Here is a 66,595-nt window from a genome sequence, read left to right on the forward strand (position 1 = left end):
TCCGTTTTAAAAATCAAATGAAACAATACGATGTACTTTGCAACGATAATCGTTCATTGTTGCAAAGTACACACTAATGCCACATCGGGCCGAACGGTCGTTTATCCTTTGATTGCTCCGATAATTGTCTGAAAAAGCTGTAGTGTGTACCCAGCTTTATGTGTGGCCCAACTTATTTTATTATTGAGCTCACATAATCTGGGCCACATTGATGTGAAACAGTATATTGAGTTGCTACACAATTCCAATATACGAACAGCAGGTATGATTTTACACATAAAAAATGTAGCTTATTACAAATGAAATTAAGCCATAAAATGAATTTTCAAAGCATTCTCTCTATCACATGGACATTTACTTTACACCTGTGAGATTTCGTGATACATTAATACCTATAAAAAGTTGTACATTGATTAATTAATTGAAATGTAAGTCTTGAAGTTCCCATTAGTGTATAGACAGAAAAAGATAAAGTGCATACAAACAAGATGGGTCAGAGATGAGGCGTAACCAATGAGAGATCAGTGATCACTTAGAGCTCTGGTGTTACCAAGGAGTTATCAAAGACAGCTTAGCTGTCAGGTAATAGGGGCCGATTGTCAGAGAGCCTTAGCAACTAATGAGTAATCAAGAAAAACTTGCTGGAGAGAAGTAGCAAGCAGTGAGATATCATGTACAGAATTTGTCGGAGAGCAGGAAGAACCTATGAGATCTGAGAGAAAACTTTCTGTACATGAGCAATTCATTTGCATATTATGATTTATTAGTCATCTAGATGAATAATGATCAAAAAGTGACTACATCATGGATCACACTGGATTATTTATGTTGCTGATATTAGGCACCATACAACAAAATTTTCTTTTCTAGACATAGAAAGACATTGATTAGTTAAGCAACCACGGAAATGCGGACATCAAACAAATATCCAATTCCAACATACGCCTCATAGTGGAGCCTTCACAACCATCTTCAAAATGTTCCGTAAATGAACACAATCTGAAAACATTTCTGTATAAATTTGGCAATATTAAAATCTATCGCCATTTTTGATGTTCCCTCTGCACAAGGAGGAAAATAGCACAGGTGTCTGAGTTTGTATAAAAATGTAAAAAGAAAAAAAAGTTAAAACTATACGGTCTTAACAAATGACCTATCTCAATCCATCTAAAATTTTGAATTCTCTTCAAAAAATTTAAGTTGTCGAACTTTCAGGTTGTAGCTGTTGTACTTCTCTCCTAGAAGTTTCTGTAACTGCAACTTGAAGAAAAGACAAAGAAGGGTATATAATTAAATGGTCAAATATAATTGTGCAGAAATGTCTGCTTAAAAACAGCCAGAACGCTAACTAATGTTCTCTTATCTTTAAGTGGCACATCCATAAGAAAGTGATTTTCATAAACCTTTGCATTGCCATTTTATATACACTAGAAAACTATTACAAAGACGAGAACCATTGTACATCACAGCTTTCTAAAGCAATCTTTGTGCTCTCTACTAGACAGCTTCGATGTCACAATGACTCTGCTCACTGATCAAAAGCTGTGCTGTCACAATAACTTATGATCTCCATTAGAAAGCTATAATGTCACAAGATCTGTGCTCTTTATTAGAAAACTGTGATGTCACAATGCATGTGCTCTCCATTATAAAGCTGCGAAGGCACAATAACTATACTCTCCATTAGAAAGTCATGATGTCACAATAACCATACTCATGCATTTCGAATGCAGAGCACTCGTGGCATCAGCGCTTTCTTTCAAAGAGGAATAAAGGGGTTCACTAACTATAATTGGGACAGTGGGATGAATGAATATACAGATTATAGAATTTCACCTACTTGTATTCATACACAATAATTTGTGAGTACTGGGTTATAAATTCACTTACTTCTCTCTGCCGGTCATCGCCCTCATTCATGACATCATACACTTGCTCCAGGACCTTAACTCCCAGCCCGTGCACAACATCAGCCCTCAGAGCTTCAATCATTCTGCGGAATTTCTCTGGAACGGTTACATTCTCTGAACAAACGAACATGTGACAGTGTTTTTATTTCAGGGTACTCTGATATAAATTCATGCCACATTGTCATAGTCTATTTACACATATGAAGAATCCACATTAGAATAAAGTATGGTAATTTACTTTTATTGAAATATTACTGGGCATGAACAGAGGTTTATTTTTGTCATTAATATGTATATGGGAGCTCTTGATGCAAATGCAGGAGTTGAAATCAAACCAGCTGTGGCAATGGTGCAGCCCACTTTGGGGAAAAACCTTGAGGTGGATCAATGAAGCATAAATGTATGAGATTATTCCATGTCAGCAATGTCAATAAATGATGATACAAATCTGAGATTAAGAAGTTAGTTCCTCAATAAGGAGATGTATTGTTTGCAAATCCTGGTGGGAATGCAATTTGAAATTGTGTGATAAAACCTCTGACATTAGACATGTGGATTACGATACAAGGCCCAGAGCTGTAGGAGCCCCAAAGCTGCCCTAAGTTCCAGCCAGAGGCGACATCTGCCAAGGAGACAGCACATTTCATGAAGATGGGATTCTAATTGTGCACTGTGACAATTCTGGAGCACATGTGCAGTACAATACTGCACAGTGTGTGGGTAACTACACTGTCAGGACACAGACTGCTGTTTGGTCGCTGGAGAGTGATGCCATTAGAAGGAGAATCATAGAATTGTTTTATTGTAGACAAATATTGTATTTGTGCTCACCTAGTTACCTTTACTCAGGAATAGAAGTGACAAGTACAGTGATTACGCTACATGCCCACCTGATGGAAAGTCTTGAAAGCCGATATCTTCTTGTTCCTCAGACGCTCTTCCGTGTAACATTAATGTATCTCTGTATCTTCTGTGAAGTCTGAATTCATTACAAGCGGCTGGAGGTATTTGACCTTTGTCCTTTTCCATGTGTAATGTTTGTGTCATTAGACTGACCAGATCATTCATCTCCCCAGAGTCTGAGTATTTCCTGAAAAACATTTTTTATTTCTAGGAGTAAAATAAGATAGAGAGATCATCATCATCATCTATTTATATAGCGCCACTGATTCCGCAGCGCTGTACAGAGAACTCATTCACATCAGCCCCCCCATTAGAGCTTACAGTCTAAATTCCCTAACATACACACAGAGAGAGACTAGGGTCAATTTTGATAGCAGCCAATTAACCTACTAGAATGTTTTTTGGAGTGTGGGAGGAAACCGGAGCACCTGGAGGACACGGGGAGAACATACAAACTCCACACAGATAAGGCCATGGTCAGGAATTGAACTCGTGACCCCAGCGCTGTGAGGCAGAACTGCTAACCACTAGGTCACTGTGTTGCCCCGTTGATGTAATAGTTTGACTATAGTTTTATTAATTACTAATGATAAAACTTAAAAGAGTCATCCATCCAGAGCAAATATGCAATATTAATACCCATACTTCAACTTGCAAAACAGAGATGTTTGGGCCATTGTGAGGACTCCTGCAGTGAGCGATATTAAGCCCTCCTTATCCTCCTCCATAATAAGTATTTCTCCTTATGTTTTCTCTTATAAAAAGCAATAGTTAAAACAGGCAGATGTAAAACAGAACAACAATGGCAATATCAGCCGTAAGAGTAATGCCCATTAATATTACTGCGGACATACTATTGGCTATTACGGTTACTGCCAGATTGCTACCAGGTATTACTACTACTAGCAATGACTTATTATTGGACAGTATTACTGATGGTGAACTATTGCTGGATGTTATTATTATTGCTGATATACACTATATGGACAAAAGTATTTGGTCGCTTGACCATTACACAAACAGGGACTGTAATGACATTGTATTAAAACACATATACTTTAATATGGAGTCGGTCCCCCCTTTGCAGCGACAACAGCTTCCACTCTCCTTGGAAGACTTTCCACAAGATGTGAGAGTGTTTCTGTGGGAATTTGTGCCCATTCATTCTGTAGAGCATTTATGAGGTCAGGCACTGATGTTGGACAAGAAGGCCTGGCTCACAAACTCTGTTCCAGTTCATCGGGGTTGAGGTCAGGGCTCTGTGCGGGCCGGTCAAGTTCTTCCACACCAAACCATGTCTTTGTAGTTCTTGTTCTGTGCACTAGGACACAGTCATGTTAGAACAGAAAAGGGCATTCTCCAAACTGTTGCCACAAAGTTGGAAGCATAACATTGTCCAAAATAACTTGGTAAGCTGAAGCATTAAGATTGCCCTTCACTTGAGATAAGGGGCCTAGCCCAAACCCTGAAAAGCAGCCCTATACCATTATCCCTCCTCCACCAAACTTCACAGTTGGCTTAATCCAATCAGGCAGGTAACGTTCTCCTGGCATCCACCAAACCCAGACTTGCCCACCTGACTGCCAAACAGAGAAGTGCGATTTGTCACCCCACAGAACACTTTTCAACTGCTCCACAGTCCAGTGTTGGTGTGCTTTACACCACTCTTTCCGACACTTGGCATTGGTCTTAGTGATGTGAGGTTTGCATGCAGCTGCTCGGCCATGGAGACCCATTCCATTAAGCTCCCGACGCACAGTTTTTGTGCTTACATTAATTCCAGTGGAAGTTCGGAACTCTTCAACTATGAAATCAGCAGAGTGTTGGCGACTTTTACGCACCATGCGCCTTAGCAGTCGCTGACCCCACTCTGTGATTTTACATGGTCTTCCGTGGCGGAGTTGAAGTTGTTTATAAACGCTTCCACTTTCTAATAATATCACTTACAGTTGACCGTAGACTATCCAGCAGGGATGAAATTTCATGAACCGTCTTATTGCATAGGTGGCATCCTACTACAGTACCACTCTTGAAGTCACTGAGCTCTTCAGAACGATCAATTTTGTATCACAAATGTTAGCAAATGGAGACTGCATAGCTACGTGCTTGATTTTATACACATCTAGCAAAAGGTCGTTTGAAACACCTCAATTCAATAATTAACAGGTGTGGCCAAATACTTTTTTCTATTTTAGTGGATTATTGGGTACACCTGGTGTCTTACAACTGATCACTACTACTACTACTACTACTACTACTACAGGTGGCTTATTACTGGGGATTACTGATTCAGCTGGAATATCACAGTGTGGTACTAGTGCAGGTGGTATATTATTAGAAATGAAGACTATTTTATTTGGCATTTCATATTTACTAAAGTAGATGGCATATTATTTGGAATTACTTTTTCTGCTTATCATGGCATTGTTGCCATATTACTGCTGTACATATTAGTTGGCATTAACTCCATTGACGACTTACTAATGGACATTATACTGTTGGCATATTACTAAGCATTATTGCTACAGCTGTACATATTGCTGGGCGTACTGCTACTGTTGAGATAGTACAGGGAATCACAGCTATTGCTGGCATAATGCTGTCTGGTTGTTCACAAGTGCCATAGTAAAGATTCACATTATCAGCACCTACTGCATCACCATGGAGATCCCCAGTCTGTTTTTAGATGAAATACCAATAAAATAAATTGTTGGTTATATTGATTTTGAAGATTTGTAGGCTGCATATGAGGCCATCAAAATTAAGCAGGTTGCCAACCACTAACCTATAGTAAGTAGATTTATTGTCATACTCTGCAATGAAATCATACTGAAATTTAAATTATTAAATCTGAAAAAAAACTTGTTTTGCAGTTGTCAGATTGAAAACTTAGTTTCAAATGCAGCAAATTTATAGAAGGTAGAGAGATTCTTTTCAGAGCGCCATTTCCTTGTGTAGCTCCTTTTTTGGACGTTTTTCCAGAAATAATATTGTTACTATTCGATGGAGAGGCAACACAGAATTTTGAGTGTTGCATTACTGAAATAAATCACTTACCTTTCCTTACAATCTCCTTCAGACTTATCCGTGGAACTGGTGGAGGAGCTGAGATCATCCTCCGACAACTGAAGTACAGGATTTTGCTTTTTCTGCATTAAGAGAAATACATTTTGGTTATTATACAGAAGAAGTATAGAAGACACAAGGTGACCAAGTTCCTTATAATGTGGCAATTTATATTTACATTTAATGTAAAGTGAAAATGTATACTACATGATTGCAAGATATACATTCCCTGGTCCTTATTGCTAGCTGATGCTTTGATAACAATCTGTGAACTCATGGATGTATCCCCACAGGAACCAACCATCTTTATGTACTTTTCTATGTTCCTCTGTTGAATAAAGTAGAAGGTCTATAGTGCTACAAATCCATCTGGACCTGTACTAATAGCTAAAGGAATTATAACCTTCTATTTTGTATCATCTCTTTAGATAGTCATCCCTTTGCATTTACAGAACATTAAACAAATATAAACATATTCTTGTTATAGAACTAGCCACATTCTAGTTTCTGGGATGGTGCTAGAAAGCCTGCTTGCATAGCTTGCAATTTATGTATATGACCATTGTTTGACTTCTCTTCATCATAATCCTTTTAGCTCCTTCAACTCTCCTGTCAATCTTATTGGATAAATTCAATAAGCTTTGATGTTCCATTGGAACCTGGCATGATGTGTCTCGCTCTACGTGGGATATTTCTGCTAATAATATTTGCTGATTTTTGCCTGCACATCAGAGGATGTTTTCTATACCGTAATACTTGTTTTTTTCCGCAGAAGGCATAGCGCATGGTTCCTATAGGACCTTGAAGCTATTTGAATCTGCCCCGTTGAGTTGTGCTAATCCTCTCACAATACACTCAGGTAATAGAGGAAGCAGGTTGATTTGACAGTGCACTTGAAAGTACTTGGTCTAAGCAGCCAGGTGATACTACTTATGAAGCATATGCAAAACTGAAACATGGGTGGTGTTCCAATGGTTTTTATATGATTTGTTCACATAAGGAACCAGTGGTACTTAGTGACTTCGCAAGATGGTTAACTGGTATGTTTAAAAGTTTGCTTACCTGCTCCCTTTATGTAAGCACCATCCCAAATCTTGTGCCTTAGCCTTTTATTGACAGAGATTTTAATGCCACTGTCCCAGTCACATAATTTATCAGATGAGGATATTCCTTCCCAATTACATAATAATGTTCAGATATGTTCTATGAAAAACTAGAACTCACCCCATATACACTTGGCAATGAATGATTGACAGCATTTATTTCTTGACGTCTGTCAACAACTTCAGCAGAGCCTCTTCTTATAGATGGTTCTTGTGTAAGAAACAAATAAATTATTAGTACGTTTTCATTCTTCTACAAAATATTTATGCTGTCCCAGCTCAACATTAACATATTTTACATGCTTAACCTATATTTGCATCCCCAAAATTATTCTGCATATACTCAGTGCTACAACTCTCAGCTTGTAAGCACTATACAGATTTCTTAGTTCATAACATGGCGTAAGTGAAGCCACATCAAACCCTGTATGGAAAGAAAAAAAAATCAGATCTGAAATAAGTTTCAGTTTTGGGTAGAGTCCCATAAATTATTCTACAATATTAAATACTGCTAATCTGGTGTCCGGCAATACCCAGTTCTGGTGGGTCTCGATGCCGGCCCAGTGTTGCCATGTGTGCATTTCTGAACTGTTACAGCCTTTTGTGGATCCACTGAATTGGGGGAGGATGCCAAACCCAAAGTAGCCATCAGTACTAAAGAACTTTATCTAAAACTGAAAATTCAATTATGGTTGAAATTCTGCTTTAAACACCACAGGCAACTGAATCCCAACAATTCAGGATGGTTTGTTATAAAAAGGGGACTAATGGGGATGGCCTCTAGAATGCTGAATCAATAACAACCTCCCCAAAATTCCACAAGACAGAAACAGAAGAGAGTGGCATCTGGATCTGTTGTGCTTTGGGGCACACACGCTTTGTGGTAAATTGGATAAAGCAAACTAATTGGCTGGCAGAATCTCAGTGCATATGAGCACCAGTAGTAAAGACCACTCATCTACTATCAAGATCAGTGTTGCATACAGGTCAGATTATAGATAGACAAGATAATAACCCCACCAAAATGTAGAAATAATAATTTAATCCACAGTAATACTGAATAAAATGTAATGTAAAATATATCTCACCTGATATTAATATTTCTTCTTGGGATTGTTTTAGTCGCCTTCGCTCTCTTGCTGACAAAGGGCGATAATCCTTTATAGAAGTAAGTACAAACACAAAGTTGACTGCAGTTTACAGGCAGATGTTTTATTGAAGTCAAACAATACTCAGTAGCTGTCAATAAGGATGTACAAATGCCAAAATACACAATCAGAATGAAGGGCCCATCAGAAAGTCTCAAAATTGTATGTTTAGACTAAATCAAAAAGGTTTATTAAAAAGAAAAAAATCCCATAGCCTGGGTGGACCTGGAGACCCACTATGTTGGGGTCCCCTCCATGGCATCACTCTGGGGTTTGGCTAATATAGATAGGCCACCAGCAGCTTCCTCTCTCCAATCTCTTAAATTCTGCTTATCCCTCTGGGACTCATGTCGGGTCAAATATAAATTGTCCTCCCCTATTTCACCTCTGACTCCCCTTTGGGGCAACCCACACTTCCCTCCTGGCAACTCAACCCAACAATTTAAAAACTGGATAAAGGCGGGATTACGGGTGGTCTCGGACTTGGTGGTTAATCAAACTTGGGCTTCTATGTCTGAACTTCATCATAAATTTGAACCGTTATGTCCGCTCTTTTTTGAGTACTTCCAGGTCCGACACTTCGCCATGTCTTTGCCCCCCCAGGAGGCTCTTCGGGCCCCGACCTCCTTCGAGTACATGTGTTTACATTCACCTCTCACTAAGGGGATGATCTCCCAGATCTATAATTGGCTCATAGATTATACCTTCGATACTCCAGGCCGACATGAGCGGGAATGGGAAAATGACTTGGGTCCTCCTCCAGACGACTTATGCTGGGAGGAGGTCAGGGAGGGGATTGCCAAGAGCTCGATCTCTACATTAATTAAGGAAACTGGCTATAAAGTGTACTATAGGTGGTACTATACTCCTGATAAGTTGTCTCGAATGTTTCCTACGGCCACTCCGAGCTGCTGGCGGGAATGTGGCCAGAGAGGTACGATGCTACACATATGGTGGACCTGCCCTCGCATAGTTCCTTTCTGGAACATGGTTCTTACACTCATAAACTCTGTGTCAGAACAACAGATAAGTAGGGATCCCTGGTCATTCCTTCTCTCTCGCCCTATACCTGATGAGAGCGCGCCCTCTAACAAGCTTATCTCTCATTTTCTGGCAGCCGCTAAATCCCTAATAGCAAAGCACTGGAAAGACCCTAGGGCTCCCTCTATGCAGGAGTTACGGTCATACATAGGACATGTCGCAAGCATGGAAAGTATAACGTGCTACCTTCATGATAAATCATATAACTTTGATAAGGTGTGGGCCCCGTGGTACTTTCTAGAAAGCCGTAGCTGCCTTTCCAGTACGGCTCCTCCTCCTGCAGATGGAACATAGCTCTTGGGCCGCCTCTGGACCCCCCAGGCTGGAATTGGTGCGCGGATGGTGAGTAATGTCTGTATGCTACCCCTCTCTCGTGCAGTCATTGTAACTGTGTGCCCTAGCTTTTCCTAGCAATGTTCCAAGTTTGCGTGCCTATTGGTTTATTAGTTATATTGTTGACAATATTTGTGCCTTTCTACCCCCCACCCTCCCTTCCCTTCTCTTTCCCCCACCGATATAAAAGTATAAAACTCAGAGGAAACACTTTGATTATTAATATTTTTCTTGTCCAAAATGTTATCTGTACTGTTCCTGTTGTTTCCTCTACAAATAAAGAGTTTAAAAAAAAAAAAGAAAAAAATCTATATGTGGAATTTTTCTTTAGGTGTTAAATGTGCAAAACAGACAGAAATGGGTCTATTTTGTAAATGTAGCCCATATTCTATGTCTTGCAGCTTCTTCTATCTTCAGTAGGTTGGCCGTACTGAGTCCTCAATCTACAGCCCCCCACCCCCCCAATATGTCACAAACCCAATGTCATCAAGCTTGAGACAATTAGTGGGAATTGCTCTTTGTCACTATTCTGTTCAGACAATGACATCAGGTGAAAAGATGAACCCCATTGCTGCATATGTGGAGTTATCATGTTGGAAGTGAAAGGACACATTCCTGCATAAACTCTTTGTTTGGTGAAGTATAAACAATTGGGTGAGTGCAATTTGGCCACATGTGTCAAACCCATCAGTAATGCAGTTCAGTAAGTGATCCAAAACACAGATCAAAGTGTGTTTTGGCAGCATAAGCGGTATGTCATCACCCTCTCATGTTATAAGTGGAAATATGGTACTGATTCGAAAAAATAAAATACATTATTTTACTGTACACTTACAGAAGAATTAAGTGAAAATTGCTTGTACTTAAAATGCACAGAATTTCGCTCTTTAAACAACATAAAGCCACCTACACGCTATACATTAGTGCACATACACCGATCAGCCACAACATTGAAACCACCTGCCTAATATTGTGTAGGTTCCCCTCGTGCCACCAAAACAGCTCTGACCCATCGAGGCATGGACTCCACAAGACCTCTGAAGGTGTCCTGTGGAATTTGGCACCAAGACGTTAGCAGCAGATCCTTCAAGTTTTGTAAGTTAAGAGGTGGGTCCTTCATGTCTTGGGCTTGTTTTTCCAGCACCTCCCACAGATATTTGATCGGAATGAGATCTGGGGAATTTGGAGCCCAGGTCAACATCTTCAACTCTTTGTCATGTTCCTCAGACCATTCCTGAACAATTTTTGCAGTGTGGCAGGGCACTTTATCTTACTGAAAGAGACCACTGCCATCAGAGAATACCTTTGTCATGAAGGGGTGTATTTGCTCTGCAACAAGGTTTAGGTAGGTGGTACGTATCAAAGAAACATCTACATGAGTGCCAGGACCCAAGGTTTCCCAGAAGAACATTGCCCAGAGCATCACATTTCCTCTTCCCATTGTGCATAGACAGACATGCACCCGGCCATCCACATGATGTAAAAGAAAACGTAATTCATCAAGCCAGGACACCTTCTTCAATTGCTCCATGGTCCAGGTCCAGCACTCACATGCCTATTGTAGACGCTTTTGACAGTGGACAGGGGTCACCATGGGCACTCTGACCAGTCTGTGGCTACATAGACCCATACGCAGCAAGCTGCGGTGCACTGTGTTTTCTGACACCTTTCTATCATTGCCAACATTAACTTTTTCAGCAATCTGTTCTACGCTAGCTCTTTTGTGGGATTGGACCAAGTGGGCTAGCCTTCGTTCCGCATGCGCATCAATGAGCCTTCGGCTCCCATGACCCTGTCGCCGATTCACCGGTTGTCCTTCCTTGAACAACTTTTAATCTGCATACCGGAAACACCTCAAAAGACCTGCTGTTTTGGAGATGCTCTGTCCCAGTCATCTAGCCATCGCAATTTGGCCCTTCTCAAAGTTGCTCAGATCCTTATGCTTGCCCATTTTTCCTGCTTCAAACACATTAACTTCAAGAACTGATTGTTCACTTGCTGCCGAATATATCCTACCCCTTGCCATTGCAAACAGATAATCAATGTTATTCACTTCATTTGTCAGTGGTTTTAATGTTGTGGCTGATATTTGTATATGTCTGCTATTTTCTCTACCCTGGCTTCTCAACATTTATAAAGCACAGTTCTTTAAAAAAATAGCTATATCTCCAAACACAGAAGTCATTACACACCTGTGAGGACACACTGCTATGTTTCGAACAGTCTACTGTTGTAGGACCTTTTCTCTCAGGGCTGCTGAAGGTCTTTCTCACAGTTTGATGACTTATGACAGGAGGAGAAGGCAGAGGTCTCGGACACTAGGAAATCATCAACATTTAGTATACCATTATTAAATATTTGCAAACACTGGCTGTTACTATCAAAAAGCGAGAAGTCAAAAACACCCTTGAATTATGGTATGTGTGCAGATAGCATACAGTATACCGCAAATAGGCTGTACACAGACAAGCAAGAACCTGATCTCACAAATGCTCGTCTGTATGTTCCTGGGATTCTGCACAAATGCCTACATTTTTTTTCTATCTATTCTTTAAATAGAATCTACCATCTTTAGCTTTATTACATTCATGTCATTAGCTATTTTTAGTGACATATTGGTAGCGGTGCTGAAGAACAATATGTGGCTCTTTTAACAAGGGGATTTTTATAATTACGTTCACTTTTTATACTTTGTAGAATTTGACAAAGGTATGCGAGGACAACCAAGTGGCAGCTCTACAAATCTGATCTGCCAATGCCCATGATGTACCTACCAAAAAGGACGGGCCGTCTGAATGTTTGATCAGCTAGGGCGGACCAGTAACCTCACCGCAGATCAGTCCTGCTGGATTGACATTCTAATCCAGCAGGAGACTGATGAAGAGGCACCGCATCCCTTTATATGTCGTGATACAGAACAAAGAGTGTCTGAATCAGGTGAGAAGACTCATGGGAAAGAGCTACCAGCTAAGACTTGCCTAGCTGAAGACTTGCCTAGCTGAAACAATAGCTAGGAGAAAAATGACCTTCCAAGTGAGAAAATCTAAAGAATGAAGGAGGTCTTAAGGAATACCCTTCAAGACCATCAGAACCAAGCTCAGATCCCACGAAGATAATGAAAAACAGATACTTAACATGGCCCGCTTCTTGTAAAGACAGTCTAACAGAATTTGAAGCAAAACAATGACCTACAGAAAACAATCTGCAGTATCTACATTGCCCTTTTTTGCAGGTCAATAAGAGTAATATTAAGAGCTGATGTTATGAGTATATGTACTAACATTTATTGCAGTATTGAATGCTTTGGGGACTTTAGGGAGGCCCCTTCTGTTTAGTTGCAAGGATAGTATATCAGCTATATCTTTAAAATATACAGTGGACACTGTCTTAAGATGGATTGCTCAGTAGTGACTACTTGCCAAATCGAAAGTGAGAAGGATCTCCAAGGAAACTACCCTATGAGGGAGCTGAATGGAACTCTTGAGACGCTCAAAATACCTGTTCCATGAGAAGAGAAGTGCATTTTGAATTGTAGACCTTGATCCTGTGAGTGCTGAATGTTTAGGGCTATCCAAGCACTTAAAAAGTACCACCCACATAAGAATGCCAACCACAGTAGCCTAATTGGCAGGGAGAGATTACACTTGTGCATCAAGAAAGGAGCTGCCTACGTGCATTTAACTTTCCACCAAAAATCCATAATGCACTAAAATAAACCGGTTCTGTGATAGAAATACCCAAGATATTTCAAACATTTCACACCACGATAGGTAGGCAGGAAAGCAGTCCATAGACTACTAGACACCAATCTTATCAGAGGCCTCAAATGACTGAAAATCTTGTAAATGTATGGGGCCACAAACTTGGTAGTTTCGCATGTCTGATTTATGAAATGCCTGGCATTCAAACATAGATACCTCAATAAGGCACTACACAATAATGATTTGTATTTTTTTATGTATTTTCTGAGAGTGTGAGGGGGGGGGGAAGGGTGTGAGACTAGTTCTCCATTAATACCCTTGAGGTATTGTTTAACACACAAATATGTGTCCACAAGCATCACCTGATCAGAATGTGCAGACATGTCCTCTTTGATTTTGTGTCTTCTCAGTCTGGATAAAGATGGCTCAGAAACAGAACTGTGAGGTCGCATTTCAGTTCTTGCCGGTACTCCATCCTGAAGAAAAAACAATGCTTACTATAAATGATGCTACTGGAAGCAGGATACAATCATTTGCATATGTGTATTATAATTTGAATAAAACATCACAAAACATGAGGTCACATGATTATTTTTCCAGCACTGGACACATTTAAACTTCTATGCAAACCTTCAGCTTTTCTGCTAGTCACACTTACAGGTTCTAGAACAGGAACAAAGGGTTCTAAGAGCTTTTCCGTAGAGTCCAAAGCTTCCTACACACAAACAAAAACAAACAACTTTGCATTAGACTCTGGAATTTCTCTAATAAAAATGCATAAATATACTTTTAAGTTGATGGATAGGATCCTTTTTTGTGTTCAGGACAAAAACAGTAAAATTATTTCATTTTTACACATTGCAAAATGTGGTGGTGATTGAGCACTGGTAAATACTTTTAATCACACTTGCCAACCTCCCGGAATGTCTGGGAGTCTCCGGGATTTCAGGGAGTCCTGCCACACTCCCAGAAGAGCAGGCACTCACCTGGATTCCAGGCAGAGGGCACAATTTGCGTAGTTGGACAATACATGCTGTCATGATTATGGCCTAATCAGGATAGTTAGGAAAATAATATATTAACATTTATATAAATATGGTCATAATCAATCCCAAAAAACTTAAGTTACTTGACATAACATGGCTTCCTGTAAATTAATGTGTATAAGCAAACAAGATGTTAATGTACTTTGATATATGATTCTATCACCTGGCTTTACTTGTTTATTCAGAGATGCCTACATTAAAATGCTACATTATGTAGAAAATGGTTTGGTTTACAGTAGTTCTGATTAAATTGGGTTGTGATTCAAGTTTGGGATCAGTAAGGGATTAATTGAAGACTATCTAAGAGGGACAGCACTTGAACTAAACCTTAGTAATAGCAGAGGGACTGTGTAATATACTTTTTTGGAATATTAGTAATTTTTTTGGACAGACCGGAAGGTTTTGTTTAGATTAACCCTTTCATTCCCTCAGGTGGGTCTAGTTGTGACACATGAACTATTATGTAACATGAGAACTTGATTTGGAGGATACTACACAAATACATTATTGGAGGTGTGAAAACCTTAAATGGGAAACAGTGCATTGAGAGATTCTGTATCTGTGGTGCATTTACATCAAGGGTAGTTCGAATATGTTCTGAAGGAACTCCTGCTGGTTAAATTTCACAAAGTAACAAGATCCTGTACTATTAAACACTACAATACAACAACAATTAGTAGCATAATATTAAACATTTACAGACTTTGGAGTAAAGTACACCAATCTTCAACGGTCACCCTTCCCACCAAAACGTCTGTACATAAACAGATGACAGAAGACTGTTGCCCAAAAAAAAGTGAACGCTGCATTATTGTTGATCCATTTGCTAAAACCTATGTAAACATAAATAGGGCTACTAGCTGAATTATAGTATTAGGGGAAAATCACCTAATACTATAAATAGACCTACTGCAATGAACTAAGTTCATTGCGTATCGGAGCTACTACATAGTAGAAGCTGTTTGCGGCGGTCCTGCTTTTTTTTTTCCCCTTCAATCAAGTAAGAATCGTGGATATTACAAATATGGGGCCCTCCTGGCTGAAGCAAAAAATACTTCAATCAACAAGGGGGCCCTCCTGGCTGAAGACTGCAATCAACAAGGGGGGCTTTGTGCCCAAGAAGAACAGAAGACATTACAAGACTTTGGATACAAATATTTTTGGGACATTTCAAGCAGGGACATTGGATCTACAAATAGTTTTTAGACTTTGCAAGCTGGACTTTGGATACAAAATTATTGGGGACTTAGTTGACAGCCATTTGTGGATTAAAAGCTGCTGATGACAGATGAAAACATCTGTGGTAAGTATAGGGTATTTATTATTTTTAATAAAAATATGTGGTATAAATGTGGGTGTTTACTGTCTTTATTGTGTGTTTATTATTTTTATTAAATAGATGTGGTTTTAATGAGGGTGTTGTGGTTTGTAAACATTTTGTTTTGTGGAACTACAGGTCCCAGCCAGCCCTGGGTGTGAGGGCATGTTGGCACTTGTGGTTCACCAAGTGCCAACATGGCCTGGCTGCCATGCGTATGCTGGTGCTTGTAGTTATACAAGTATCAGCATGATCACACTATTTATGGCACTCTGGCTGGCTGGGACTTGTAGTTCCACAAAACAAAATGGCGTCTGTTTATTTTTTCAACTATAATTGCCGTTATTACCCTACACCCACCGTCCAGGGGTGTAGGAAGAGCACTGGGCTGGGTGTCCCTAGAGAGGGGGCCCACTCGTTTTTTTCAGCGGACCCCACTCCCTAGGGAATCCAGCCCAGCGCTGAACAGCCTGGGGTTGGTTTTCATTATGCTAGCAAGCAGCGTGTTGTATCTGGCATGCTTGAAAGCAAACTCTCCTGAGTTTGCTTAATAGCAGCTTCATACATTTGAGACTTGTATAGCTGGAGTGGCAAACAGTTGGGAGTTTGATCTCTATCGATTTTGGAAATAGCGATTTTGACAGAAGCACAACTCTGGCGGTTTTACATGAGATCTCAGCTTCATACATCTGCAAGTTTCAACTCTTCCGAGAAAATCGCTGGATTTGCAAAATCGGACCTTGATACATTTACCCCCAGGTTTCTGACAGTCTATTTGCTGGGGGAAAAGCTCAACGCAAACCAAATGCTGGCGAGATCTCTCTTGATCAAGCGGATATAGATTCTCTAACTTATTGTAATAATATATTTAAATTATTAGCACAGTTTATATCGTTGCAAATGTACTGATTCTTGATACTGTGTATTGGAAATGTACTTATTTTATTATATTGTGTAGAACTTTGTATAGGAAATGCCTTCATTTCTCAGGTATTGATTTATAACTTCTGAGACAAGATGTCATGATTGGATTTGTATAACTTTTTCAAAGAAAGTCTCTCATGTTAATTTGATCTTTGCATATCAGTGGCCAACATGTTTGTTCAGCCTGTATATACAGCAGGGAGAGGCGCTGCCTCTCTGTGTGTGTGTGGCTTGTATCATGAATCGCAGATCCTGTCCGAATAATGCACACAGAAGGTTTTAGGATATCACAGATAAGTGTAAGTTTTGTTAAGTATGAATTGCATTTAAATCCATGTTTTGGAGAAACATATTGCATCTCAATACTAAAAATAACTCAGACTTCTTGGGACCACAAACAGTGCAGGGGGCTGGCTTACCCCTTCTTAGGCTGTGTCCAAAACTATTATTGTTCAATCTGACTTTCTGATCACTGGTACCTTCAACCAATGTGAACTGTCCTTATCAGGACACGAGCTAATAAACATCACTTGCTTCAAGATCCTGCTTTGACAACTTCTTCCCTGCTGTATTTCCTGTGACCTACAGATTAGACCCAAATCTAATCTGTTTTCGGCCGTTCTGAGGTTTGGACCCAGCTTTCTATTACCAACGCTTTGCCACTACCTACAGCTCAGGCCAGTATGATAGGCCAGGGGGGATCCATCCACAGCAACCCTGATCTATAGTAAGGTCAGGGGTACCAGCCCAGGTGCATCAGCAAGGGGGTATACTAGCAGCTACAGTTACCCAGAAGGAACGCGATTCTGGATGCTGTAAGGGGACCAGTGGTGACAGCAGCTTAAGCCCCTCCTACTGCGGTTAGAGGGCGCAATTGGGATAAAGAAAGGGAACAGTGGCAATGTAAGCCCAGCCGGTTCCCAGCAACAACAGACAGGGTGTCATAGGCGATCCATCCTTTTACAGTGTCCATTTTTGAAGCTGTGCAGTTTGCACACTTTCACTCACAGACTTTTCAGAAAAACAATCTATGCAAATAGCCAAGTCCAATCTACGCTTGGCCAATCAATTCATCATGATGTCACCTTAAACACGCCAGTCTCTCTTTTGGTGGCTGAGAGTGGACAAATTCAACAAGGGTTGTTCCTTCCCCATCTGGGACTAGACCATAGTGACTACAAACGCCAGCTTACAGGAATGGGGAGCTGTGACTGTGCAGGGTCTTTTATCCCGCAAGGAGGCAAAGCTTCTCATCAATGTGCTCGAGCTCAGCGTGGTAGCAGAAAATTGGTTCATGAATATCACAGCTCACTCTACAAGATCGGTGAACACTTCATGGGTAGCGTGGCATGGAGCCTCGGCTGAGCGGCCACCAGGTCCTCACTCCTCACCTGCACAAAATGTAACTTTTTCAATATTTTTTGTCTCTAAAAAAACTAGGTTTTGACAAGAGGTTTGCGCACAGCTATGTCTGAGCATACCCTCCACCCTAGGGGCAGATTTGAAATGTCCCATTGTTGCAGTGTCCCTGAAATAGGAAGACAGGGAAAAAAGCATTTTAGTACTTACATTAAATCAATTTCCCGATTCCCTGTTTATCTCTTTTTCCTCTACCGTCTTAAACTTACATCCTTCCAATCTCCTGGCTATTACAGAAACCTCATCTGTCACCGTCTACCCTGCAAATCTACAAATTTGGCCACCACTCTCTACTACAGCACTGTCACCTTTGTCCTAGAGAAGGCATCTTCAGCCACCACATGCCACTTCCGATTTTCCAAACCTCACAACAATCACACCAATCTAACCAGAAACCTGCAAAAGTGCTCCCGAACCGCTGATCATCACTGGAGGTAATCTTGCTAAAATGCCGATTTCCTTCACTATAAATTCATGCTTTCTTCTTATGCCCTTTCCCTAGCCAAACCTACTTCACTTCTTTACTCAATTCTCTAAACCCCAACACATGTCTGGTCACTTTCAACTCACTTCTCCACCCATCTTCACCACTTCCACCTTCCTCCTTTACAACTGATTACTTTGCCACCAATTTCAAATAGAAGAGCGACATAACCAAACATGGTATCTCCTCACATTAGACCCTGCAAACATTGTCTACCCTTTTCTGCACTTCCACACTCAGTTAATTCTCCCCTGCAATTGAGGATGATACACTCTACACTATTTTCATCCTCTTAAACCCACAATCTGCTACCTTGATCCCATCCCTTCTCAGATCCCTTTCCCCAATGTTTCCCTTGCTCTATCTCTTAAACCTCTCTGTTACGAACGCCACATCTACCTCCATATGAAATTCCCCACCATTCTTTATCAGACACTCTTACAAGTTCCAAAGCTTTAATGTTCTCTTAAAACCCACCTATTCTCTGAATTCTACACAACGATCATTTGACTCAGCCCCGACTCCTCTCACCCCTGAGCATGGATACCTTGCTGTCCCAAATTCCAACCTGAGCTCCTCAATTGTACTTTCATGCCCAGTGAATGTAATCTCTCAGGAGCAGGGCCCTCTCCACCCTTATTTCACATCTGCACTGATCTCAGTGTTACCTTGCATGTAACTATTTTTAATGTATGCTATTCCCCTACTGCACATTACTGTGGTGCTTTACAAATAAACAATAGTAATATTATTATTACCGTATTTCCCCATGTATAAGACGCACCTTTTTCCCAAAAATTTTGGGTCTAAAAACTGGGTGCGTCTTACACAGGGGTAGTAGCGCTCACCTTGTCAGATGGTTCCTCTGTCCGGTAAAGTTTTCTTTCTTCTGTCCGTTCTGATCCTGATGCTGGAAAGTCGCTAAAGGTCCTTTTTGCGATGACTGGATGTGGTGCGTGAACCGCAGTTGGAACACACACTTCCGGTTTCTGCATTTGGCGTTTTTCCAATCAGGACCTTGTCAAGGTCCTGATTGGACATCCGGTCATTGCGAAGAGGAAGGTAATTGGTTTTCCAGCATCAGGATCAGAATGGACAGAAGAAAGAAGAATTTACTGGACAGAAGAAGCATCTGACAGGGTAAGGCAGAATAGACAACAGCGTTGTCTCTCCTCTGTATATGCTGCTCAATTACTCTGTGAAAAAATTGAGGATAATGTTTATCCTCAATTTTTTCACATGATTTATATAGGTGCGTCTTATACAGTGGAGTGTCATATACATGGGGAAATACGGTATAATAATTAATAATGGTACAAGATAAAAGATCCGGTGGTAGTCAGCATATCGATGCTGACTACCCCGACAATACTTACCCCGGCGCGGCTAATTCACGACCTGGGTCCAGGACGACTGCTGTGACCGGCGACTGCCAGGGATCACAACCAATGAAGAATCCGGCCACTCTGCATGACGTCACTGCCGACCGCAACGCTCTTCTCCTTGCTGTTAAGGTGGAAATGTAAGTATGCGGCCATAGACAATGTACAACGCATACTTACATTTCCACCTTAACAGCAAGGAGAAGAGCGTTGCGGTCGGCAGTGACGTCATGCAGAGTGGCTGGATTCTTCATTGGTCAGGATCCCTGGCAGTCGCCGGTCACAGCAGTCGTCCTGGAGCCAGGTCGTGAAGTAGCCGTTCGAGGTCGCCGCGTCGGGGGAAAGTATTGTCGGAATAATGGCAGCCATTAGTCCGTACCCCACCCAAAAGATCAAAGATCAGATGAGGTGATTTCAATATTCCTATATTCTACACAGGTGATGTTACAATTAAAAACATGTTTTCTAATACTTGAAATTGAAGAGAAGATCTATCCGCAAATAATGACCTATATATATCACACACATTCAAACATACGGTACGTACATAGAGTATATACAGACACATTTATTTAACCTATTTGATAGAAAATATGAGCTACCTGGTTCATCTTTTCTTCACCTTTAATGACTGGCTGTAAAAGTTTCATGGTGTCCTCTTCATCCTCCATGCTAGCATGAGAAACTGGCTGTGAAATGGTATTTTCTATGTTGGAGATTAATGCTGGCTGAGGCTGTGCTTGTGTGTCCTGCGATTGGGGACCATTCCGTGTCACTTTACACGGAGAGTCCTTTGAGATGCAACTATTCTGAGGCTCAGGTATCAAATGTACATCACATGGCTCTTTTTTGTCATCAGGAAGGATATCGATATCCACCTTGCTGAGTGTTGAAATAGACACTGCTGTGTTGTTCATGTGTGGGAGGTCGGGAGCTGCTGGGGAGACAGCTTTCATCTTTACTGGACTTCTCACCTTATGCTGTATAGGTATGAAACAAACAAATGTACATTAAAAGACAGAGGTTCCAACATCAACAACGAGGCATTTGATCATCTGGAGGAATACAATGAACTGCAAATCTGTTTTTGTTTCAGCCCTAAGAAAAGTAACTTGGTTTTTACAAGAAACCTAATGAGGATCAATTACTGTATTTGAGTTAATATGACTGACAGGTAAAGCAGGAAGGTGAACTTTAACCACAATGAATGTATGGAGTAATGTAGAATGCTATAATATCCAAAGAGTATATGTACAGCACAATTCCTATGCATGAGTGAAGTATAGAAGCTGTACATCATATATACTGATAACATATCTGAATTTATAAGGAATCCAGCAAATCACACACAGTGATTGTGCTTGTAGATGGCCAGCAAGAGCTGAGTTCATCAGTTTCCTTGTTTGCAAGTGAACAATAAGATTATTACCACTTTATGTTCTTTTGCGTGGTCGAGGGCTATCCGTGGCTGTACTTCTTGCTCCGGCTCCCACTGTTCAACATGTCTGGGAATGTTACTTGGATTTGAATGTACCATTTTCTTTCGCCGTTTGCCCTGTTTTCTTAAAAAGCAAAAACAGCCAGCTGGGCTATTTTTATATTCCAAGACCAAACTTATCATCATACATATATAATAATATCAATTCAGCTTCTTAAAACTAGACTTAATATACTATAGTTTATGGTAACATGAAACATTACTGTACTTTAAACATGATCTACTTCCTAGGAACATTACTTACAGTTTTGTATTCTGTAAGAACAAAGCAATGTGCTCTTTGATGTATGCCTTTCTTAGTATTTGCCTCACTGTTGGCCTCTTTTCAGGTTGTCGGCTTAGCATTGTCCCAATCAAATCTCCCAGTTCATTACAGTAATCTTTAGGCATTGGAGGCAGCTGGAAGGTGACAATACAGAGATATGACAGTTTGAATGCTGGAGCTTATGATATTCTTTATTTGTGTACTTACATACAGAAGGCTATTGTAGGAATTTAAAACTAAGCAAAACTCACTAAAGACTAGAGACTACCATATATCAGAGAATGTCATCATCATCATCATCATCATTTATTTATATAGCGCCACTGATTCCACAGCGCTGTACAGAGAACTCATTCACATCAGTCCCTGCCCCATTGGAGCTTACAGTCTAAATCCCCTAACATACAAACACAGGGAGACAGACAGAGACTAGGGTTAATTTTTGATAGCAGACAATTAACCTACTAGTATATTTTTGGAGTGTGGGAGGAAACCGGAGCCCCCGGAGGAAACCCACGCAAACACGGGGAGATCATACAAACTCCACATAGATAAGGCCATGGTCGGGAATTGAACTCATGACCCCAGCGCTGTGAGGCAGAATTGCTAACCACTTCGCCACCGTGCTGCCCAATCAGAGCACTTAATTAGGTACCACAGACATTTGTTTCACAACCTTTATTGGTTGCTTTCTTTTTAATGACGAACATTGCATTGGCATGAATTTCTCAGCATACACAGTACAGTGCTGCCTACTGTAATGGAAATAGAGGATCATCATGGCAGCTCCCAGTTAGGGATGGTTGAAACTGTAGAATGGAGATAGGCAAGCATCACTCTCAGTATTGTAATTGCAAAAATCAATGCATACAATATAGTTTTTTTTATACTAATAGTTTATTTTTCTTACTTTATGCATTTTAAATGATTAACTCTATCCAAACCCAAACTAAACATGTTGCTTACGTAAGGTGATCCTCATATTTGGGTGTGTTGGTTGACTTAACTATTTCTGGAGCACAGTTCTCAGTGGAACACCTTCAAAATGCTTAATGTCACATTGTAACTGGGAGCACCATGCTTACGGAGTACAAGCGAACAAAACGATAAGGTGCAATAATTAGACAAAAGGAATGCACTTTCCGAGTTGTAGCATTAATTGGCATTTGAAAGCACTACCCTAACCAAATACAGAGATATATGCCGACCATATATCCACAGGTGAAAATCATATACAAAATACATATATGTATTTTAATCAAAGACTACAGACTGTACAGAAAGTGAGGACTCACTGTGTGTTTTTATACATACTGTACAACCAGGGAAGGGCTGGCAAAGTTTAGCCTGCGGGGCAAGATTTAACTCAGCAACCTATTTTAAAGGAAAAAGTGCAGGTGGCCCCGTGACCCACCCCAAGGTAGACCACTATGGGACCAGCCCGGGAGGCTGATGCCCCTCTGCACCCCAGCCCTGCCTGCCCCGTTGCTGTGAAAAGTGAATGCAATGGCAAGCAATTTTCCAACCGATATAAAATAACAAAATGAAAACAATACCAATACCATTTAGTTGTATTCTATGCAATTACATGTTAAACATACAGAAACCATTAAGGTGGCACAACAGATTTAAGAAATATATGCATTAGAAATTATTACCTTGCCTTCAATGATACGATATACTAAAGAGTTCATGTCCTTAGCATTGAATGCATGCTTGAGCGTTGCCATCTCGTATACACAACATCCCAGTGCCCACACATCAGACTGCAGGATCACAGAATACAAGTACATTGGTTACTATTGTGGTGCTGTATGGCTGTCTGCAATAACACAATCTCACCTAGGGTCATGGTAAAATGTCAATAACACAAAGAAATATATAGAAATAGACAACCAGTTTAGCAACATTAATGGGCATCTTCGGAGATTGCTATTACTATGGTCAAATAAGTAAGAAAGTGTATTATATAGTGTAGTTTAGTATATGTAAATGACCTTTTAATAAGAATAAAGAGACGATCCATCTGACAGTAAGATACGTGTGTAGTTGAAAGTGACCTCAAGAGTTTATGAAGCATTAGTATAATGCATCTACCATTACCTTATAATTATATGGTTTATTAGAAAAAAGCTCTGGACTCATGTAATAAGGGGTCCCGATGAGAGTACTGGCCATATCATACTGGCTCTCCAGAACCCTTGCAATCCCCAGGTCTCCCACTTTGATGATGTTCGATTTAGTCAGGAAAATATTCTGAGTTTTCAGGTCACGGTGCATTATGTGCAAATCATGTAAATACTGCAAAGAGAAGACATTAAGAGCATGAGTTTAGAATGCTATGTGCAATAGTTGCTATGCGCTGGATGTTAATATACATTGTTGTTGAGATTGCCTGTAGTCTCAGGATCTCTTTTGTGATCAATTGACAACTCGGTTAAGTGAAGACATATGCAATATAATCTAGTCCAGGCCTGTCCAACCTGCGGCCCTCCAGGTGTTGTGAAACTACAAGTCCCAGCATGCTCTTCCAGCTATCAACTGGTTGTCTACTGGCAAAGCATGCTGGGGCTTGTAGTTTCACAACACCTGGAGGGCAGCAGGTTGGACGGGCCTGATCTAGTCCTTCATAAATTCTATAAAGGGAAAAAACAACCATTAAACAAATAAATTGCAGCAGGTGATACGGGTTTCAATGATATATTTTAAAATGATCACTCATTCTATAATTGAAACACTAAAAGCCTAAGAAGATACATTTAAAAATGTATTGACTTCTTCAGTAAAATATATTATGCTATACCAGCAATGCAGTGTAGCAGCCAGTAAAGCCCAACAGTTTGGTGGAAACTACTGCATTATCGGCGACGTTATTCATAACGCAGGAGCTATTCAAAAAGTGTCATAATAACACCTTGCAAAAATGATATGTGCTATACTATAAAATTACAACATAGTAAATATAATTAAAAACCTTATTACCTGAAGTGCCATGGCGATCTGTACGAACCACTCCACCACTTGGCTCTCTGGAAGAAGTTTTCCTTTTTGTTCCTTCAGTTTATGGTACAAATCTCCCCCTTCACAGAAGCCCATGACAATATACAGTAGCCCATCTCCACCCTCCCATGATTCCTTATATGCCACAATGTTTGGATGTTTGAGCTGAGAGAGAAGCTGAGCCTCCTGTTCCGCTGCTTTCCGCTCTCGATGGGGGGCATTGCGAAGATTCAGCTTCTTAATCACATACTAGGAAAGAAATATAAAATCCATATGACAAAGTATAATGTGGGTGATATTATTGTATGTAAACCTGTGCCACATTATATTACAACATATAGATATACACAGGTAATAATCAAATGAATGCTCAAGACTAAACTTTAATGGGAGCAAAGGTTTGGAAAGACAATTGACATGTGCCGCAAAGCACTTTTATTTAAGTAATCTGGGGCCTGATTCATCAAGGTACGCAAACTCATACGCATCTGCTAAACGGGACTTGAGCTACGTAAAACACCACATACGCAGCGCAAACAGAGCAGATACGGCACTCAAAGTCAACTCAATCTCAAACTCCAACGCAAATATAACGGTTTGCGTCACTCAAAGTATGAAACACAGATGCGTATGCGTTTGTGTACCTTGATGAATCAGGCCCCTGGTGATCATAGATTGTACTACATTGTCACAATCTGAGACATATATTCTAGAGGAGCAACCATTAACCTATATACCAGCTTTGCATTCACTGTAGAAATTAGGGGCCCGATTCATTAAGGATCTTAAATGAAGAGGTATCTTAGTTCAGTCTCCTGGACAAAACCATGTTACATTGCAAGGGGTGCAAATACTGACTGTTTTTTCATGTAGCACACAAATACTTAATAGCTTATTTGTACACTGAAATTTAAAGTTGATATTTGTGTGCTACATGAAAAAAACAGTCAGTATTTAACTTATGTGCAAAACAGAAAACTAGTTTGCACCCCTTGCATTGTAACATGGTTTTGTCCAGGAGACTGAAATAAGATACCTCTTCATTTAAGATCCTTAATGAATCAGGCCCTAGGAGATGATGTGTCTTTGCAGAGGGAGGTGAAATTATTGAGTAAAACTGATGTAAATGTTTTGGGAATTAAGTCATCTTATAATTTACCAATGATTCCAGGTATTTCGTTGAATACTTTTCATTTACAATTATACATGGATATTAAGTCATTCATTTATTCTAAATCTGAGTCAAGTTTGTTATCAAGAGAGTTGATGCATTAAAGTAATAAAAGATGTCAATTGTGGTGATGCCAAAAACTATGTTTATAGATGAAGTAACGAGGCAGCTTATTTATAAACTTCTAAGGTCTGAGACTGATTCCACTTTCACTTATCAAGGACTTTTGTAATTACATTAACAGAATGGAGAATAATCTAGCATATTACGCAAAAATCTGTGATTAGAACTATTTCTAGAAAACCTGCTTAGTATCTTCTGCCACAAATAGACAGCAGTAGATCTGCTAAACCTTCTAAAAATGAAAAGTGGAGATGTTGCCCATAGAAACCAATCAGTTTGTAGCTATCATTTATTTAGTAATATGTCTATTTTGCAGACATCTTAGACCTGAATATATAGGAATTATTTAGTTACAGAGGGATACAGAAGCAACACCACTTCTAACTCCCTACTTCATTACAGCAATTTCAGTCCTGACAATACTAGCCAAAAGTCTGCATTTAATAACTTGTAGAAAACAGTATGTGATCTCCTGCAATATCCATCATTAACAGTTGTGTGCCGAGCTTAACCTTTTCATGATGATTATTATCAATTAATAAACCAGTCCTACTACAAAAATATCTTACAAAAGCTTCTATCTTCCACCAAAAGAGTTGATAATGTTAATGCACATTGTGTGGTATTTTAATATCAACATTTCTCCCAACCCCAAGAAAAGATTTGCCTGCATCGTATCTACAGTTTCCATTATCTCCATATCAGTAAATTCAGTTTCCCATTGTAAGCTTAGATAGACGAGCTCTGTACCTCGTTTCACTGTACTAGTAATACTATTGATGTATGACAGATCTAGCCTCCCATCAGTGTGTTTACAAAATTATATAGTATAGCAGTGTCATTACGGTCTTCCTATTCTGTGGTACAGTACAGAATAATTATGGAACACTTTTGTTATCTATTGCCACTATTTCTCTACTCTATAAGGAATTTGTGTAGTATTACATTTTATAGAATGCTAATATACTAATGAAGTATGTTTATGTAATAAAATGTAGCATAGTTAAATAGTATTATTATAGTGCAATAGTATACAGTGTAGCATGCAGTACAGTATTGTACAGTGTATTATTATATAGTGCAGTAGTGTAATATTATACACTGTGTAATATGCAGTAATATATTACACAATGTATTATTATATAGTACAGCAGTGCAGTATTGTTCACTGTACAGTATTCTATTATACAATGTAACATGCTGTAATGTAGTATTATGCAGTGTATTAAATGGTACAGTATTGCAGTATTATACAGTCTAACATGCAGTACTAGTAGTAGTGTAGTAACATGTAATGTATTATTACATAGTATAGTAGTGTAATTGTATACAGTGTAGTATGCAGTAGTGTAGTATTATTTCATGTATTATATAGTACAGTAATACAGTATAGTATGTATCACTATAGAATTATACAGTGTAATAGTTAATATTTTCCAGGGTAGCTTGCAGCAGTGCAGTATTATACAGTACAGTAGTGCAGTATTATAGTGTAGTGTGCAGTATTATACAGTACAGTAGTGCACTATTATTGTGTACTAGTGCAGTATTATACAGTACAGTAGTATAGTGTAGCGTGCAGTATTGTACAGTAGTGCAATATTATAGTGCAGCATGCAGTATTATACAGTACAGTAGTGCAGTGTAGCATGCAGTATTATACAGTACAGTAGTGCAGTAGTGTTGTATAGCATGCAGAATTTTACAGTACACTGGTGCAGTAGTATAGTGTAGTATACAACATGCAGTATTATACAGTACAGTAGTGCAGTTGTATGTATTATACAGTACAGTGCAGTAGTATAGCTTAGCATGCAGTATTATACAGTACAGTGCAGTAGTATAGTGTAGCATACAACATACATTAGTATACAGTACAGTAGTGCAGTGGTATAGTGTAGCATGCCGTATTATACAGTACATTAATGCAATAGTATAGTGTAGCATGCAGTATTATACAGTGCAGTAGTACAGTGTAGCATGCAGTATTATAAAGTACAGTAGTGCAATAGTATACTGCAGCATGCAGTATTATATAGTACAGAAGTATATATTGTACCATGCAGTATTATACAGTGTAGTAGTACAGCGCAGCATGCAGTATTATACAGTACAAGAGTACAGTGTAGCATGCAGCATTATACAGTACAGTAGTGCAGCGCAGCATGCAGTATTATACAGTACAGTAGTACAGTGTAGCACGCATTATACAGTACAGTAGTACAGTGTAGCATGCATCATTATACAGTACAGTAGTGCAGTAGTACAGCGCAGCATGTAGTATTATTCAGTACAGTAGTGCAGTGTAACATGCAGTGCAGTAGTACAGTGTAGCATGCAGTATTATACAGTGCAGTAGTACAGTGTAGCATGCAGTATTATACAGTACAATAGTGCAGTAGAACAGCTCAGCATGCAGCATTATACAGTAGTGCAGTAGTACAGTGTAGCATTCAGCATTATACAGTACAGTAGTACAGTGCAGCATGCAGTATTATACAGTACAGTAGTGCAGCATGCATCATTATACAGTACAGTAGTGCAGTAGTACAGTGTAGCATGCAGTATTATACAGTACAGTAGTGCAGTACAGCATGCAGTATTATACAGTACAGTAGTGCAGTGTAGCATGCATTATACAGTACAGTAGTGCAGTAGTACAGTGTAGCATGCAGTATTATACAGTACAGTAGCGCAGTAGTACAGTGTAGCATGCAGTAGTATACAGTACAGTAGTGCAGTGGTACAGCGCAGCATGCAGTGTTATTCAGTACAGTAGTGCAGTGTAGCATGCAGTATTATACAGTACAGTAGTGCAGTAGTACAGTGTAGCATGCAGTATTATACAGTACAGTAGTGCAGTAGTACAGTATAGCATGCAGTATTATACAGTACAGTAGCGCAGTAGTACAGTGTAGCATGCAGTGTTATTCAGTACAGTAGTACAGTGTAGCATGCAGTATTGTACAGTACAGTAGTGCAGTGTAGCAAGCAGTATTATACAGCAGTTGAGAGTATGACACAAAGCATGTTACCTGTTTCCCCTCTGCCCGATGTGTGGCCAGGCTGACTTCTCCGTAGCTTCCCTTCCCTACCAGTCTAACGACCCTATAAGCCTCCAACTCCGTTCGCAGCCTATGCTCCTCCATCCCGTTTCCAATTTACCACATCCCGACCGTCCCGTACTTCACGAAGACTTCATTCTTCATCACAACTTCCGGCAGCTTCCCAGTAACCAGGCAACCAGATCCCGATGACAGGAAGCTGCCTTGTAGAAGAACGTTTTCACCAGAGGTTAGACATGTGTGTACTGCTCAGCGACACCTACAGGACAAAGTTAGTTGCTACAGCCCTAACAAAACGGAATTATATTTTTCAACAGTGACAAGTTGACAATATAGTTGCCAAAATTATTATTACCATTTATTTATGTAGCGCCACAAATTCTGCAGCGCTGTACAGAGAACTCACTCACATCAGTCCCTGTCCCATTTGGGCTTACAGTCTAATTTAGACTGTCTAAATTCACTAACATACTTGCCAACTCTACCTGAATGTGAGGGAGACTTCTTGAAATAGGGGTGATCTCCCTCTCTTCCTGAAGAGTCTGGCATTCTCCCTGATGCTGAGCCAGTACAAGATGTGGTTGGTTTCGCCATCTGTGGAATGATGACACAATTCAGAAATTGTGTCCTATGTCCATGTATTGACGACTATGGAGGTGCAGGGGCAAACGGGCAAAAAAAATGAGAGAGAGAGCGCGAGCTGCTGCGCATGCGCCCGAGCATGCGCAGCAGCTCCATTTCGGCGATTCTGAATTGGACAGCACTGCCGCAGACGCTTCTTTGACAGCGCTGCGGCTGCTGTACAGTGCCGTTCGTTCACGGAGGGGGTTTCTGGTTCACCCCCCCTGCGTGCGCCCCTGAGGTGGCCATTTTCATGGAGACTAACATTTAATCAAAGACTGACAGGTAAGGCAACATGAATTCAGTAATGGAGGCAGAAATGTAAAAGACACTTCAGTCTAGAGATTCATTAGCTGCTTTTCTTTAACACATAGTTGCCTACTCTCCAGGAATGTGTGGGAGACTCTGCATTTCTGTAAGACCTCCCGAGCTCCCAGGAGAGCATTGCAACCTCCCAGGTTCTCGCCCCCGCAATAGATCATACTTACCAACTCTCCCGGAACGTCCGGGAGACTCCCGCATTTTGCATGAGTCTCCCGGACTCCCGAGAGAGTGTGGAAATCTCCCTGATCTGCCCAGAAGTGGGCAGAATACGGTTCAAACGCCGCGATTCACCGTTGGTGCTTTAGAACCAACCTTAGTTCTCCACCTCCCCTCTCTTAAAATTTCCCTTGAATTACAAATTGTACAGACATACAAATGTTCAGCCCCCTCAGCCCCCTCAAACTGGCACAGTCCCGCCTAAATTGGGACATTTGCGATAATGCCTGAAGAATAAGTATGGTTAGTAAGAAAAATTGTACTGTGCAGAGGTTAGTGCCAAATAATTGGGACTACAGTTTCCAGGTGTTAATATCATGCGTGGCAATTAGAGATGTTAACTGACCCCCGTTTCTGGTTTTGGTTTTGGATCTGGATTAACTTCATGTTTTGGTTTTGGCAAAACTGCCCTCGTGTGTTTTGGTTTTGGATTTTTTAGAAAAATTGCTAAAATATGCTAAAAACACAAAATTTGGCTCTGTTTTTGTTCCTACATTATTATTAACCTCAATAACACTAATTTCAAGTTATTTGCAGTCAATTTTGACCACCTCACAGGTCAAAATATTATTTTCATACACTTTCGGACAAATACTGCAGCGACCTGATTGGATGCTAAGGGACAGAGCAATGACTCAAACACACGGCAGTTCCTAGCACATCTAGGAAACTTTGGCACACAGCAGTGGCAATGTAGAAAAGTGGTGCTCGATGGAATTGTCCTTGGATCATGAAACCAGTTATGGTTCATTTGATCGCTCCACACATTTCTTGGATAACTGAGATAATTCTACAGCTAATACATGGCAAGGAGCGCTGACCCACTCGAGGTGCGTGCTTTTATCAGACCCACACCAATCCAGGGTGCCAGACAATGCACTAAAAAGAGCCATTGTAATTCCCAGCAAAAAGTGAGTTCATCACTGAGCTTCGAATCAGCCTCAAATCCCACAAAATTATAATATAGTTAATACCTTTTGATGTAAAGTGCAGATTGCAAACACTTGATGAAACAGCAGCAAAGTGGAAGGTTATACATATACATGTCTATTTAGACATCCATGCTTACATTACTTCTGCAAGCAACGTTGTTCTTTGTTAATAAAACTGTTGACTTTATACCGTTCAAAAAAATTAAAAATAATCCTCCACCATTCTTTGGATGTTGATAGTTGATAGTCGGATCAGGTGGAGTTACAGCAGAGGTGTCACTAATTCTGGTCAATTATTTTACAGTAGAAAAGATCAGATGTGAAAATGTGCTGAGTCATCTGCATGATCAATGGGTGATTAAGATTTTTGCTAAGCACACAACAGTATATAGCACATGTAGGTAACAATGGCACACAGCGGTAGCTGAAATTTAAAGTGGTGCAAGATAGAATTGTCCTTGGGCCCTCCCACCCACCCTTATGTTGGATCCTTAAAAAGGACATGCACACGTTAACAAACCAATCCCTTCAGCCACAAAAGTGCCACTACTTGTGGCTGAAGTGCTTGGTTTGTTTAGGCCCCCACAAAACAAAGTAACAATGGGCTTAAGGCACTTAAGGTAACAGTGCTGTTAATGAACTCTACTGTGGCAAGATGTTGTTGTCATCATCCACAGCCTCATCCTCACCCTTATCAGTTTGTACTTCATACTCATTCATTATTAATTAATCACTGCTGGAATCCACCATTACAGAAGTCTCAGTATTTTGATGTAATTGGCGGGAAAGGCCTTCCTCGTGGCACTTGAAGTTCATTTTGATGAACATCATCTTTTCCACATTTTGAGGCCGATCACTGACAAGGTTCCCGGCTGTGCTGAAAACTCTTAACGAGTACATACTGGAGGGTGGGCAGCTCAGGCAGTGCAAAGCGACTTGGTACATGGGTCTCCAAATGCCCCTTTTGTCCTCCCAGTATGTAAAGGGACTGTCTGATGTGTCTATTTCTATGCTGTCGTGAAAATAATCCTCCACCATCCTTTGGATGTTGATAGTAGGATCAGGTGGACTTACGGCAGAGGTGTCACGTTTTTTGGTCAATTCTTTTAGTCCAGACCAGATGTCAGAATTTTGTGGCGAGTCATCTGCATCATCCCTGGGTCTCTGGGGAAGCTAAGCTTTTTCCTAGCAGCAGTTGAGTGAGAAACTGAAAGAGGAGACGCTGTCCTGTCACGTAACACTTGAGCTGTCATCTTGCTCACCAGGAACTCCTTGTATCTCTTCAGAGCTGGGTCAGTTGGAAACAAAGAGAAGACATAGCTCTTAAACCGAGGATAAAGCACAGTCGCCAAAATGTAGTGATCCGATTTCAAGATTTTGATATCTCTTGGATCCTGGCGAAGTGAATAAAGTACTTCATCTACAAGTACGACATACTTAGTGTAATTGTTTCATTTCCTTCTTCATTTTCTCAAGCTGCTTTTCCAAAAGTCTAATTAAGGGAATCACTTGACTCAAGCTAGCAGTGTCTGAACTCACTTCACAGGTGACTACTTCGAATGGTTTCAGCACCTTGCACAACAAGGAAAGTATGCTCCACTACACTTGACTAAAATACATCCCCCTTCCTTTCCCAATGTCATGGCTTGTGGAGAAAGCGTGAATGGCTTTTTGCTGTTCCTCCATCCGCAGAAGCATATACAGGGTGGAATTCCACCTTCTCACCACCTCTTGCTTCAAATTGCTCTTGTAGCTGCTGCAATCTCCTACACGCTGTTGCCGAATGTCGGAAATGTCTAGATATTTTACGGGCCACAGACAGCATCTCCTGCACGTCCCTGTCATTTTTTTTAAAAAAGCTCTGCACCACCAAGTTTATTGTGTGAGCAAAACAGGGAATGTGATGGAATTTACCCAGCTGTAATGCTCTCACAATATTGGTTGCTTTATCAGAAATGACATATCCTAAAGAGAGTCCAAGCAGGATAAGCCATGTTGCAATGACATCTCTTAGTTTTTGTAACAGATTGTCAGCTGTATGCCTCTTAGTGAAGCCGGTGATACACAGAGTAGCCTGCCTCTGACCAATGTGACGTACTTGGGTACATGCTGCTGCTGTTCCTGCTGGTCAAGCCAAATCATCAACCCAGTGGGCTGTCACAGTCATATAATCTATAGTTTGCCCAGTTCCACTTATCCACATATCCACATATCTGTGGTTAAGTGAACAGTGGGTAGAATGGCATTTTGTAGCACAATAATTACATTTTTATGAACTTTCTGGTAGAGGTGAGGAATAGCTTTTCTAGTGAAATGGTGTTGTGATGAAATTTGGTAACGGGGACACAAGACCTCACGTAACTAACTAAAATCAGCTGCATTAATAGTGGATATTGAACGCAGATCTAATACTAGCATAGTTGCCATGGCGTCTGTGATCCGCTTTGCAACTGGGTGACAGCTTTTATACTTGCTTCCTCTTGCAAAGGATTGTTTAACAGTCAATTGTTGTAAACTACTAGTAGTCTTCTTCTTGGTTTGCTTCTGGGATGAAGATTCTCCCCCAGTAGCAGCAGCATCAGCAGCAGTGGGACTAATGCTCAAGAATTTCTCTGAGGAATCCAGGACAGTGGAGGAGTCATCTAGCCTTACCAACTTGAATGTAGGACTAACTCCAATCGCTACTGAGGATATTGATGAGGACGGTGTTGTGGGGGCAGATTGCAGGCTGTCAGGCGCCGCCCGCCCGTCTACATTTCAGAGCCAGGAAGTCTACTAGCAAGTTAAAAGGTCTAATTAACATGAATTTAGCATGAGTCCTTTCTTCCAACAGTTGCAGAATACACATTTCAAAAGAAAGGTACAAACCCCAAACAAGTCATTTCCCCGCGGGCTGGCGTTGCAGGGAATCGCCAGCCCGTATACAACGAGAAGGGAGACGAGTAACAGCTGGGACGCCAGCACGTTCCTGCGCAGGCGCACTCTAAAGAACTGAAGGCAGTACATTAACTACCTTCACACCCGACTGGACTCTGAGCTAGAGTAACCTATTGGAAGGTGACCGTCTCTCCGCAACTGTAAGTTCAAAGACTTTCCTTAGTTTCTGCAGATTGAACTACTGCACTACCCGCTGATGCGGACATCTACTGACATCCATTCCAGTGAGTGTGGATAACTATGATAAACTTAAGAATTGGGACAGTATTCACAGACTATCAGAAGGCTTAGTATTGGTGGACTATTTTTGCAATACACATTTAACCCACCTGATTGTACCAGGATCTGCCCTACCGCAGCTGGACTATTGTTATTTTCTCTGTAACTTTTGAGTTATATGCTTGAGATTGCCTACTTGTCATGCACATGTAATATCTGTGTATATTGCGATTCACTACTTGCACTTATGTTTCAGTGTTCTAGCCAGAACCATAACATTTTGTTGTTTGAAAATAAACGGCATATTTTACATATATTCACAGCGCTGAGGTATCTGTAATATTTTCCCACATCACAATACACAAAAGACTTTATAAACAAAGGCTCATTGTATCAGATATATACATCAGAAATAAGGCATTTCCTTTAGCAAGGTTAAAACAGAAAAAAACAAATTTTCTACCCTGGTCTCAGAAATAACAATTTCGTATATCAGAATATACACAATATAAAAAAGAAGTGCATTGGTAATTATATAAATAAGCGCCCTGCGCTATTTCCTTTAGATAAATTTATACCATAAGTTATTTATAAGTGATCCAGTCACACTCCTCTCCCCCTTGTCCATGCGGCAACCTGCGTGTCCGAACGATTTGGCTCCTGGTCCGCAGTCTCCTAGGGTTACCAGAGGTGACCCCGAGGATCTGGCTCCTCCTGCCGAGACAGTCCATCCGCATTGCTGTGAGCCTTTCCCTGCTTGTGAATTATGTCAAATTCGTAAATTTGAAGTGCAAGGTTCCAGCACAACAAACGTCCATTTTCCCCTGAGGTGTGTTGTAGCCACTTTAAAGGATCATGATCAGTCACAACAGTAAAATGTTGTCCATACAAATAAGGTTGAAGTTTTTTCACTGCCCACACAATGGCCGAAAATTCCTTCTAATTGTGGCATACCCCACCTCCCAATTTTGCAGGTTTCCAGGTTTCTGCTCAAATAGGCCACAGGGTGCTCCTGCCCATCTGGCCCCACCTGGCTAAGTATTGCTCCTAGTCCATACTGCGACGCGTCAGTTGGCACAATAAAGTCCTTGTCATAATTAGGTGCTAACAGTACAGAACCACGAACCAGGGCTTCCTTTACCGACTGAAATGCAAGCTCACAAGCGGGTGTCCAGTCAACTACTTTGGGGAGTTTCTTCTTAGTGAGATCTGTCAGGGGCTTCACTACAGTACTTAAGTCTGGGACAGAACGTCTGTAGTCCCCTGCAGTCGTTAAGAATGCCAGTACATGTAACTGGGTCGTGGGCTGGGGCCAGTCTCGGATTGTCTCTACCTTAGCTGGTTCTGACCTATTTCCTCCAGATTATCTTCCCAAATCTTATTGAAAATGGAAATGTCTGGATAACTCTGAACTCTGTCCAACTCATCTACAAAAGCGTTAATACAGAGCAAGGGGTAGGTATCAGACATGGGCACATTATTCAACTGGCGGTAGAATATGCAAAACTGTGTTGCCTTATCATTCGTGGGAACCAATACACCAGAGGAAGCAGATGGACTGCGCAATGGCTGGATCACACCTAGCTCAAGCAGCCTCCACATCTCCCTCCTTGGCCGCTGGTGAGACCGAATACGCGGGTTGCCTAACTGGCCTATGCTCACCAGTGTCCACATGGTGGAACACCAAGGAAGTCCGACTGGGATTTCTACTGAACTGAGTCGCAAAGAGTCACAGCACTGCCTCAAGCTGCTCCCTCAAAGGCTCATCCCAGCCCCCTTCACCTCTAGCATACGTGAAGAGGTCAGGTAATGGGTCACTTCCCGGTTCCTCGGTTGGTAAGCAGCAAGCTGCTGCTACTGACAGCACACGCTCGTGGTATGACTTCAACATATTTACATAGTAGGTCCGCCGCTGCCTACTGTCGCCATCAAATGACGCCACACAAGTGATGTCACTTAGGCGTTTTGAGACCGTGTGCGGCCCAGCCCAGGCAGTCTGGAGCTTGTTCTGGCGAGTGGGCATCAGAACAAGGACCTTCTGCCCTACCTCAAACACTATGCGCGCCCTGATTACACCAAGTCTTCTGTTTCGCTTGCGCTTACGCTACCTTTTCCGCAGTTATGGAGGACAGAGCTACAGCCTCCGGATACCGGGTTGTCCACCACAGTGAAGATGTATCTCTTCCACAATCTACTGGGCACAGGCAGAGGACCTACTATGTCCACAGCCACTCGCTGAAAAGGGTCCCCAACTATTGGAAAGGACCTGAGGGGAGCACAAGCACTGGGGTGCCCAAGATGCTGACACACATCAGAGGACTTACAGCAGGCCTGGGTGTCATCCAACATTCCCGGCCAGAAAAAGTTCTGTGTCAGGTGCTTCAGTGTTCGGTCTCTTCCCTGGTGTCCCGCCATAGAGCTTTCGTGGGCAACTGACATCAGTTGTGCGTGAAAGCTCCGTGGTACCACCATTGAACTTTTTCCCGGACTGTTCTATCCCCATCTACCTTCCTAGCTACACGGTACAACAACCCTTTACGCCAGGTCACACTCCCCACCTCCATCGCTGGAAGGCTGCCGCCAGCATGGCGCCTCATGTCTTCCAGTGAGGGAACAGAGAGCTGAGCTGCCCTGAACTCTTCCCTATGGCCCTCACTATCGTCTAAGTCAGGATACTCTGCAGGAGGTTCTATGTTGGGTTACTAGGGTCAATCAAAGTGGGGTCAGTCAAAGGGGGGTCACTGTGGTCGGCTATACTCACCACTGCAGCTGGCATACTGCTAGGGACAGGAGCATCACCGGGCACCCCCACAAGATCAGGTTAGCAAGAAACAACATCCTCTGCATTGCTTGGGGACGTAGTCATTCCAGAGGCAAAGGGCTGGCTATTTCCTGAAGAAATAGCAGCTGTGGTCTTTTCCTTTGGGCTGGGTTGTGCAGGAGTAGATCCTGAAGACTGTAGTCTGACAGCTTGGCTCCGGGTAATAGAGTTGAGAAATGTGGTCACAATTCTAACCCCCACATCATTGCCCAAGATCACATGAGTTGGGAGGCCATCCATAAAGGCAACATTTTGCAACTCTTGGCCATCTCCCGAGTCCAGATACACCCTTGCTACAGGCACTTCATTCTCCACTCCATCCGCCACAGTAACTTTGGCAGTGCGACCCTGCAGCACGATTGTTAGGAACCCCTCCAGCCAGTACAACAAATCCCGGAATCTGCACCGAAAGTCTGGTGTTCACTGGAGCCCCTAGTGGTGGGGACAGACTTGGCTGCAGACAGACAGAGAGTTGTGAGATGTGTACTGACTGGGGAGAACCCAGGGATATTGTGAAATAGCATACAGCGGTGGTGAAGTCCAGGTTAAAGGTGGCTAGCTGGCGGCTAACAACAAATCCAGGAAACAGGCAGAGATCGAGGTCACAGGCAATACAGCAGAGTCCAGTACACAGTCCAAGGTCATACACAGCAAGATCAAAGGCAGAGAAGGGGAACTGAGCAGGGAGCAGGTAAGTATGCACAGAGCAGGAACTATAACCAGCAGTGAGGCCCAGTCCTCACTGCCTTAAATGCTATGATGGACAAATCAGAAAGGAGGAGGACAGGGCTGACAATGAGCCTCAGGAGGCTGCTAATTAATTACTAGCTGGGAACTAGCATAGGTAATAACATAACCAGGAAGCATGTATAAAAATATAAATTAACCAGTTTAAATAATATGAGCGCTCCCCCTGGAGTTGGAGGATGTCACTACACCCTCCTGCATCTATGCAACAAGGATAATCCCAAAGAATAAAAACAGAGCATAGAAATAGAGCACGCGCCCGGCAGCTAGATCACTCCAGGATGTGATGTACCGCCGCGGCTCGTGACAGCGATCAGTAAGATTGGACTCACTACAGTGATTGGAGCCGCTGAGTCTCTAAGTCCTCCCTGCAGGGGTCCCATTTGGACAGTCTGCAGGTTCCTCCACATGTTTTTGGGGGGTCTTTTGGACAAACAGGTGACTCTTCCCTCCAAGTCACCTTTTGTCAAGCCACACTCCGTTGGACTGGCAGGGGTAGAAACAGTCTCTACTGGCTCACCTTTGCCAGTTAAGCAAGTCAGCCAGGCCCCAGGACTTGGATTAGGGACACGAGTCTGGGTTGCTGGTGCTGTGGGACAGTCCATCCTGAGGTGACCGGTCTTCCCGCAGCTGTAGCACTTCCTCTCCAGCCTGGGCTCCGATGGTCTCTGATAACTCCCAGTGACAAGGCGGGGCGGTGGCTGGCGAGGCGTACCCGAAGGGTAAGGTACTTGCTTTTTTGGGTGAGGAGAAGAGGGGTGTCCCCCTTATTGTACAGTCCTTTGGTGTTGGCTGTTAACCTGGCGCTTCTGCCAGTGTGGCCTCTCTGCCACATACTGATCTGCCAACTGGGCGGCTGCCTCCAGGGTGGCTGGCTTCCTGTCCAGCATCAATTTTTTCAACTCCGGTGCGCACCGGCGGTGAAATTGTTCTTGGCACATCAGGTCTATTACCTCTTCCTCAGTCTGGGCACCTGCTCCGTGCACCCACTTCCTGGCAGACTCCGGCAGCTAGTTGGCAAACTCCTCATGGTTGGCGTGGAGGTTCTTGGTAAGGTCCCGGAATTTCAGACGGTAGGTCTCTGGGGTGATAGTGTACAATTTAAGGAGTGTCATTTTCACTATATCATAGTCGGCACAGTCCTCTGAGGGCACTCCACGGTAGGCCTCCACTGCGCATCCTTGTAGTGTGGGCAAGATATGCTTAACCCATTCCTCTCTGGGTACAACGTGTAGCCTGCAGGTCCTTTCAAATACCTGCAGGTACTCATCAATATTCCCAACACAGTCCTCAAATTTAGGGCAAGGTAGAGATGACAATCCTGATCCCCCAGGGGGCGTCTCCCCGGTAGGCTGCATGGCGGGTGCCCTCCCTTCTTGGCGCCATGCCTTGATGACCTGTGCCTGCTGAGCTGCAGTCGCATTGTCCCCTAAGGCCACCAGCTGGATCTTTAACCCGGCGGCTCTGTGCTCATCATAGGACAGAGGGGCTAGTTAGGCGGGTACAGTCTGTTGAGAAGAGGTTGCTGCTGTCTGGGGGTCTGGTTCACCTAGTTCCCAGTCATCAACTAGGCCGCTGCCTTGGCTACCACCATCATCAGTTTCCACCGCCTGGGTACCATGCTGTCGGTGCCATTCCCTCAACCTGTCTCTCATCTAATCCCTGTTTGGCGAATGGCTGATGTCAATGCACTTGCCATTGCACAGAATCTCAAGGTCCGCCCTAGACACATTGGTGTAATCAGACACCCTGTGTGTTCTCCTGGCTGCAGTTATTCCTCTCCTGAATAACTTGGCTCTCTTGACTGGTGCACGAAAAGCCGCCTGGGGTAATCCTACTGCATGCCACCAGATATATGTGGCAGGATCGATCTCCTATGCCACCCTGTCTGTTGTTGCTGGGAACTGGCTGGGTTTCCTTTGCCACCGTTCCCTTTCTTTATCCCAATTGTGCCCTATAACCGCAGCAGAAGGGGCTTAAACTGCTGCCACCACTGGACTATAAATATATCACTTTTTTTTTTACATGTGTTCACTCAGCGTCCCTTCAGCTAGAGAATCAAATCTGCCTTAACGTACCTTTCAATCGCCTGGAGTCCGATCCGATCTCTTCTTTTTTCTTTTGAGTCCTCACTGAGTCGCTGTCGATGTTCTCCGTTTTGCGCTCCTTCATGCTGCGCTCCTCCATGCTGTGCTCGCAGTGAATGTCAGGCTTGATGACGTCATCACACCCGACATTCACTGCGAGCGCAGCATGGAAGAGGGGACCAGGGAGGGAGCCGGATCGCCACCTGACCTAAGCGGTCAGGTAACCGCAAAAGGTATGTTTTTTGTTTGGTTTTGTACAGGATTTTTTATTTTCATTGAGAGTCCTGCCTGGGGCCCCTTTGCCTGTGGGGCCCCCGGGCACTTGCCCATCGTGCCCAGTTGGAAAGATGGCCCTGTTCCAGGTACTACGGTACCTCAACATCGCATTTCTATGTGTCTTCACGACCGTTCCAGAGGCACTCCATGGCCAATTTATTTCAGGGCCGTCTTTCCCATAGGGCACAATGGGCAGGTGCCCGGGGGCCCTGCAGCCCAGGGGGCCTGTCGGAGGAAGCCAAAAAAAAAAAAACCTGGAAAAAGAAAAGAAGAAAATACTTACCGTGCTGTCAGCTGGCATTCCGGCTCTCTCCCTGGTCTCCTCCTCCGTCGCGCTTGCAGTGCATGTGGGGCGTGATGTCATCACGCCCGCCCGACATCCATTGCGGAGCGCGACGGAGGAGGAGACCATGGAGGGAGCCGGATCGCCAGCTGACAGCACGGTAAGTATTTTCTTCTTTTCTTTTTCCAGGTTTTTTTTTTTGGCTTCCTCCGACGGGCCCCCCTCGGCTGCAGGGCCTATATATATAATATTTATTTATTTTTATATATATATAGGGGCCCCGGTGTACTGCTGTGCCCGGGGGCCCAAGATGTTCTTAAGAGGGCCCTGATTTATTTGTATATAATATATGTCTTAATACAAGAAAGAAATAGAGAATACAATATTTAGCTATCCAGTAAGCTTGATATTAACAGGAACACTTTAGCTATGATTTGATTGCAAGTGTTTTCTCTGTAACACCTAACACTGAAATGCCCACTCTTGACAACTTGTCACAGGGTGCTTGTATATTCATTTCCACACCATACTTTGCCTCTTCCTAAGGTTCATAATTAGTAAATTGCAGTTTTGTTTATATTGCCTGACTTTGGTGCTGGTCTCCTCTGCCCTAGGCAACAGGAAATCAGGTTCTTAGGCTTTGCTTTTACCTTATAATTGAGATTCTTGTCACTTACAACCTCACAGGAAAACTTCTTTTGTCAGGCTAAGATTTCAGTCAAACTCTCTCTTTATGGTGAGGCTCACTTCTGTCTCTTATAGGGACCCCTGCTGAAATTTCTTCCTTGAGGGTTCTCCACTTGCCCTTGCTGGCACACACCACCTGTCTCCCACTCACTGTCTCTTTTTATGTACAAACTCCCCCCCCCCCAGTTTTCTCCTAACAGTCTTGCCCTGTGCTGGTTCCTTGGGAAGGACGCTACTGTGGTCCGGTCCTCCTCTGATGTTTCAAGATGGTCACCGCTAAATGGGGTAAACCCAAGTACTAGACGCCGGTGTATGTAAAACTGTATTAATACATAAACTGTTTATTAATTTAATATGAATTTAATATGTGGATGCTGTGTGCATATTTATGGAGAGTATAAATGTTTTAAATATGTGTAATAAAAATAAAGTGTTCCTACTTTCCTACTGGTCCAGCAGGGATCAGGGGCTCCTCCGGCAGGGTTACACTGCTGCTCAGGTTCCTGTTTGTGCCAAGGGGTTTTGGATAGTTGGTTGCTAGTGGGGGGTTGCTGGAGCAGTCCTGAGTCCAGTGGTGGCTTCTACTGAATCCAGGAGACACAGGGCAGACTGGGAGTCTCAGCCTGCAAAGAAGCATACTGAAGCTCGATGAGTTCCAGGAGTGGCAGATAAATTTGGCTACAGGGGGAGCCAGACCCTGGGCAAGGTTCCTGGAAGTGTTTTTAGGAGGGAGATTTAATCTTTACATTTATAGACTTGGTGGCACCAGAAGAAGGGAGGAGGCTGAGCCTGACAGCTCATGGACACGGTACTCCCCCTGCCACTAGCAACAATGTTAAAGGTTTTAAACCCCTCCGGACTGATTCACATGCTAGTTGCATGAATCAGCCTGGATTTAAGGGGCAGGAGGCTTGATTGCCTCCTGCCAGGTTATGTGTCCAGAACTGTAAAAAACGAGCTGTGTTGTCCATGTAAAATGTATATTCCATCCAGGTGGTGCCGAAAAGGGCGTGACCACATTGTGTTGTGGGCATGGCCAACATGGGGCATTGATACATACATTATAATAAAACATTACATTTATCACACCCTCGTAGCCACATGATGCCATCCCCCCAGGCACATTAAGACACCCCAAGCCCACTGTACTTATCTATGCTTCTAGTGCTACCGACATCCATAAGGGTGGGAACTTCCTGTAGAGTAAGCAGGGAAGCTCTTTGTCTCATGAGATTACCAAATCTTATGATACCTCGAGCTCCTCGGCTTGCTCTACAGTCTGTGTCCTGTCCGGGAACTGGGAGCAACTATCAGTTCCCTTCCCCTAACCAGAGCTGGATTAAGGTTCAGGGGGCCCAGGGTATTTAAGACAGCAGGGCCCATATTATGCAACATGGTTATCATTGTAGACAAATACACAGGTGTAGAGATGTGCCCCGCGGATGCTGTGCCTGTGAAGCGGGCGAAGATGGAGACTGCCGCTGTGCCCACGAAGAGGGTGAAGAAAGAACAGAAGAAAAGCTACTCACCGATCCAGCGTTCCAGCAGTGAGTATTTCTTCTTTTCCGCAGGTCCTGTCGACGGAGGGAGGATGAGCCAATCAGTGCTCGCCTTCCCCCGTTGGCCAATCGGCGGGCGGATGAGTGAGCCAATCACGGCTCACCTCCAGCCATTTGAGTTATTGGCACCGCGGTGAGCCAATGAGCGCTTGCGGCGGTGCCCAGTGATGACGTCACGCCGGCGATTATTTAATTTCACATTAAATAAGTAGACCTATTTCCCTCCAACCAGTCCCAACATTAAATTAACAGTATACCCATTTACTCAAAACATATTTCCTTCCCTCCAAACAGTCCCAGCAATAAATTAAATAGCATTAAAGTTTAATAAATATAGCCATTTTCCACAACCATCCCCGGCAATAAATAATTCATATTCACATTTACTAAATAGCCCTCCTCCCCAAAATCAGCCCCATATTCAATTGATAGCCCTAAACCACCCCAGCATTAAATTAAAGGTTCCTTCACCTCAAATTAAATAATTAGCCCCCACCTACACTCCACCATAAAATTGCCTACCTCCCACACTATATTAAGATCCTCCCTTCCCTCACATATTATATTAAAATACTGCACGCACACACACACACACACGCTATATTAAAATACTGCATGCATGCACACTCTGTTAAAATACTGTGCGTGCGCGCACACACATGCACACTACATTATCATGTGGACACACACACACACACACACTACATTATCATGTGGACACACACACACTACATTATCATGTGGACACACACACACACACACACACACTACATTATCATGTGGACACACACACACACTACATTATCATGTGGACACACACACACACACACACACACACACACACACTACATTAACATGTGGGGACACACACACACTACATTATCATGTGGGGACACACACACACTACAGTATCATGTGGACACACGCACACACTATCATCATCATCACCATTTATTTATATAGCGCCACTAATTCTGCAGCGCTGTACAGAGAACTCACATCAGTCCCTGCCCCATTGGAGCTTATAGTCTAAATTCCCTAACATACACACAGACAGATAGACAGAGAGAGAAACAGACTAGGGTCAGTTTGTTAGCAGCCAATTAACCTATCAGTATGTTTTTTGGGTGTGTGGGAGGAAACCGGAGGAACCTGCCTGCCCGCAGCAAAGAGGCACTGCAGCAGCTACCCATAAGTAAGCGGTTCCAGGTGCCAGTGAAGGATCCTGTAGCTGACAGCACTATCCTCCTACAATTAAAGCGCAGTTAGCATTCACATTTGGTAAGTGTCTGGTGAGATATGGCACCAGTAGGAGTGGACAGTAACAGCCAGTCACTGACAATAAGAAAGAAACCCAGGTAAACTGTGTAAAACTTCCCTCTACAGAGACCTCATAACCAGTGGTGGGGTAAAGACTCCAAAGCATCGGCGTGGCCATACACAGCTGTCCTACCTTCCTCACAGAACCACCCCATACGACCGGAACTGCTTAGTTACTCTTTATTCCCTCGCATTGGATTGGTCAAAAAGATCTTGCTCTGAGGCATTTCAACCAAACACACTGCAAGAGGAAGACAAATAGTACCAACACCAACCACAACTTACCGTCAGTAGGATATTCACACTGGACCACCTCACAAATGGCCACCGATCCACCTCACCACCAATACTGTAGCTGCGTACACCAAGTGGACTCTTGTCCACATAGGATCATCAACCTCCACCAGGCACCTGCCTATATCGCAGGCCTCCGTCTGCTGCCTAGGTAGGAGTGAATCCCGTGTGCCAGCAGGGACCTGCACGGGCCTTGGTCCGTCTTCTGAGGGCCCCCCTACCTACCCAGCAGCTTTACCTGCTAGTTGAAGTCCTCGGACCGCGGACCCTCGCCAGCCCGCAAACCGAGCTAACACAGACGCAGCTGCCTATTCATCTTCTGCCCTCCTACAACAACAATAAGGAATGGGATAGCAGAGATAGAGGCAGTGGGAGCGACAGAGCAGCTTATCTGTTTCCATTACCAGCAGCCAGTTGTCAGGCCGTAGGCCTAGGGATACTGGAGAGAAGTAAACACTAACCGGTATTAGTGCAACTGGTCTAACAGGCGCCCCCCGCAAGGAGGTTTGGACTTTGCTGCACAGGGCACGCAGGTTGTGGTCCTATTACCCAGTCACCAGTGTAGTGTAGAAAGGTCAGACGGTTCCGGGTCACAGCAATCAGGAATATCAGGTCCAGAGGGTAATCCAAAGGAGTAGTCGCCAAGCCGAAGTCACAGTACAGAATGGGTCACACAGAAGAGTAGAATGGTCGCCAAGCCGGGGTCACAACAGGTAATCAGGAAACAGATACTCAGGAGTATGGAGGATAAGGAAGCCAGGAACACTAGTGGTGAACCTGTTACTCTGGCACCCTAATGGCGCCAGAGACAGGTTTAAATAGAGGCCAGGGTGACCTAATTGGCGGGCTGGAGGAGGCGGTACTCGTGAGAGCAGCGGCGTCCTGTTGCCTAGCAACAGGATGGAGGACAGGGCGCATGCGCCCGAAGAACCCGGAAGTGGGCTACCGGACCGCCGACAGGAAGGTCAGACGTCCGTTCCCTTCTGACAGGGGATCAGCGGGGACGGCGTCTGACAGCAGTGCACAGTTCTGGTTGGATGGTGAGGTGCCCATGTCAAGTGGCGAGCCCTTTTGTGACCCTGATGGGGCTGTGCAGACCAATGGAAGTCTTTTGAAGTGTTACAATGCCTCCCGCCCGCGGAGTACCCTCACAAGCTGCTAATTATTCATAGTTTATCTACAGAACTTAGGGACCTGGAACCTTACCTGGGGAAATATGCCTCCCAAAAAGCTTAAACCTACTACTACTGCTTTGGCCCCTCCGATCAAATTTCAACCGAAACCGAAATCAACAACGAGCTCGCCCTCCGCTGCAGAAAGGCTCATCAGACAGGATCTTTCACTTACTACTATCAATCAAAAACGAAGTCTGCATCCAATCACATCGGCACTGAGGGCGAATAACATCATCTACAGATGGGGCTTCCCGGTGAAACTGTTGGTTCGCTACGAAGTTTCTACCTATGTTATTTCCTCCGTGGAGGCAGGCACCAAGCTGCTAGAGGAGTGGCATACCCTATACCATCTGGATCTTCTGCAGGCAGGCCTCCCCCTCAGGCTGAGTGGTCCCAGGTTTCTAGAGACTGAGCTTCATTCCTGTTCTCTATGTTGAAGTTTCAGGGGACTTAATTCCGACTTGATAAGTATGATCATAAGTAATACCAGTTATGTTGTTTTGACTAGATAAGTTTTGGCCGGTTTTGTTAGTCGGGGGCGTAACTGCCGGGGCACTCTTGGAGGTGGTGGTCTTGGTTCGCGCCCAGGGCCAGTTGTGCCCAGGGGTGGCCCGTCCGTTCACGGGAGGCTGGTCCTTTCACGAGGGGATGGGTCAAGGGCGGACTGCTTCTATGGGTGTCCGGCGGTGGCTGTGTCTCAAGGAGCTTGGGTTAAAACTATTGATGTGGCTGTTGCAATGTCTTTATATCTCCTCTTGTTGTTTATTGGGTGTTCCGTGGGTGGGGGTTTTGCTCCAAACACCCCTCCACGTGTTAAATAATTTGTCACACTCTTACCCATGTGGAAAATACTCTGACCCAGTTTCTCGGGTCAGTCTATACCACCACCACTTTTTTCTTCCCCCTCTTCCTCCCCTTCTAGGCCCCTCCTTCTTCCACCTAGTCACTCCATACTTAGATCTCAAGTACAATATGTATTCTTGTATGGTAAATCATCTCACCATGACCCCCTATAGTATGGTTAAGTTTTATACATTAAACACTAAAGGTCTAAACTCCCCTAAGAAGCGGCGCTTAGCGCTCACCACTTTTCATAAACATAAAGCAGACGTTGTAGCTCTCCAGGAAACCCATTTTTCCTCTCACACCCCGCCGCAGCTGAGGGATTCGAGATACCCGTTAGGATTCTTTGCAAATGGCCCTTTTAAAGGAAATGGTGTGGTGGTTCTTTTTAGTGCCCGAGTACACTTTCAACTTCACTCAAAATTAGAGGATAAGTCGGGGAGGTATATTATTCTGACAGGTCCCCTAGAGGATAAACCAATAACTATAGTTTCATTGTATGCGCCTAATTCCCGCCAAATTCCTTTCCTGAAGACCCTGTGTGACGAGGTACAAAAAGTTCGGAAGGGCATCTGGTCCTATTGGGAGATTTTAATCTGATTTTGGACCCGAAGGTTGATAAGTCCAGGCCTCAGAGGTCATCTTGTCCTGACCCCACCCTTGGTCCCTCTATGGCTTTCCGCAAGCTCCTAGCCGAATATGACCTCTACGATATCTGGCGGGCGCAGTTTCCAGGTGCAAGGGAATATACTTTCCATTCCATGGTTCATAATACCTATTCTAGGATAGACATGATCTTGTCAGATAAGTGGACACTTCAGCACACTGACTCAATCAACATCCTCCCTATTATGTGGTCTGATCCTGCCCCGATAGAATGGTCCTGGAGCCTGTGCCTCGCCAGAGCACCTCCAAGACCTTGGCGTATGCCAGCCTACCTACCCTCCTCGCCGGAGTCTAGGGCTGCTCTCTCGGAGGCATTATCACAATATATACAGTTAAATAACCCAGCTGACACTTCCCCTTCGACACATTGGTGTGCCCTGAAGGTGGTTGTTAGGGGCGCTGCTATCCAAATAGGGGCCCGATTAAAGAAGTAATACCTCCTACGCCAGCGAACACTTGAGTCTGACCTAGCAAGACTAGAGCTCCAAAACCAAACACGTCCTTCCAAAGCCTTACAAAGGGAAATAAATGAGGTGAGGAAACAGCTAAATAATATTTTCAAATCCCGCATGAAATCCTCCTTACTTAAGTTGAGGCAAACATTTTATACAATGGGCAATAGGGCCAGTTGTCTCCTAGCCCGGAAATTAAGAGGTACGCAAGCTAGGAAACGCATTAAGGTATTACATGGTCCCAGAGGTAATAAGATATACAACCCGGCGGCCATAGCAAATCACTTCGCTAAATTCTATACTAAACTTTATAACCTCCAGGATGATGTTGATATCTTTAAACCATCTGAGGCCTCCATCTACGCATTTCTACACCACTTAGACATTCCCCTGTTAGATGCAAATAGCCTAGAATCGCTTAATCTTCCTTGGACTCAAGGGGAGGTTGAAGGAGTTATTAAATCTCTCCCAAAAGATAAGGCCCCTGGTCCGGATGGTTTCATTAACACATTTTATACTGTTTTCAGGACCGAGGTCTCCCCCCTTCTTACTAATTTGTATAATACCATTTCGGGAGGGGGAGGTTTCCCATCAGAAATGTTGGAAGCACAAGGATCAGGCAGATTGTAAAAATTATAGACCAATAGCTCTGCTTAATACCAATCTGAAAATATACGCCAGATTGCTTGCCGACCGTCTGAATCCCCTATTACCACAATTGATCCATCCAGACCAGGTAGGCTTTGTAGTAGGCCGTCAGGCCTCAGATAACACACGACGCATATTAAATGTCATGGACCTCCTCTCTGAGCTTGCGGAGGAAGTTATTCTGCTTTCTTTAGACGCAGAAAAGGCTTTTGATAGACTTCATTGGAGGTACATGAAGGAGGTACTGTGTAAGTTTGGCCTACAGGGTAGGGTTCTACATTCTATTTTAGCCCTATACCAGGGTCCCTCCGCAAAAGTCTTCAGTAACGGGTTTCTATCACCTTCATTTCCCATTACTAATGGTACGAGGCAGGGGTGTCCTCTTTCTCCTCTAATGTATGTCTTGGCAATAGAACCCCTGGCCCATACTATTCGGCAAGCCGCTGACTTTCCAGGTATTCACATAGTCAGAAGGTATGCTTATTTGCTGACAATGTTTTTTTGTTTGTAACCAGCCCGGAGACCTCGATAACTTTGAAGCATATCTTGGATAGGTATAGTGAAGCATCATTTTATAAATTGAACATTACAAAATCGGAGGCCCTCCCTATTAATATACCGCAATCTTCCCTTTCAAACCTATAGAAGAAATTTCCTTTTTGTGTGGGTTAAAGATTCTTTGTCATATTTAGGTATTCATATTCCCCCCAATATGTCTGTGGTGTTTGAAGCTAATTTTTCCCCGATCTACCTTCACCTCTCTTCCCTGGCTAAGAATTGGATTGATTTTGAGGTCTCCTGGCTGGGGCGTATAGCGGCTTTCAAGATGATGTTGCTACCAAAACTTATGTACATCTTCCGTACTATACCCTACATCATTCCAAAATGGATGATGGACAGGTTTCATACCTTAATGATGTCATATGTCTGGAGGCAGAAACGCCCCCTCCTTACACACAAGTGCATGTCTCTACCGAAGTCGAGAGGTGGCCTATTGCTTCCCAGCTTAACACATTATCAGGATGCTTGCATATTGAGCTGTCTCCGAGATTTGTCGTTACCCCATGCAGCTTAACCGTGGGTTAATATCGAGAGGGCCTTATATAAAGGTTACCCCTTGCTGGATCTCCTCTGGACTTCCAGGTCGGATCGCCCATTGGGTGTCTGTAAATTACTCTCTATCTCAGATGCTCTGCAAGTTTGGGATAAATATATTAGGCTACACAAGGACTTTGTTCTCCCCTCCCGTCACCTCTCCCTTCAAGCATTGTCGAAACTTATGCCGGATATTAATATTACTTTATGGAAAGACAATGGGATAGTCTCTCTGGCAGATCTGTTTGCTCAGACCCTTTTCCTCCCCTTCGCTGTACTTAGGGACAAATATAATTTGCCTCAATCCGAGCTGTTTAAATACATGCAAATTAGACACTGGGTGGGGGCAGTTTCCAAAACCCCCCATTCTCTATCCACATTACCGGCTCAGGTTCTTGATAGATTAACAAAGGCGGGTGGCAAGGGGGGATAACATTCTGGTACCGTTATTTCCAGTCCCTGATTCCAGCATCCAAGACCCCGACCCAATTACGATGGGAGGCAGATATTGGCCTGACTCTCACTCTCCAACAGTGGGAAAATATCTTCATATCCTCACACCGCATGTCCAGATGCATTAATCACACCGAAATGCACGTTAAACTTCTCAATCGACTCTATCTCAGCCCGGATCGCCTTCATAAGATATGGCCAAGTCAGTCTAAACTCTGCTGGCATCAATGTGGTCAGATAGCAGATGTTTATCATGTCTTTTGGACATGCCCGGGGATTCAGGCGTTGTTGAGTGAGGTATCCACCTTGTTTGCAGAGATCTTGGGAGTTTATATCACTCTTGACTAGGGATGTGCACCGGCCACTTTTGGTGTCTTGTGTTTTGTGTTTTGGAATTGGATTTGCTTGAGGTTTTGGGTTCGGATTTGTTTCGCAAAACACCTGACGAAAGGTTTTGGTTCGGATTTAAGGTTTTGGATTCGGATTTATTTTGAAAAAAACATAAAAAGTGTTAAAATCAAGTTTTTTTGGTTTATTTTCACTACTACGCTATTATTAACCTCAATAACATTCATTAGCAATCATTTCCACTAATTCCCAGTCTATTCTAAACACCTCACACCTCACAATATTGTTTTTAGTCCAAAACATTTCACCGAGGTAGCTTTCTGGACTGCATAGTGCAGTGGTCCCGGTACACAATTTGGTAACGGGGCCACAATATATCACCCTCAACTGGTCTCAATTCCACCAAAAAAGTATCTGGACTGCGTAGTGGAGTGGTCCCCACAATATAATAAAAAACCCTCAACTGGTCTGAATTCCACCAAAAAAGTATCTGGACTGCGTAGTGGAGTGGTCCCCACAATATAATAAAAAAACCCTCAACTGGTCTGAATTCCACCAAACAAGTATCTGGACTGCGTAGTGGAGTGGCCCCGGTACCCAATTTGATACCGGGGCTACAATATAATAAAAAAAACCTCAACTGGTCTGAATTCCACCAAACAAGTATCTGGACTGCGTAGTGGAGTGGTCCCCACAATATAATAAAAAAACCCTCAACTGGTCTGAATTTTACCAAAAAAGTATCTGGACTGCGTAGTGGAGTGGTCCCCACAATATAATAAAAAAACCCTCAACTGGTCTGAATTCCACCAAAAAAGTATCTGGACTGCGTAGTGGAGTGGTCCCCACAATATAATAAAAACCCCTCAACTGGTCTGAATTCCACCAAAAAAGTATCTGGACTGCTTAGTGGAGTGGTCCCCACAATATAATAAAAAAACCCTCAACTGGTCTGAATTCCACCAAAAAAGTATCTGGACTGCGTAGTGGAGTGGTCCCCACAATATAATAAAAAACCCTCAACTGGTCTGAATTCCACCAAAAAAGTATCTGGACTGCGTAGTGGAGTGGTCCCCACAATATAATAAAAAAACCCTCAACTGGTCTGAATTCCACCAAACAAGTATCTGGACTGCGTAGTGGAGTGGCCCCGGTACCCAATTTGATACCGGGGCTACAATATAATAAAAAAAACCTCAACTGGTCTGAATTCCACCAAACAAGTATCTGGACTGCGTAGTGGAGTGGTCCCCACAATATAATAAAAAAACCCTCAACTGGTCTGAATTTTACCAAAAAAGTATCTGGACTGCGTAGTGGAGTGGTCCCCACAATATAATAAAAAAACCCTCAACTGGTCTGAATTCCACCAAAAAAGTATCTGGACTGCGTAGTGGAGTGGTCCCCACAATATAATAAAAACCCCTCAACTGGTCTGAATTCCACCAAAAAAGTATCTGGACTGCTTAGTGGAGTGGTCCCCACAATATAATAAAAAAACCCTCAACTGGTCTGAATTCCACCAAAAAAGTATCTGGACTGCGTAGTGGAGTGGTCCCCACAATATAATAAAAAAAACCCTCAACTGGTCTGAATTCCACCAAACAAGTATCTGGACTGCGTAGTGGAGTGGTCCCCACAATATAATAAAAAAACCCTCAACTGGTCTCAATTCCACCAAAAAAGTATCTGGACTGCGTAGTGGAGTGGTCCCCACAATATAATAAAAAAACCCTCAACTGGTCTGAATTCCACCAAACAAGTATCTGGACTGCGTAGTGGAGTGGTCCCCTCAATATAATAAAAAACCCTCAACTGGTCTGAATTCCACCAAACAAGTATCTGGACTGCGTAGTGGAGTGGCCCCGGTACCCAATTTGATACCGGGGCCACAATATAATAAAAAAAACCTCAACTGGTCAGTGAACTTTGTAATATATCAGTACCACTGGACTTATACTGCTGAATCAGTGAACTTTGTAATATATCAGTACCACTGAACTTATACTGCTGAATCAGTGAACTTTGTAATATAGCAGTACCACTGGACTTATACTGCTGAATCAGTGAACTTTGTAATATTGCAGTACCAATGGACTTATACTGCAGGATTGTTTTGGGATATTTTTTTTTTTTATAATTACTTTTTTTGTAATTTTTTTTTATAACTGTTTTTGAAATTTTTTATAATTTGGGAATAATGGGGAAATAACAATGCCCTTAGAAGGACAGAGCACAGGACACAGCACCACTGGACTGAACAGGACACAGCACAGGACCCAGCAGCACCACTGAACTCAGAAGGACAGAGCACAGGACACAGCACCACTGGACTGAGCAGAACACAGCACAGCACAGAACTGAACAGCACAACACAGCACAGCACAGAACTGAACAGCACAGCACAGCACAGCACAGCACAGCACGAGATATAGCAGGACAGAGGACCACCTAACACAACCTCCCTCTACCCTGATCAATGCCCGAGTGAAGATGGCGACGACTAGCGGGGAATTTATAGGATCCGAGTATCGCGAGATCCGACAGCGGGATTATGACTCAGAGCCTCGGTTTCAGTTTTGCAATTGGCGGGAATACCCGGATCTGTCTCGGATCCTGCTCGGATCGGCAACGTTCGGGTGGGCTCAGATTTCAGATATCCGAGCCTGCTCATCTCTACTCTTGACCTGTGTGTAGCCCTCCTACATATATATCAGTCAGCGATCCCTAGACATAACCGCTACCTATTAGGACACATACTAATAGCTGCTAGAGCAGCGATAGCTCAAAACTGGAAGTCCCCCACCCCTCCCAGCATCGCTAAAGTTGTGTCTAAAATTCAATATAGTTTTGAGATGGAGACAACAGATGTGCCCTATACGGCATCTACCTCCAACCCAATTTTCAAATGGTTTAGCTGGCATGAATATGTTACAGAGGGCTCCGGTAGAGTTTGTGTTGCCTCAAATCTTTCACCCTCTTCTTCTCCAGTAGCCCTCATAGAAGAACCCCAGCCTAATGACGAAAAGGTTCTGCCTGTGTGATGTTTGAGCTGCTCAGGATTTATTGTGTTCCCCTTTGGTGCGCTATGAGTAAGACCAATGTGTATGTTTTGCTTTTGCTTAGAAAGTAATATGTATGCTATAAGAATGCTGTCTCAATGGAGTGACCTCCCCCTCCCCCCCCTCCCCCCCACCCCCTGCGCGGGGGTTTCCACCTTCTTTTCCTTGTTGTTTGTTCCCTCATTTGTATTTGTCGCCCCTTTTTTTTTCTGTACCCCATTTAACTTGAAAAACTCAATAAAAATTTATTGAAGTAAAAAAAAAAAGTATTTTTACAATTTTCTTATGTGGTCCAGGAAATCTTAGGATAACATTGGTCAAATAACTTTAAAAAGAAGAATCACCTCTGAAAACAAGCAGTCTCATCTTCCTAGGATACAAGTGGCAGGAGATAAAATTATTCCTTGGCACCATTATGTGGAAATCTAATAGTAGGCCCAGGGCAATTTCCCTTTTTTATCATCTATTAACGTAACTGTGATATTCCCTAAACATGCCAGTGCTCCACAACATTTCCTATGCACTAACTATATGAGTTATTATCAAGATACAGTGTGCTGTCATCAGTGATCTACATGTTATATTACTTATGAGTGATGACATCAGAAAATAATGAAGGATTGGTTTTCATAAGGCCTCTGACAGAAAGACTGAGAAGTTTACTGTGTCAGTCAATGTGGCATCTCAAAGTAAAGTTACTTTTGAGTTGGTTTATGAAGAAATGCTGAAACGTCACTTTGGGAAATACGAAATGTTCATCAAAGTTCAGCCAAAAATACTTGTCAAAAATTTCCAGGTACAATATATTAATTTTACATCCTTTATCCAAGTAATTTCAATCTCTGATGGGTGGGAGTACACCTGATTCACACATCAAAAAAAGCTACACTCTACAATCCAGGCATGGAATCGGGACAGAATGCAGCGTCACCAGGTCCCATAGCAATATTTGGGGGAGGGCCATACAATGCCTTTCTAGTCTCATGGACAACCACTTCTGAGCATGCGTGGGTTTACCACACATGAAGAGAAGCCCTCACTGGGTTTTACTAATGGATGCTCAGACAAAGCCCCCACTTTGCTGTGAGAGAGCATTGCCGGGCCATCCTTTCTCCAGTCCCCAAAGTGGCTAGAACTCCTGCAGTTGAGGTAATCCACCACTGTCTGGGATATCTTCACTTCTTCTGTAGACATGTAGAAAAAAAGCCGGCTATCCTGATACCACCTCGGGAGATCTTTTTCATTACATGCCTGATAACATCTGAATGAGGGTAAGCATCCATCACTAAGTGCACTGGACGTTTGCTTTTCTCTGACAAGGATTGTTCTTATTTATGCATTTTTATAGTTTATGTTCTTAATAGTTTAAAGATTTTACGCTATCAGCTGCATTTTCTTCCCATATATGAAAAATCTCGCTTCACTGCAAGTAATGTGGTGTTCGATAAGAAGTACCCAGAGTCTGCAGTTGAGAGGAAGCTTATGTGATTGATATACAACGCCGATTACTTACTGATTCTGTGTAAGTGCATACCCTAAGGGATTAGGAGGTTATCACATGGTGATATTTGTAAAGTCATCATTATAAACACTTACTATAGTGGGAATTACAAGTGAGAGGGTCCACCAGTTAGCATTGGTTACTCTATGTTATTTTGTCTCTCTTTGTATTTCCTTTATAGTCATTTTCGGAGGATCCTTTGAAACAGAAATCAGGATTCCAATTTATTTCATGGACTGAGGTTCCTGTACATTAGAACAATTATCACATGGTTCATTTGACTTCTGGACTGATGCTTTGATGCATTTATTATATGTCATGTTTTCTAAACTTGCTGTTTAGTGTGGACAAGTATCTACACTCCTGCAGATTCAGAAGCCATCTCAGTTTTCCACTTTTTGTATTTTATTCTGGGTAACCACTCCACATTCTTAATGGTTCTCTGCAAGAAGTTCCATTTCGCTTTACATTGCTGGTGCTAGCAGGAATGGAACATTTCTTCCCTGATTTCCTCTGATTTCAATCCGTGTGAAGTGCCAGTTGAGCTTTTTCTCAAGCTCAGAAAAGGCTAGGGCAACATCTTGATGGAGATCTGAAGTATCTCTTGAAGAGAAGGTAGTCAACAGCATATTGGACACTTCTTCGATTGAATAAGATCACCTATGCCAAGAGCTTCCAAAAGCTACCATTAATATCAGGTGGAACAGGCTGAGCAATGGCATATAGAGACTGGACTGATTTGGGGTTTGATGCCCCTTTGGTTTAGCTTGTATGTCTTCATGTTTCGCCACAGGTATTTTCTTGCAAACAAACCTTGGCAAGTAGCACTGTGCATGAAACCACCGTGAACCATGTCTTTGTCTGGTAGTTTCCATGGTACCAGAACACCGCATCTTGCCCTTTTTGCCTCAGAGTTGTGTGCAAAGTTGCCTCTATTCCAAAGATGTGCAAATAGCATGCACCTTGTTTTTGAGTTTTTGGGAGATTTTATGGCCCAGGCAACTTCAGTCTCATTACGGTGAATGAGCTAGATATGGAGGGCTATTTTTGAGAAGAGATTCTCATAAGTACAGGTAGTACTGATTTTTGTTATAAGCCCTGGAGGCATCACTTTTTTTTGGAAAGTGTTTGGATGGACATCGCTTCATCTTTTTCAGCCTACTATGTTCAAAACACTGTTGCCATCAGGTCAAGAATCGTTGTGTATAGAATGTGTCTCTGTGTTCCTTCGCTTTGTTCTACTGCCCTACAATGGTGCTTCACCACTGCTGTTGCTGGTTTCTGAACCACTCTTCTTTCAAGGGTCAGAGACATACTTGTCTCCACTGCTCTCTAGGCTATAACCTGAGCCACCACTGGGCTTTGTCATGCCCCAATGTCCACACTTTACTTTCAGAAGGAGAAGGATGTGAGCTGCAATCTCCTTCACTTCCAGCATGTAGTCAAACATACGTTTCCGCCTGCTGTTTCACTGACATCCAGGGCCGGATTAAGGGAATGGAGGCCCCTGGGCTAAGGGCGCCTCCATTCCCCCGTGAGGCCCCCAATGTGAGCCACCACCCACCGCCCCCCCCCCAAGCGCTTACCTGTCACTGTAGTCCTCTGTCCCCGGCGCGCTGTAAGCTCCTTACTGAGGAGATCTCGGGAGAGTTCACTCGCGGGATCTCCTCAGTAAGCAGATTACTGAGCGCCGGGGACGGAGGACTACAGTGACAGTGCTCAGCAGCATTGATCGGGATGGGGGCGCCCCCGACCCCGGACCGATCAATAATGCTGCTGAGTACTTTGAAGGGCCCCCTGGATGCCCAAGGCCCCTGGGCTATAGCCCAGTTAGACCTCGGGTTAATCCGGCCCTGCTGACATCCAGTGATGGTGTGCACACACTTTCCCCTCCACATTAGCAACACACTCACACACACTTTTGTTCTGACAAAAGTGACTCATGGGGACATGCCAGATTTTGATGCTGAGCATATTAGCAAGGTCCCCTGCATTGCCTAGCATTGGTAAGTTTCATGGGGATTCATTTTTGTCCCCACTATGAATGAGGTCCCCACAGTGTTGGTGTGTAAACAGGTCAAAGTCCCCACAAGTATAGAAATAAAGTATACACACACACACACACACACACACAAACACACACACACGCTACATTAAAACCCTTCCCTCCAAACAGTACAGCAATACCCTCCCCACTTGACACAAATACTACATCAACACTTTCCCCACTCATACTGACTATTTAGAACTACTTAGTGTATATTTTGATTAATATTTTAAACATGCATCCTACAGGAGGAATAGTACAAATGGAAAGATCCCACAGTCTGAGACCAGAGGGAAACAATAAGGAAAAAAAACAAAAATATCTGATTTTAGAAAAAAAAAGGCATTTTACAAAAAAATTGGTATCCAGAACCAAAACCAAAGCACGCAAGAGCATTTTTACCAAAACCAAAACCGAAACATGAAATTAATCCAGATCCAAAACCAAAATCAGAACACGTGGGTCAGTGAACATCTCTACTGTTAATCTGATAACAGGAGATTTTATTATAATATGGTGGATCAAGGAAGACTGCAACATCAAAACTACAGAGAATTCTGTTCATAAAACCTTGGCATTCTACCTGCTAGAATTAAAAATACTAGTAAAAAAATCATGATCTCGGATCATGCACTTATATTAATTGATATAAGTAAAAGAAAGACAACTGCCATCTCTCATCCTATCTATTCCTTAATGAAAATTTTCAGACTTATACACCTAACAAGAGGTTGGAATACATAGATAATAACTTGGAACTTTGGGACAACCCAGTTTTAGTTTGGGAAACATCACAAATGGTCATATGTGCCTATATTATCGCTTACTTTGTAAAAAAAAAAAGTAAAGATTATAAGTAGAAATATAACAATGTGATGACACAAAATATAACATCTATAAAATCAATTCCAAAAAAACAAACCTTTATTTATATCCAAAAGTAAACGTTTTAAAAATTTGCAGTAAAACCCTAATTGACCATGTGCAGATTAAAGTGATATTATTTCTAAAAATGATCATGACCTATATAGTACTAACTACCAAGAATGGGTGTACTGGAATTATTGTAAGTGGTAAATAGGACCTTAAATGAAAGTGAAAGGATTGCATGTGTTTACAAAGGACCACGGACTACAGCAGTAGTACAGCAGTAGTTCATAATTGCCGCGCCCCAATCAGCACTTTGTGAGTCGCGACGTCAGAAGCCAATGAGCGCGCACGTTTCGGTTGCCTGGGAGACCGAGACGCGCTGCATTGTGATGGAGGAGGAATGGAACCAGGGTACCAGGGAAACGGTCCCGGGATCCCATCAATAACCTGAAGATCCGTTAAGGGAGAAATCCGGTGCTGTTGAACAGATTTCATTACGGAGCTCCCTGGGTTACATTTACGTGTTTCCGCAGGGTATTGGTACAACGGGTGTCTCCAGTTAGTGCGCTGGTACTAAGCTTGGGCAGCAAGACGATGTCGGTAGAGGAGACATAGTGCTCGAGACTCAAGTCCAACGTCGGCACCTGTAAGCATGATTATATGTTTGTGAGTTTGTACACCTACCTTGGGTTAAAATAACTAATCGTAGTTAAAAGCATATTTAATATTTTTCAACTATTTCAATTTAGGATTTAGTTCTTCAGTCCCCGAGTTCTCTTTTTCTGTACCACTGTACTCCTATAGTGCTTCATGGTGTCAACCAAAGCTGCATCTTATCTGTCCATACATGGAGATAATTCCATGTTTTGCATTGCCTAACCCTTTTTTACCGGATACACTATTATATTATATTTTAATGAAAGGGTTCTCAGACCTGTATTCTCAAAATCATTTGTGCCACCTATGTGCATACCACAGTAGTATCAGGAGAATGATATTTTTACTGATATGCAGCTGTTATATAGCAACACTCATACTTGTAAACCTTTGAAAAGTTAATTCCAGGAGATCCCGGGCAGGGGGCGTGGTTGGAGGGCCGGAGGGGCGAGGTGCGGCCAATCGCGACATTTTGGTCCCACCCCCGCGATAAAATGCCATTTTTATTGCAGGGGCGGGACCAAAATGACGCGATTCACCGCAAATTGCGTCATTTTGACGAGCAGGTTGCAGTATGCGGGATACTTGCCTGCTCTCCCAGGAGTCCAGGAGACCTACCCGAATTCCGGGAGAGTTGGCAAGTATGGCAACAATGCTTGTATCTGGGTAGTGTCGGTCTAGGGCATCAAGGGCCCACCAGAGGTGGTGTGACCAGTCACTAGAGGGGGAGTGGTCAGCCCCATGAAGGACAGCTAGCACCATAATGTAGTATATAAAGAATGCAATGTGTATATAAAGAGTACACAGTCTTGACCTGCCCCTTAGATTGGGCGGAACAGTCACCAAAAATCGGGATTGTCCCACTAGAATCAGAACATTTGACTGTCCTACCTGTTCTTCTCACTTTCACCACCAGTGGCTGCTGGTTTCTTTAGTTGTGGCTTGTCTGTATTCTTGATTGTTGTTACAACCAGGCCCGGCGTTAAATCAGTAGGACCCACGATTAATACTTGTGCCTTCCCCCCTCTTCTTCATCACTCTGTGCCTCCCCCCTCTTCTTCATCACTCCGTCCCCATCTGCCCCCCCTCTTCTTCATCACTCTGTGTCTTTCTGACCCCCCTCTTCTTCATCACTCTGCTTTTCTGCCCCCCCCCCCTTTTCATCACTCTGTTTATTTCTGCCCCCCTATTCTTCATCACTCTGTTTATTTCTGCCCCCCTCTTGTTCATCACTCTGTGCCTTTCTGCCCCCCCTCTTCTTCATCACTCTGTGCCTTTCTTCCCCTCCTCTTCTTCATCACTCTTTGCCTTTCTGCCCCCCTCTTCTTCATCACTCTGTGCCTTTCTGCCCCCTCTTCTTCATCACTCTGTGTCTTTCTGCCCTCCTCTTCTTCATCACTCTGTGCCTTTCTGCCCCCCCCTCTTCATCACTCTGTGCCTTTCTGCCCCCCCCCTCTACATCACTCTGTGCCTTTCTGTCCCCCCTCTTCTTCATCACTCTGTGCCTCCCCCCCCTCTTCACTCTCCGTATCTCTTTAGCATTGTTGGGGCCATAATAGTTGTAACGTAACTTTGAATTTACATGAACGTATGTACTTTTCCCAACATTGTTTGTTATTACTGTATGTTTTCATTTATTATCTAGCTGTGTTTTCCACTACCCTTTTCTGTCATAACGCCAGCTACTATGTCTTTAATAGCAATATTACGTCTGCTGTTTCGTTGTGTTCATAAATGGCATTTAATTAGACCTTAATCTTTGTTCTTGGAGGAACCAATATTGTATTTTAGTTTATGATGTATAATTGTAAATGTTTATATTAATTGTGATGTTAATTAAAGCAAATTGATATATACCTTGTAAGTTATATGTTTTAAACATTAAATATATATTTTTTTATTATTATATTCTCAATCATTCTTTAACAAACATTCTCTATAACCATATTGTGCAATTCTGTTTTAAACATGTTATTCTCATTCCTTCTTATTTTTATATTAAAAGTTTGTCACTGTTTTACACATAACCAAGTATTATTTAAAACAGTTCACTTTATCATGTAAGCATTGCGCAGACACATTATTTTGTATATGTATTTATTGTTAGTAAATATTGTCATTATTAAAAAACTCTTGCTTTAATCCTGTCAATGTACAATTCATGCATAAAATCCATTAAGTGGGCAGATAAATCTATTCTTCTCAATTCTTCCGTTTCACTGTATTTTTGAAAAACAAAAAGGACATTGTTAGTATAAGAAACTGTATAGAAAATATTAACAATATTCCTAGACACACTATAAATGTAAATCTCCTGTTTAAAGCACTTCAATCTCTGTATATTTCCAATACACAGTATTAAGAATCAGTACATTTGCAACAATATAAATTGGCACACTGTGCTAATAATTTAAATATATTATTGCAATAAGTTATTTATAAGTGATCCAGCCACACTGTCCTATTACTGGTAATGTGTTTAAAATTAAATACAGTGTCACTTTATCAAAAAATAATATTACATTGTCATTTGCAAATCTAATACATATACTCACCTTGGTTGTCGTCCATAATAATTTAATGTACATATTCTCCATGTGCATTGTTAGATCCTTTAATGTAATCTTAAAGACACTTGCACCTTTCCCACATATTTTCTTCCCTATATACAAAAAACCTGTCCTTTTTTTTCCTATGTAGAAAAGGGTCACAGTTAATATAAAACTATCATAAACATGTTGTTTGTAACATATGGTAGCACAATGGTCAACATTGCACAGGTTCTGACATTGCTCTATAAGTGCAGACTTATGGGCAGTTCATGGGAGGGAAGCTTGACATCCAGACTTGTTTGAAGACCATCTCAGGCACAAGATTTCCTACAGGAAAAACAGAATTTTAAGCAATTAAACATCACTTGGCTGTTCATTTTGGTAGCACAGCGGTCAACATTGCACAGGTTCTGACATTGCACTAAGTGCAGGACATACGGGCTATTTTTGGGTCGCAAAGTTTTCCTTACATCTCTTTTCTCACCCCTTCCCTCACCCTTCCCTCTCCCTTCTCTCATCCTTCCCTCTCCCTTCCTCCCATCCCTCTCGCATCCTCTCTTCCTCCCTCCTCCCTTCCCTCAACCTTCCATCTCCCTTCCTCCCTTCCCTCACCCTTCCTCCCTTCCCTCACCCTTCCTCCCTTCCCTCACCCTCTTCCCTCTCCCTTCTACCCTTCCTCCCTTCCCTCACCCTCCCTCTCCCTGCCTAAATGTAAGTATCAAATGTAGAGAATGAATGTGTATATAGTATCCATTCAAATATGTTACTACTTCATGTACATTACTTACATTGAGGATGGGAAACAAATGGGAGATATAATTCAGCACCAGCTGGTGCTGTCTATAAGGCTTTAAGTGACATTTAATTAGGGTGTACAGTAAAACACCTCGGGCTTCCACAGAACATTGCAGCCACACTTTATTACATTAGTACGGTAAAAATAATGCCGATTTTTGCTCGCACCTCTTTGGGGTGCAAGCAGAAATCTGTGTTACTTCTGTCAGAAAATATCCGAAAGGTGTCTCATGGCTGTCCGGAGGCACCTTGCACGGATATTTTCTGATTTGAATCTGCCCCCTAGTAGGAGAATCACGGTTCAGTAGATATTCATCTTTGTTCTGTGCCTGGGACTGCTTGCCATGCAGCCGGATGGTTGAAGGAAGGGTAATGTGAAATTATGATTATTATTTTTATTATTACTATCCTTTATTTATAGAGTGCCATCATGTTACGCAGCTTTGTACATTGAGGGCATCATGACACAAATAAATAAATAACATACAATGACATAGTATGTTATTAAACAGAAGGTAAAGATGGCCCTGCCAAAATGAGCTTACAGTATTAATGATCTGAGGAACAATTGACACATAAGGTAGTAGAATAACAAATGTAGCTGGTGGAAAATGTGTGTGGCTGCTGTAAGACAGATGCATTATCAGCAACCAATATTAAAAGTAGCCATTGGTGGCTTAGTGTTTCCTTTAACGTTACATTGCATGTTATTTCAGTCTTTTACCTCTGCAGACTGGTCGAGCCCTGCCTTCCAGGACTTTCAAGAGTAACTCATAGCTCTAAATCTAAGACATTTGGAAAAGTAAGTACCCATGTTCACTCACCATGGCCATTTTTTTTCTTCTACTTTGTCCGGTTTAGTTTGGTATACTTTATTGATTGAAGCAGAGAGACACAATCAATGTATCTCAATCACAACAGAACCATCGCACAAAATACTTTATTAGAAAATGCTTGTGAAGTGTTGGAATTATTATGCTTTTTTTCTCCCTCCCTTCCCTCTCCCTCCCTACCTACCTCCCGTCTCCACCCCTTCCCTTTCCCATCCCTCTCCCATCCCTCTCCCTTCCCTCTCTCTTCCCTCTCCCTTCCTCCCTTCTCTACCACTTCCCTCTCCCTTCCTCCCTTCCCTCTCCCATCCCTCTCCCTTCCCTCCCTTCCCTCACTCGTCCCTCTCCCATCCCTCACCCTTCCTACCCTCCTCACCCTTCCCTCTCCCTACTCCACCCATTCCCTCTCCCTTCCTCCCTTCTCCAGCCCTTCCCTCCTCTGTCCTCCCTTCTCTGCCTATTCCCTCTCCTTATTTATTCTCTCTCCCTTCCCTCTCCCATCCCTCACCCTTCCCCCTACATTCCCTCGCCCTTCCTTCTCCCTTCCTCCCTTCCCTCTCCCTTTTCTCGCCCTTCCTTCTCCCTTCCTCCCTTCCCTCTCCCTTCCTCCTTTCCTGCCATCCTTCTTCCCTCTCCCTTCCCTCACCTTTCCTCTCCTCCCTTCCTTCCTCTGAATCCTCCCTTCCCTCACCCTTCCCACACCCTTCCTCCCTCCCTCACCCTTCCCTCTCCCTTCCTCCCTACCTCACCCTTTCCTCTCCCTTCCATCACCCTTCCAGCACCCTTCCATCTCCCTTCCTCCCTTCCCTCACCCTTCCCTCTCCCGCCCTCCCTTCCCTCACCCTCTTCTCTCCCTTCCCTCACACTACCCTCTCCCTTCCCTCACCATCCCTCTCCCTTTCTACCTCCCTCCCTCCCCTCTTCATTCCCTCACCCTTCTCTCTCCCTTCCTCCCCTCTCCCTTCCATCTCACTTCTCTCACCCTTCCCTCACCCTTCCCCCTACCTTCCCTCAACCTCTCCTCTCCCTTCCTCCCTCCCCTCACCCTTTGTCCCTCCCCTCACCCTTCCCTCCCCATTCCCTCACCCTTCCCTCTCACTTCCTCCCTTCCTCCCTCCCCTCACCATTCCCTCTCCATTCCTCCCTTCCCTCACCCTTTCCTCTCCCTTCCCATTCCCTCCCTCACCCTTCCCTCGCCCTTCCTCCCCTCTCCCTTCCCTCTCCAATCCTCCCTTCCCTCACCCTTCCTCACTTCCCTCTCCCTTCCCTCACCCTCCCCTCTCCCTTCCCTCACCCTTCCCTCTCCCTTTCTCTCCTTCCTCCCTCCCCTCTCCCTTCCCTCACCCTTTCCTCTCCATTCCCTCTCCCTTCGCCTCTCCTTCCTCCTTTTCTCTCTCCCTCACCCTTCCCTCTCCCCTCACCCTTCCCTCTCCCTTCCTCCCTCCCCTCACCCTTCCCTCTCCGTTCCTCCCTTACTTCCTCCTCCCCCCTCTCTTGCCTCTTCCTTCCTCCCTCCATCACCCTTCCATCACCCTTCCCTCTCCCTTCCTCCCTTCCCTCTCCAGCCCTCCCTTCCCTCACCCTCCCCTCTCCCTTCCCTCACCCTTCCCTCTCCCTTTCTCCCTTCCTCCCTCCCCTCTCCCTTCCCTCACCCTTCCCTCTCCCTTCCTCCCCTCTCCCTTCTCTCACCCTTCCCTCTCCTTCCCTCACCCTTCCCTCTACCTTCCCTGACCCTCTCCTCTCCTCTCCCTTCCTCCCTCCCCTCACCCCTTCCCTCACCCTTCCCTCTCCCTTCTATCTCCCTCCCCTCACCCTTCCCTTTCCCTCCTCCCTTCCATCACCCTTCCCTCTCCCGCCCTCCCTACCCTCACCCTTCCCTCGCCCTTCCTCCCTTCCCTCACCCTCACCCTCCCCTCTTCCTTCCCTCTCCAATCCTCCCTTCCCTCACCCTTCCTCCCTTCCCTCTCCCTTCCCTCACCCTCCCCTCTCCCTTCCTTCACCCTTCCCTCTCCTTTTCTCCCTTCCCCTCCCCTCTCCCTTCCCGCACCCTTCCCTCTCCCCTTCCCTCTCCCTCCCTCTCCTTCCCTTCCTCCTTTTCCCTCTCCCTCACCCTTCCCTCTCCCCCTCACCCTTCCTCTCCCTTCCTCCCTCCCCTCACCCTTCCCTCACCCTTCCCTCTCCCTTCCTCCCTCCCTTCTCCCTCCCCCCTCTCTTGCCTCTTCCTTCCTCCCTCCATCACCCTTCCATCACCCTTCCCTCTCCCTTCCTCTCTTCCCTTTCCCAGCCCTCCCTTCCCTCACCCTTCCCTCTCTCTTCCCTCACCCTTCCCTCTCCCTTTCTCCCTTCCTCCCTCCCCTCTCCCTTCCCTCACCCTTCCCTCTCCCTTCCTCCCCTCTCCCTTCTCTCACCCTTCCCTCTCCCTTCCCTCACCTTCCCTCTACCTTCCCTCACCCTCTCCTCTCCCTTCCTCCCTCCCTCACCCTTCCCTCACCCTTCCCTCTCCCTTTCTCCCTACCTCCCCTCACCCTTCCCTTTCCCTTCCTCCCTTCCCTTCCCTCTCCCGCCCTCCCTTCCCTCACCCTTCCCTTGACCTTCCTCCCTTCCCTCACCCTCCCCTCTCCCTTCCCTCTCCAATCCTCCCTTCCCTCACCCTTCCTCCCTTCCCTCTCCAATCCTCCCTTCCCTCACCCTTCCTCCCTTCCCTCTCCCTTCCCTCACCCTCCCCTCTCCCTTCCCTCTCCCTTTCTCCCTTCCTCCCTCCCCTCTCCCTTCCCTCACCCTTCCCTCTCCATTCCCTCTCCCTTCCCTCTCCCTTCCTCCTTTTCCCTCTCCCCTCACCCTTCCCCCTCTCCCCTCACCCTTCCCCCTCCCTTCCTCCCTCCCCTCACCCTTCCCTCACCCTTCCCTCTCCCTTCCTCCCTCCCTCCCTCCCCCTCTCTTGCCTCTTCCTTCCTCCCTCCATCACCCTTCCATCACCCTTCCCTCTCCCTTCCCTCTCCAGCCCTCCCTTCCCTCACCCTCCCCTCTCCCTTCCCTCACCCTTCCCTCTCCTTTTCTCCCTTCCTCCCTCCCCTCTCCCTTCCCTCACCCTTCCCTCTCCCTTCCTCCCCTCTCCCTTCTCTCACCCTTCCCTCTCCTTCCCTCACCCTTCCCTCTACCTTCCCTCTCCTCTCCCTTCCTCCCTCCCCTCACCCTTCCCTCACCCTTCCCTCTCCCTTTCTCCCTCCCTCCCTCCCTCCCCTCACCCTTCCCTTTCCCTTCCTCCCTTCCGTCACCCTTCCCTCTCCCTGTCACTCACCTGACCGTGAGTGCCTCTGCCATCAGCGGTATGCTCACTCGTTATTGACTATCCACTGTTACTTTGCATATCCGCTAAGAACAAGCTCCTCTTCTCAACAGCGGTATCCATACCCGCTATAGGACGTTGGCTGATACTCTGCCTATCCACTTTATACAAGCCTCTCTACTGAGCAGTGGTATAGATATCACCATAGGACTATTAGCGATAACGCTGCCTACCCGTTTGGAGAGGTTCCTCTGTGCTCTCATTGTCCTCATTCAGTTATTGACTCTTTCTCTGTATTCACTTATCAGCCACCAGTACAAGTCCTCACTTACTAGCAGTGGTACAACTTGCTGTACGCAGACCACTGACTACCCGCTACCTACCTGCACCTGGACAAGTCTTCTCACCTCAGCAGTGGTACAACTTGTTATACGCAGACCACTGACTTCCCCGCTACCTACCTGCACCTGGACAAGTCTTCTCATCACAGCAGTGGTACAACTTGCTATACGCAGACCACTGACTACCCGTTACCTTCCTTCATCTGTGCACGTCCACTCTGGTCTCCGTGGTTAAACCTGCCTTTCCTATAGCTGCAAGTCGCTGACTCATCTACCTATATAGCTGCAAGTCGCTGACTCATCTACCTATATAGCTGCAAGTCGCTGACTCATCTATATCGCTGCAAGTCCCTGACTATTCATCTGCTTCATTGGCATCCTCACTCCATCTGCTGTTATATACGTTCCACTATTCACCCCTACTGCCAGAGGACCGCTGTGCAAACTCCGCCCCTCTGGTAAGCAAAGTCATCTGGTGAAATCCTGGGCAGAACTCCTAGTGCCCATGACAGTAAGATCAGGCCATGACAGACCCAGGATCGGAACCAACAGCTAAAGAGATGCTGCAGTACCGTTGTACTCGAATTGAACAACATGATGTTCGGCAGCAACAGTTTTTCAATGTTGTCAGGCTCTAGCCTCCCGAGGGATCCCTGAGCAAAATGTAGCAGCAACTGTTGACCCTCCGTCTTCTTCCCCAGTGCCATCCCACGTGTCTACCCGCTTCCACGCTACACCTGCCTACTCCTTA

The 66,595-nt window shown here is 43.7% G+C and overlaps 1 protein-coding gene across 1 annotated transcript; it reads right to left on the reverse strand.

The window, feature by feature from the left end:
- Positions 1 to 469: 469 nt before the first annotated feature.
- Positions 470 to 29,104, reverse strand: NEK4 (NIMA related kinase 4). The gene is made up of 16 exons (XM_075183101.1): positions 28,871 to 29,104; positions 24,524 to 24,790; positions 23,645 to 23,842; positions 23,200 to 23,307; positions 21,521 to 21,675; positions 21,208 to 21,340; positions 20,381 to 20,758; positions 13,864 to 13,920; positions 13,568 to 13,681; positions 11,697 to 11,822; positions 8,071 to 8,140; positions 7,104 to 7,192; positions 5,871 to 5,962; positions 2,801 to 3,000; positions 1,891 to 2,024; positions 470 to 1,260 (listed from the first exon to the last, which is right to left on the reverse strand). Exons 1-16 carry the CDS (start codon positions 28,982 to 28,984, stop codon positions 1,168 to 1,170), a joined length of 2,328 nt encoding a protein of 775 aa, XP_075039202.1. The 5' UTR covers positions 28,985 to 29,104; the 3' UTR covers positions 470 to 1,167.
- Between the last annotated feature and the right edge of the window lie 37,491 nt (positions 29,105 to 66,595).

This window comes from Mixophyes fleayi, chromosome 8 (genome assembly GCF_038048845.1).
Source record: "Mixophyes fleayi isolate aMixFle1 chromosome 8, aMixFle1.hap1, whole genome shotgun sequence".
In the NCBI taxonomy this organism is placed as follows: domain Eukaryota; kingdom Metazoa; phylum Chordata; class Amphibia; order Anura; family Limnodynastidae; genus Mixophyes; species Mixophyes fleayi.

Coding starts and splice junctions, on each gene's coding strand:
- NEK4 (XM_075183101.1), bottom strand. CDS start 28,984: ATGGAGGAGCATAGGCTGCGAACGGAGTTGGAGGCTTATAGGGTCGTT. Junction 21,341..21,520: donor TTCTTACAGAATACAAAACT/GTAAGTAATGTT, acceptor TTGCTTTTTAAG/AAAACAGGGCAAACGGCGAA. Junction 11,823..13,567: donor TGTCTGCACATTCTGATCAG/GTGATGCTTGTG, acceptor ATGATTTCCTAG/TGTCCGAGACCTCTGCCTTC.